The 61,108-nt window shown below is 42.2% G+C and overlaps 1 protein-coding gene and 1 non-coding gene across 2 annotated transcripts; both read right to left on the bottom strand.

The window, feature by feature from the left end:
* Window positions 1–215: 215 nt before the first annotated feature.
* On the bottom strand, window positions 216–34,701 carry LOC103181159 (aminopeptidase Q). Its single transcript, XM_042338592.1, has 11 exons — window positions 34,112–34,701; window positions 18,314–18,456; window positions 16,747–16,883; window positions 15,912–16,038; window positions 14,207–14,361; window positions 11,142–11,255; window positions 10,434–10,577; window positions 10,135–10,200; window positions 9,118–9,183; window positions 572–735; window positions 216–311 (listed from the first exon to the last, which is right to left on the bottom strand). Exons 1-11 carry the CDS (start codon window positions 34,699–34,701, stop codon window positions 296–298), a joined length of 1,722 nt encoding a protein of 573 aa, XP_042194526.1. The 3' UTR covers window positions 216–295.
* trnaa-ggc lies at window positions 20,050–20,121 on the bottom strand. The gene has a single exon. It is a non-coding gene; the product is annotated as a tRNA-Ala (tRNA).
* Window positions 34,702–61,108: the final 26,407 nt, after the last annotated feature.

The following is a 61,108-nucleotide window of genomic DNA, read 5'->3' on the forward strand; positions in this document are numbered from 1 at the left end:
CCCAGGAACAAATACTTAACTTGTTTTACATTGCATTGTTGGATCCACTCAGTTATTTTAACCTACGGTACAGTGCATTGGAAAGTGCATTGGACGCGTGCCCAGAAACAGAATTTGTGATCTAATTTGTAACTGCTGTCAGGAGGAGGAGAAATAAGATAGCTACTGTTTTGTTCAAAATAGTTTTAAAGAGGCATAACATCGCATCTGGCTTTTTGGTTATCAATGTCATATGGTGCTGAAGAATCCAGCAACAACAACTTGCTCTATATAACGCCTTCACATAGAATGATAGTCAAGGCGACAGACACCTAGGAGGGAGGAAGCAGAGAAAATACCGTCACAAAAAATGAGTCACATTCAGCATCATCATAATTTAACCAATTACTTATCTTACAGCACAGTTGGAATGTACATAAATTAATACGTTGAAGAGGAAAATAATATGAAAGAAAAATGTAAGGGTAGAAGTATCTTCTGCTCGCTGGTAGGCCGTTGGAGTGAGTGACCCTTCACTTAGGTGAGACAGAATGACCTACCATTTATTAAAACATAAAACTATTCTACGTACTTCAAGCTTTGCTTTCCGTCTGATTGGTCGATGTACTGTTCCTGCATTAGGCTTCCAGTGGATGTATTGACTGTTACAATAGGGAATCCACTTTGCACTATCCAAGTGTCAAGGATGTTTTTTATTGGTGCTGGTAGCTTCACCACATTCTGACTATCTACAGCCTAGTGGAGAGGAGGTGACTATTAGTAAAAAAAAGTGATTATTATTACATTATCTATACCGAACATATTATTTCCCATTAATCAACCATTGACTATCACTCGAACAACATGTAACGGTTATACCGATATTGTTCATCCTTCACTGCGGGCCTCATTACACTCCAGTGGCATGGAATGAATGGGTCATCAGCAGCGATCATGACACAGAAAAATCCAACAATATTCACTCACTCACGGCATATGTTCTAAACAGTAATAGTTACTGTGGTGTGATTAGAAGGATGACATCTCACCTCGCAGTCTTAATGATGTTCAGAACCTGCTCAAGCTTCATCCTTATCATTTATGATGATACTGAAAGCCCCAAATTTCTTATGGTCTGAGCCTCAGGATCAATGTCTTCAAATTCAAAATTGTGCAGAATTTGGGGGGGAAATGCAGAAAAACGGTTTTTACATTAAGATTGAATTTAAGATTTTCTCCAAATTCTGAATGATCTTAAGTTTTAAGGCAAAGATTGTTACATAAAGTTCATAATTCAGATCCTTGAAGCCTTTGATAAGAATAACTGCCTTGTACTTACTGCAAGGAATCACTACTCCTGGTACACTCCTGCCTCAGGTAGAATTTCAGAACGGTCACCTGCAGAATATTTCTCAAGAAGCCTGCAATACTGACTCCCGCAATTGTTAATCTATTGCCAAAGCCAATCATAATAAATAATCCTTGCATTTTGATATAGCGCCTTATTATGTCTTCAAAATGACTCAAAGTCATTTCACAGAATATAAAGTGAACTGACTGTATATTTTGTGGGTGAAACACAGCAGTCAATTGCGCACAACAGTGTCCCACCAATAGTCGTGGTATGAGTGACCAAATTATTATTTTTTGTTTTGAAGAAATTATACCTCCGGAAAAGCGACCCACCAAGCGATTAACAACCGGGGTCATACTTACTGCTAGATAAACAGAGGTGTGTGGAGTAAGGAAACTTGCCCAACATATCACCCAGCTGGGAATCAAAGCCAGGTCTCTCACTTGTGAGGTGAGTGCTCTAACCACTGAGCTGCAGGACTCCGATTGGATTTTGAGGACACTCTAACATGTGTACACATTAATAACTATGACTGATATTAAAACTATTTTAAAATTATGTTATTTGTATTATGCAATATATTTATGCATCAAATAACAGCAAAGAAAACTGTTAATGAGTATAAGGCAGCCATTTTATCTCAGGTGAGAGTAAATGTTCTGTCTTGTGGCCATCACATTGATTTCCTCACCACCACCCATTCCATAGGTATTCATTATTTTCTATGGAAGTTATAACATATTGATAAACTAATTCATAAGCATTGTTACCAATGTTTATGGATCAGTTTGTCAATGTGAACAACTTAAACTATTGTGAATTCATATTAAGTATAAAATAAAGCACAATAATAATAAATAAATAAAGCCTTGTAATACCATAACCGCCCCAAATTCTGTCCTCTAATCTTACAGTATTACCTGGCTTTAGAAAATGCTTAATTTTCTATGAAAAATTATTGAGGAACCTTGGCTCAAGTTAAATTCACTAATCTGGACAATGATAAACAATTGAGTTTATCCCTGACTGGTGTAAAATGATGAAATATAAACCTGTGTGTAAAGTATCAAACTGAGCAGGAGAAATTTCAAAACCCACAAAAATATACCAAAGTCTGTTCAGATAAGTTCCAACAAAATGGCCAATAAAACAGCCAAAATCAATGTGCAATAATGACTGAAGGCATGTACTGTTCTAGTGGACTTTATTAGCCACCACCTCAAATACAACCATATGTTCTGACCACATGATTTTAAAACAAATTTTTGAACAGTGTCATTTTACCTTTGAGCACTATTAGCTCAGCAGCAAGATATTGCAATTCTTTGACCTGCATAACAACTAAATAGAATACCTGAATAGAAATGACAGCAATGACATTCTGCTTGGATTTAGAATTAATGGCTGTGTTGTGATACTTTAAACGGGTGCATTTCAGTTAAAAACTAACCTTAATTCAAGAATCATGTTCTGCTAATTTGAAACAGGCCTTAAAGTTACTAGTAAGGCCGTGAAACCTGTTGATTTTATTTGAAATTATAATAATAATCCTTGCATTTGATATAGCACCTTATCACGTTATCAAGATATCTCAAAGCCCTTCACAGGATATATTGTAAACTAGATTGACTGTGTATTTTGTGGACAAAAATTACATGGGAAATACAGGACTCCAACGGCATGTTGAGGACAAATGCTATATGAAAAGCAAGGATTATGTTATAACCTAACACGTGTACACGCATTGATAACTATGACTGTTTTTTGGGGACATAGAATACAGCAATAAGATAATAATAATAATCCTTGCATTTAATATAGCATTTGTTACATTTTTGAAATGTCTCAAAGCACACCATAGGATAGTCCTGCTAGGTGCAGTCACTGTGTATTTGTAGGTGAACGCAACAATGAATTTGCACAAATCAATGTCCCACAAACAGCCATGAAGCTTTATCTTTTTATCTGAAGGCTTGCTAACCAACGAAAAAAGAAGAAATTCCTTTTTTTTCAAGTAGTGCCGCAGAATCTTTAACATCCACCTGAACAGGCAGACAGGATCAGTTTAATGTCTCATCCAATGGTTGAAATTACATAGGTACTAAAATTAGTACAGGTGTTAGATCCAAACTAACTCTGGGCAGACATTATCAGAGCACCCAAGGACCCTGCAGATAAAAGCAAATCACAACTTTAATAACAAAGAAAGAAACAAGTGATGATGACCCTGCAGGAGGATCAGCAGTGACCAGAGGCAAGAAAGCCTGAACATCGTGACTCATTTTTATTCCTAAGTTATTTTAACTTGTGTTCCAATAAAGCACAATGATCGTATATAGAGTTACATAGGGAGATATGTCACAGAAACAGGCCATTCGGCACAACCAGTCCATGCTGATATCTGTACGCCACATGAGCCCCCACCCTTTCTAACCCCATCTCCTATACCCTGCCATTCCCTTCTCACTCAAGTATGCATCAAGTTTTCTCTTAAATACATTGTTGCTTTTTGCTTCAACCACAGCTCAGGCAGTGAGTCCTACATTCTTACCACATTCGGGGTGAAGAAATTCCTCCTTATCGTCCTTTTTGATCCACTACTAGCGATCTTATTTTACTTGCACTTATTTCCGATAAGTAATAAAAATGTCTGAAGAAAGTTTTAATAAATACGTGATTTATTATATACAGGGTGACCAAAAAGTCATGATAGCTACTCTATTATCTAAAAAATGCAAAAATAACATCATTTCTTTAAGAAATAATTGACCTTGTAATGGTATCACAAGTTTTTGGTCACCCTGTATATATAACCTTTGTGCTATGTTGTGTACTTGCCTTTTCTTATACCCATTGTGTGTTATGATTTGTGTAGTACTATTGATTCTATCCTGTGCTCCCTTAATGGTGTCCTGTACCTTAGTGGTTAGAGCACTCACCAGGCAAGCGAGAGGACTTGGGTTTGATTCCCGGACAAAAAGTTTCCTTACTCCACACGCCTCTGTTCACCAAGTAGTAAGTAGGAACCCGGTTGTCAGTTGATTGGCATATTGCTTTTCCAGGGGTAATAATCCCTTCAAAAAAAATATTGCAATAATAATTTGGTCACTCAATTCACCATTGTTTGGAGACACTGCTGTGCGCAACTTGCTGCTGCATTTCACCCATAAAGTATACAATCAATTCATTTTACAGTATAATCTGTGAAGCGCTTTGAGATGTCTTGAAGATGTGATAAGACGCTACATCAAATGCAAGGATTATTATTATTATAGAGTGAGCCACAGTGGAAGTTCAATTTGTAGAATCAGAAACAGCTTTTCTGTGTCACTTTCCCAACTTTGTTGGCCAGTCCATGACGTTTCTAATTCTGCTCCAAAATCAGTGAGGGTGCAACAGCAGTTGCTGTACTGGGAGGTCACGTTTCATTTCCTCCCCCAGAACTGTCCTTCAGAGAAAATTGAGTCACTGCATCAGTGCCGCTTGTTTGAGGGAATGTTTTCACAGGTACTGCTCTTTTCCGTTAGACTAGAGATGAGTGCCTGGTTAGCTACTGGAACAAATCCCTCAGATCTACTGATCAACAATTTTTGAAGACAAAGATTCAAATTACAGCCATATGACCTGCTCTAAATAGCCCCCGAAGCTTCCTCATTCACATTGGGTTTGATAACATGGTGGGCGTAGACAACTGGGATTCCATGTAGATCTCCACCCTGTTCATCCAGATCTTCAGGGCGTTCCTGCAGATTTTCCTCCACATAGCTGTTGTCTTGCAATCTCCTTTTTTAATGCAGGAACACCAAGTTCTACTTCCTCTGTACTTTCAGGAAAGATTTCCCCAGGCGAACTGTCAGCTCCTAAACTCCAGCAGTGTGCCTCCTCCCACCCCGTCTCCTTCACCAGTGCCTTGCGGTTCACTGTGTGCTCAACCCAATATTTCTCTCTTGTCTGTTGCTGTGATGTTGTGAACGTCATCTGGTATGTGCTCAAGTGACCATGGGGTCAGCTGGGTTGGTTCCAGCTGCCACTCCTCCAATGGAACATTGACTGCAGATGTTGCTGAGGTTGTGCCAGTGTCTGAAGCAGTAAAACACAGTGGTGTATATTGGGTCATGTGTAAACCACATGTAAATGTGCATGTATTATATGCCCATGTGTTATTCACGTGCAAATAATAATAATCCTTGCATTTGATATAGCTCTTTTTCACGTCTTCTAGACGTCTCAAAGCGCTTCACAGAATATTTCGTAAAGTGAATTGATTGCATATTTGTGGGCAAAACGCGGCAGCCAATTGCGCACAGCAGTGTCCCACAAACAGTCATTGAAGTGCCCAATTTATTACTGTTCTATCTCCCTGCAATTTCCAATTCAACACTGTGCACTCCGCAGCTGCAATTCCAACTACTGTTATACAATATGATTGCTGAGCTTGTTGAGACACCTTTCCAGATGCATAGTTGGTGAGCATTCCTGCTGGCTCCCTATTGCTGTAGTATGGTCAGCAGCGGTAAGCGGTTACCACTTCTGTGGCTGCAAAAAAAGACTCTGTAACCAACTATGTGGGATCTAGTTAGCCAACCACCAATGCCAAAATAGGCCATGAAATCCCTGAGACAAAGTGCACACACATCAGGATAACAGTGAATCTATGGGAAACAAGCTATTTAAAAAAGAAAAAGTGCAGAATGCTCGAAACCTGAAATTAAAAAAAGATGAATGTGATGTGCAAGTAAAGACTAACTTGAGTAAGGCCATGATCAGGTCAGTGAGAGTGAAGTGCCCCTTTATCACAAGATTGGTTATGGATGAGAAGGCTCTTTGGTCCATCCGATCTCATTCTTTCTGAATCCCGAATACTCAACCTCGCGTTACCAAGTTGCTTCTTATATGAGTCCCAAATAGTCCAAAATAAGCCAATAAGCTATAGCCTTAATTAGCTTTCCTTGAAATCTGTTCCAGCATAGGATGAAAGAGTTCAGGAAGACCAGGCCGAGAGATTCGGCACTCACACAAAGAGGCAGCTAATGGTTTATTCACAGTGGGTTACAAGTATGGTAAGGTACAAGTAAAAATAAAGAAAGGTGTGACAGGACTAACACAGCACAAGATTCCAATACAACTGCAAAAGAAGTTGTAATAGGGGAGGGTGGGAAAATGGAGGTGATAGCTAAGAGGGAAACAGCTAAACATAACCAGGAATGGCAGAACCCTGAAATTTAAAAATAGACAATACTCTGCAAGTAAATATGCATCTCACAAAGAGATAGACTTGAAGTGTCCTCAACAACAATGGTTATTGTGCCCTCGATGCAGGATAGCGTCTCAAGAGTGCTTAATGATGGTGTAGTCCGATTCCGAACTGGGGAGTAAAAGCAGATAACCATAGGCACGGCTGAAAAGGAAAGCTTTTCAGTGCGATCTGAAGAGGGCAAAGAGGGAAATAGGTGGAGGGATAGAGGTAGGGAGCTCATATGGAGAAAGCAATGGTTGGGATCTAAAAAGTGGAAACATTACATTTTGTACGGATTGCAGGCAAATTTCAAAGGGATGTAAATATTGTCAAAAATAATAATATAATGTTTTCGGACACTAACTTATCTTTAGCTATTTTGGGGTTCTGCGTGTTAGTAGTTATGGTGCAAATATTTTCTCTGAGGATCTTTTGAGTTTATAGGTTTGGATTCTTTCTACTGTTGGGAAAATCACACAATTTCTGAGCTGCAGACAACCTGCCCCAAACTCGTGTGAAACTAAGACCCTTTTAGTGGTTTTCATGGACCACTGTATTTACAATAGACAGGCACAAATACATCACAGGAAGTTAAGATGTAAAATTAATGCTTTTGTCCCATTAACTCCACAAATGTTGTCAGCCAAATTCATACACATAAGTAATGGTCAGTACATGACTTAGGGTGTCTATGTATCTTATTGTTGTAATATCCAAACTTATGTATGTTCAGCAATTTTTCACCACATTGGAATTGAAAATGAGGGTCTCACAATAGGAATCAGCACAGAATCATAAATACTGAATATTGTCATTCACTGGATGTGTGTCAGGTAACATTTTCTTCATAGTGGCTGCAGGTCAGAATGACAGCAGATCAGAGTGACGCACTTCTGGTTACAGTTTGGTTTCTCTATTTACAAATCTTAAATGGATTTAAGATTTGTAAATAGAGTTAAATAAATGCAAATGAGAGGATCAAGGTTCGATTTCCGGATGGAGCAAAACCTTAGGCAAAACCTTATTCGTACCCACACACCTCTGTTTACCTAGCAGTACGTAGGAACCCAGGTGGATCACTTTCCAGAGGTAATAATCCCACCAACAAAAAAAATTGGTCACTCAATCTATGACTGTTTGTGGGACACTACTGTGCACAATTGGCTGCCACGTTTCGTCTGCAAAATACAGTCAATCTACTTTACAAAATATTCTGTGAATCACTTTGAGACGTATCAACGACTTGATGAGGTGCTATATCAAATGCACAGGTTATTATTATTATTATTATCTTCAAATTCTGCTGTAAATACTCCCTTTATGGACTCCCCCAGGTACAATTTATAACGACAGGTCTCACACTGGATGCTGGATGCAAGTGCAATGCTAAACCCACCCGTCTCACCCAACATAAAAGAGGGACCGTTTATTAAAAACAAATACACAAATGGCCTTGCCAGACAGCCATCTGTTTAACTGGCTACCACAGTGATTCATGAGGAGTAAAAGCACAGTTTAACGAGTCAACATTCTGAATAATGCTGAACTGGGCAACTTCATTAATTCTTAAACTAAGTAAATTAAACCATTAAAATCACAAAATCTGTTTCTGATCAACTCTGTGAGTGCACTGATCACTCGCACGCAGGTTAGCAATACACTCACTGTTTTAGTGGAAGTCAGCCAGTTCACACTGCAATGCACTGCTGCCAGTTAACACTGCAAAAACCATTTTCCTAGCTTTCCAAAGCTTTCCAAAACTTTCCATTCTACCACATATTCATTGTTATACACTCATTATAATACATCAAAATCAATGGTTTGGGATTATTAAAAGGAAATCATTCTGGATCATGCAGAATATAATGTATATATATTATATATAGCAGTGGAACAGGAGGGGATTGGCCAGGCAGGAAATTCCCATGTTTCTATGCACTATGCACTGAATTACTTCACTACTTAAACCAAAGTAGAAGTCACTGGGAACACTCAGCAGGTCAGGCAACTGATGAAGGGTTGTGGATTCGAAACGTTGACTCACTTTCCTTTCTCCATAGATGCTAACCTGACCTGCTGAGTGTTCCCAGCGACTTCTGTTTTTGTTTCAGATTTCCAGCATCTGCAGTATTTTGTGATTTATTTCACTACTTAATTTGGCTTCCTTGAAATTACAGGATGAAGGAGACATAGTGGCACAGGGAGTTGGTACAGAATTACCCCTGCCACTGTGCATTCCAGATGTTGACCCCACTCCCATTGGAAGTCTTTGAATGAAAGGCAGGTGCTTCCTCACAGGAAGTGCAGAAAGACTGGAGAAGCACGCACTCTAGCCTGCTCTGATCTAATATTTGGCTATACAGCAGCAATGGTAGAGCCTTGGAAGGAAGTTGACAAGTTGTCATTTGACAGTCTTTTTTTTACTCACAAACTCTGAGAGGTGTGGGGCACCTACAGAAAAATTCAAATAGATTAAAAATAGACCAAGAAACATTAAGCAAAGCAAGACAATAACACCTGAGCACATCTAATCCTTTGCTAAACCCACCATTTGCAAATGATGCCACAAATCATTAGACACAACATTGGAATAGGAGAACGTCTTGAGGTAGGTCTGTAAAACAAAGGGAAAAACCTGATACAGCCTGTCCAAGGAAGCGAAAAATAATGCTATGAAGAGGATTAACACTCAACTATTGCCTTCACTACAGCATAACACCAGCAGAAAGCTTTGCCTTTGATGCTACATTTGTACTGCACACTTCAAAGAAAATCATAGAGATTTTGGCAACAATTCACTGCCAAACCTGCTGTAGAAATAAGGGCTCAGGTAGCACTAATTACACAGGAGCCCTACTCCAGGGTTTGCACCCGAGCTGGGTGTGGGGGCCAAGACACCATGGGGTGAAGGGGGATAAAGATGCCGAAAGTGCGGTCAGGGAGGAAGGTCTTGAGGCAGATCTTGAAGGAGGCAAGGGAAGGGATGAGTCAAAGGGATTCCAGGGTGGAGTTTCCAAGAGTGGGGACAGATAGCCTGAAAGCCCACATGCTGATGGGATGGTGGGTTGGAAGGGGTGGGAGACATGAAGCAGGGCATGCCTGCTGAACAGAGGGAGTGGCCAGGGCTGTTAGCGTGTGAGGCGGTAGGGTGACATAAGACCACAGAGAAATTTAATGGTTAGGATGATAATTTTGGACTTGATCCGCTCAGTAGCCAGTGGAGCTGGACGAGACTGGGGGCGATAGGCTCAGAGACTACTGCAGGAAGGACATGATCTACACAGTTGTGGATAGTTTGCAGCTTGTGAAGGGAAGAGACTGGTAGTCTGATGGGTAGAGAGTTAGCACATTCTAGACTGGATGTGATGAATGCTTTATTGATGTTCTTTAATAAAGTTAATAACCACCTACTCAATTTTGTTGTTTTGTAGTATAAACCTGTTTCCTCATCACTAAAGTGCCAGCAATTTGAATGAAACTGCTTCATGCCAGACTTTGAATCATAATTTCTATTTATAAAGAGATTGCTGGCCCCCAACCCAAGCAAGGTCCATTTCAAACTCACCCTGAGCCCTTTGACAAGCAGTTCCTCAGTCAGAAACGCAGAGGCCATGCGGATAACAAGAGCGCCCTGTAATACAAAGAGGAAACATTGGCTCAATTTCTTAATCAAGAAATCCAAATGGGGGCTTCGACCATTAACTGGAATTTTGTAATGCACAAGGAATCCCGCTCTGAAAATAGATCAAGTTCCAGTAGAGATCCTGAGAGTCAGGGACTCTCACAAAAATGATCCAACCTCTTCCCCCCCACACCTCAAATGTCTAACTAACCCAGTGCTAAAAATGCTCACCCAGAATTTACCTTTCTGTAAGTGATATCATCAAATAACTGCCTGATGTCGTGAGGTGTCTGAATGTTTTCTTCCTTTAGTGACACAGGGTGTGAGGAAGCATCGTAGTCCAGGCCAAGCATGTAGGGTACCAAGTGTTCTAACAATTGGTTGTCCTAAAATAAATCACAATAACTGAGTGATGTAATCAGCGCCAACAATATTATGTATCACATTTCTACCAGGGATCATAGAAATCTATCCTGAGGTTATTTCACATTGGAAGAGATGGAAAACACCTTCCTGATTTGTGAAAAGAAAAGAATTAGCATTTCAAAAGATTTTTGTGAATGGGGTTAACTGAGATTATTTAGAAAGAGGGACTGCTATTGCAATAAACTAGTTGCTAAAACATCCAAATTAATCTGAACCATAATGAGCACGTGTATTTGTTACACAATGGCTTCTTGTAGTTAGGATACTGATGACAGAATGACGTTTCTGACTTACCAGCAGAACTTAAAAAAGAAAACCAATCACTGTGGGGCAGGAATTTCTCCCAATTACTTCCTGGATAATGCTACAAGCCAACGCCCTAATGCATAGGATGGTCCTGGTTCAAATTTCCCCCTGAAGTTAATAGTGATTGTACAGATGTAACTTGAACTCATATCGCCTTTAATGAGATGCATAACATGCTAATTCTCTTATAGAAGGCTTGATGTATTGTATCATCTTACCAATTCAGAGTAATTTCCCACATGAGCACTACCTAAATGTTCGAAATACGATGAAATTCCTTCGTTTAGCCATAGATCATTCCACCACTTCATTGTGACGAGGTTTCCAAACCACTTCAAAAGAAAGCAGAAAACAATTTGAATTAAATATTGCAGAACATCAAATTTATCTAAGATATCTTCAAACAGCCCTATTTTGTAGGATTTGTGACATTGCTTGACCATCTTTTAAGCTTGTGCGAGGGAAGTGCAGTAATTTGTGATCACTTAAACACATGTTTTGGAAGTTTCTGTGCTGCCAGTGGCACAAACATTTTTAATTTATGTTTGTAGTCAAGCACATTCAACCTCTATTTGGCGACATGGTGCAGGTACTCTGCTGTCTATGGGCATACATTCTTTCACATCCACGATCTATTGATCAGGAAAAAAGACAATAAGTACTATGTAGTTGGGAATAGTACCTGAATTTGACTGGCATTTCTCTCCACTACTTTGAAGAGATAAGTAAAATATTTATTGAAGTTGTTTCTGATGAAACACATCTCACCAGTTCTGGCCAGGTTCCACTGGCTCCCCATCACTGAATGGATCGACTTCAAGATCCTCACTCTTGTGTTCAAATCCATTCACTGCCTGGCACCTCCCTAACTCTCCGCGAACTTCTCACTCCCCACTCCACCACCCGGCACCTCCGCTCGACTGGGACTGGTCTCTTGCTCATCCCTCACACCCTCCGCCCACCATCGGAGGTCGTGCTTTCAGCCACTGCGTCCCAAAACTCTGAGACACTCTCCCTTGATCCCTCCGCCTTGCCCCGTCTCTCCCCTCTTTCAAATCTTGCCTGAAAACTTTCCTGTTCGACCGTGCTTAAGGCCATCTCTCCCCTCCATGGATCGGAGTCAAGCTCTGCCACTGTTAAGTGCTCTGAGATGCAACCCTGTGTGGAGGGTACTATATAAGTGCAACTTGTTGTTGTAGAAGATACACCATCTCATTTTCGTTTCCCATTCAGCCAAATCAAAGAGGTGGGGGGAGAGGTACCTGGCAGTAGACCAGTGTCTCAGCAGAGTTCCTGAGGGTCACATCCAGGTTACCTAGTGGGCTGCTGCTTCCTGTGAGCTGTATCCATGTGCCTACAGAATTTGATATTTACAGATGCTTTTGTGAATCTTATAAATTGGGTGCTAATTTAAGAATTTTCTTCAATTCTGTGCAACCTTAAATTATAATAATTCCCGCGCCCCCCCACCTCCCAAAATTTGGTCACTCAATCCGCGACTGTTTGTGGGAAGTCTCTGTGCCCATTTCATTCCCAAATTCACAGTCAGTCCACTTTCCGATGTATACTGCAAAGCGCTTTATCAATTGCAAGGATTATTCTTAAGACAAAACGCTAAGAATAGGTGGAATTTCTAGGCTCGTAAAAGAGCATAGAATGTATGATGGCTTCTCAGCAAGCATTCATATCAGTCACTCCTCTGCTGAGCATATTATCTGTGGCAGCTGGAGTTTATTTTAGTAATCTGGAGCAGCAACAAGGCAAAATGGCAACCAGCTTGAGTGTGGAGAAAGTTTATGTTAGTCAGGGAACATCTGATAAATATAAATAACACATTTGTTCTGAGTGTATTTTGAATTAATAAGTAAAGGCATAAAGATTTGAATTAGTGTTCATCCCATTGAAAACTTTTGATTCACGAAGCGACTAAAAAATGGTTGCAAATTCAAACAAAGACTTTCCACAGTGATGTAGCTTAGCTGATGACCTTTGATCTGAGGAAAGCCTGACCCTGTGCACAAGGCACTGGCTTCACAGCTTGTTTAGCACAAGTAGCATACAGGGAGATCGGACTGCAGCTCTTACCCTAACATATTTATGAAGCAGAACAAATTTAATCACATTTAAATATCTCAAAGTTTGTCAGAATTTTTTCCTTTAAGGTGTTGTGACTGTGTATTTGTAGGCAAACATGGCACCTGATTTGCGCACAAGAATATCATCACACAAAATGTCATGAAGTGAATAACCAATTTTTCACTCTGGGGATTGTTGTCTAGGATATCAGGAGAAACTCCCTTCTCTTTTTGAATAGTACCAAGGGATCCTTAATGTTGACCTGAGGTAGAATCGACCTCGGTTTAACGTTTAGGTGAAGAGTCCTGAGGAACATTGCATGTGACCATGCAGAGGCAGGAAGAGAAGACAACTGATAAGACATAGACAAGATACTGGACTAGTTAAAGTGAAACCAGGAAACTGCAGTGTCAATGGAGATGGACAGGGAGGGAAGATGGTGAAGAAGGATGGGATGGTCAACAATGTGGTATGCTCCGCTATTCACTAGCTTAAAAAATTGTAGCCAATATTAAATCCTCTGGATGAAACCATTACCCGAAAGTGGTGGAGGTGTTCACCTTCTAGCCTGTCCTTATGGAAAGCTTTTAAGGGCACATACTATAGTAACCACATTTTCTGTCCATGTGATAATTATCACCGAAGCTAATCAATTATCACATCACATACCCGGATACACATTCAGTTTGTCTCCTTACTGCACTATTGCTGAGTTCTGTGTGTTGTTACCAATGTATTACCAGCTCTGTGCAACCAAGCAATTTCCTCTGTTCCACAAGTAAATGACGCCCACTCACCCAACAATTTTAAATGATAACTATCAAGAATCACAGAATGAACAGTGTTCCAAACTACTCCCGCACTCCTCCCTTCTCTTTCTTCTCCTCCCCTTCACGCCCTCATTCTTTGCCCTCTCCTCTTCCACTATCCTCCCAACCTCTTCCTAGAACTATAGAAATTTAAAACACAGAAGGCCATTTAGTCCACCGGATATGTGCTGGCTCTTGAGAGCAATCCTTTCAGTTCTAATTACCTGCCCTTTCCCTCCCTTCTTCTCCTGTTCCTTCTACCCCTCTGCTCTACCCTCCTCCTCCTCCTCCCCTCCCTTTGCCTCTCACCTCCTTCTGATTCTCTTCCTTTCGCCAACATATATAACATATATCATTATAGCAATAGAAAGAATTGCAAAGACATTGCGCAGACGTGCCTGATGTGCCAGCTCATGTGAAATCATCAAGGTAATGGCATTTTTATTCTCAGAGGTTTTCTCCTTCGGGTCACATAACAGAGAATCATTTTTGAACATCAACAGACCCCAGTTTTCCATCGCACTTGCTTCAAATTCTGGCAATGCTATTAGATCTACAAGGGTAAGAATACTATGAGTAGATGAGTCAACGATGCAGTAAAAAAAAACAGCCAGCCTAAATAAATAGACCTGTGTAAGAGTCCCATTTCCGCTAAGAGAGTTGTGAAGTCAGAATACAATTTAGTTAATTTTATTCTTAAGGGTGGACAATAAGACAATGAAATTGATCTTGTTTTTTTAAGGCTAATGCAACAATCATTGTATTGTAGGTAATTAAATGATAGCCTTTCACAAAGTTAACAATCATAATAATAATAAAGGAGAGTACATTTTCTGTAGATATTGTTTCTCAACTTGAAATCATATTTGTATTAAAGTATGTTCTAAATCAATTATATTTGCCTTTAGCAAGTACCATGACCAGCTTACCTTCCCCCAACTCCACAAAATCGCCCGGCTCCACCAATGTCTCACGCCGCAGGCCACCAAAACCCTCATACAGGCTTTCATTACATCGAGGCTTGACTATGCAAATTCATTGCTTGTCGGCCTCCCCAACTCCTCCCTCCATAGACTGCAGATCATCCAGAACTCTGCAGCCTGCGTCCTCTCCCGTACGAGACTCCATGACCCTATCACTCCCATCCTTGTCCGACTCCACTGGCTTCCCATCATACAGAGGATGCAGTTCAAGATCCTGTTCCTCACCTTCAAAGCCCTCCATGGTCTGGCTTCCCCCCACCTCTGCAACCTCCTAACCCCCTACCATGCCGCCCGCTTCCGCCGCATAGCAGGCTCCGGGCTGCTTCACATTCCCCGCCTCGCTCGCGCTACTATTAGCGGGTGGGCCTTCTCCCACTCTGCCCCCACCCTTTGGAACTCCATCCCGCAGTCCCTCCACCTCGCCCCCTCCCTTGCCTCTTTCAAGACCCATCTCAAGACTCTCTTCTTTGACTGTGCTTTCCCCCTTACCCTTCACCCTCCCCAACCCCGAGCCCCAGCTCAGGTCTGAAACTCTGTCTGTCCAGCTCCTTGGGACGTTCTCCCGACGTGAAAGGCCCTATATAAATGTAATTTTGCTGTTGTTGTTGTTATCACAATATAATGTCTGAAACTGTGACAGGTAATGTCTCTAATGTGTAGTGTCTGTATTTGTAAATGAACTAGCAGAAATTCATACCAGCACAGTCTCACGAACAGCCACAAAGTAAATTCCCAATTCATCTGAAGCATTGTTGGCCAGAGAACCCAGAGAAATTTACAATCTATTTTCAATGGTGTCATAGGATCTTTAATGTCCTCCTGAATGGAGGTTTTCGGTTTCATTCAAAATATTGTAGCTCAAACATGCAGAGCTCACACAGCACTGCACTGGAGTGTGAGCCTAGATTATGAGATAAAATGTAAATGGGGCTTCTGACCCAAAGATGAGAGTGCTACAATTGAGTCAAATCAATACATAAATTCAAGATATGCAAGATAAAGAAATAACAGTAGAGTTGAAACTAATGATCAGATTAATTATCATTGCACATATAATTGAGTGACTTGAGTTGGCTTCATTCTGAGCTGTAAGCATAAAGCCCACAAAGAGTGACCTTACCTGCCTTGGGGAGAGGATAACTTATATTATAATATGTTTCAAAGAACTGAAGTAATGGGCCTGTGATGTTCAATGCGTGCTGAGCTTCACCATTTAATATGGATTCCTTCTTTGCCCAAATACGAATCTGAAAAAGAATTTAAAAATCATTTACGAAGAGAAGAAAGTAATTCTGAATTCAGGTTTGGATTTAATTCTAAGTGTATCATCTGCCCCTCAGGTTACGTAACTCTGCGCCCTTACCTATGAATCTATTATCCTCACTTGCTAGGATAACAGTTTAGATGTTTGGTGGCATTGTCAAACATCACATCCTTAACTATCCCCTGTGTAAACTTACAAATTAGTGAGCAAAGCTTGCCTCTGTCTCATCTTTAAAAATCATCAAGAAAATTCAATTTTTTCATCCAGGCAGAAGATCGATTAAAAACTTAGAGAAACCAACTTTATTTACTGAGTTTCCTGTTCTGCAGTGTTGAAGTGCCACCTCAGAGCTGAAAGTGTTTCAAAAAAGGAATTCCCTCTGATTTTCACCGATGATAATTAAGGAACAAATTTGTAATGTTGGATAACATGTCCCTTGTTATAGTGAAATCACTATACAACTTTGCAAAATTTTACCCAGCGTGTTTCAATTTATATTGCTTACATTTGAGTTCCAGAGGCAGTTTATCTTGTAAACACATGACATGAGGGTGCCTTTCCAGTATCCTGATTGATTTTCAACTGAGAGAGACTTTATTATGTTGCTCGGAGTAACTGTGTGACCCATGATCCAAATTCAAAAAAACAGCCCCTTCCCCCTCCACACAACCCCTGCAGAAGCTGTATTTACCTCTGTGTCACCGTAAGTTGTGCCAATGAAATCATAGTCGCAAATGGCAAGTGCAACTATGTAGGTGGACATTTTCACAGTGGTATTAAATGTTGTAACATTCCATATCCCATCATCTTCCAGTTTTTCTGAAACAGCTAAAAGTGGAAAGCAATAAAGTGATGAATAAAGCACCATTTTTGTAAATGTCTGTAGCAAAACAGTGAAAAGGCCAGAATTGGGCGGACTAGTACGGACTTTCATCTCTAGCAGAGAAAATTATTTGAAAATGCTTCAGTACAGGAGCTCTGGGTGACAAGTAGTTTAGAGGTGAAAGATAAGCATCTTTTCATTGGCAGAATCCTGTCTTGGATCCAATAAATGAGGAAGAGTCAGATAGAGTGGCAGAGAGAGTGAGAGAAGAGTTGACACAGTGTAACACTACAGTGACAGTGTAACTCCTGATGGAAGATTTTTTTAGTTAGCACCGTAGCCAATTTGTATTTTGAGTGATGTCCAACTAGTCACAATGTCTGTCTATCCACAATGAAGCCGATCCCAATTAGTGTAGTTAATCATTCAACAATATCCTGTGAAGCGCTTCGAGACGTTTCAACAACGTGATAAGGCGCTATATCAAATGCAAAGATTATTATTATTATAATTGTGTTCACTAATAAACCATCTGTTTAGTTAGTATTTGTTTGCTTTCAAACCAACCAGATGGACCAGAATTATCTTTTCTGATCCTTTCCATTCCTACATGGCACAAAATCTGGTTTGCCATTTAAGTTTTATTCTATTATTTATCTCCTTTGTTCTCAATAGTTGTTTTCAGCATCTTAATGTTGTCCAATCTTATCACTCACTTCCTGTCTCTTCTTGCAAATGCAAACTTAATATTAAATAAACACATACTAATAATAGAGATGGGTTAGGAAGAATGTGCACTGGACTGCATTTGAAGCAGAATGCAGTCACTCATATTGTGTTTCATAATTTATTATTATGCATTTTAATGAATATGTACCATATTAAGCCTTGTAAATACTTAACATTGTGTGGATGTAGGAAGCCATTCTGCACACAATTTTCCTCTATAAAATTATGCCGTCAGCTTGAAAAAGAGGAATATGAAAGAATATGGGAGGAAGCAAGAGAATGAGCTCAGATTTGGCGGCTTGTGTGAAATAAAGCACAAATGTAGACTTGATTACCTGAATGGTGTGTTTCTGTGCTGCAACTTTTCATGATTCTATGTGACATATCTTTACATTGTTATATAAGTATCTGGGAGGATCCTAAATGTGATAATGCTACCACAGCTGCTTATAATAATCCTTGATTTTGATACAATACCTTATCACGTTGCCCAGATGTCTCAAAACGCTTCACATAATCTTACTGTGAAGTGTAGTAACTGTGTATTTTGTGGACGAACGTGGCAGCCAATTTGCATACACAAATGCCTCACAAACAGCCATGAAGTGAACAACCAATTTTTTTAATCTTATTGGTTTATCCAGAGAAATGATTTTCTCCCGTGGTTTTGTTCCTGATGAAACTTTTTCTTTTTTTTCTTACTCACCAATTGCTGGCATGTTAGAAAGTGCCACAAACTCCGAACGGTGCACAAGCCTAATGTCAAAGGTTGCTTTCATATGAGGTTCATCGAAGCAGGGGAAAACTGATCTGGCATGTGTTGGCTCCATCTGTGTTACAGCAAGAATTCTAATTGGGGAAAAATGCAACTGATTACTATGCCTTTCACTTAATATTTATGATATTAAGGCTTGTAAATGCTTAATAACAGTGTAACAAGGAAGTAAAAAGCCATTCAGCACATGGGGCCTGTTTATTCCAACAGACTGTATCAATCTGCAAGGACAGCTGAACAAATTGAATTTTCCTAAAACATTTAATGTTGAAAAGCCACAGGTAAAGCTTTCAAGAAGTTAAAACTCTGGAACATTTCTCCATCGCTCTCCTCCTCCCTCCATCCAAATAATAATAAAATAGTAATTGCATTGGGTATAATGGGAGGATGTAATTCCAACTTAATCTGGTGAAATTCCATTCGTAATGGAAAGCTTTTGGCTCTTGCCAATTTTTGCCCATAACTTTCCAAAATTAGGAAAGCAGAGTGCTTACCTCCATGAAAGAGTACACGCTCCATTTCCAGACAAATAGAAATTTCCATGCAGATCCGTGTGGAACTCTTAGTGGTTTGAATGGATATTCTTAAGCATGGTGATGGGTTTCCATGTGAGTCAGACACCCAGCTCAGCAAAAATAAAAATAGCTAAACTCCAATACACTATTTCAACATTAGAATATTTGTATTCAATCCTGATCTGTTGTACATATAACAATTCCAGCAACTCTTTACATTTCAAGTGACTTGAAGAAAACAAGGTCCAATCAACAGAAGCAAACAAAATAATCCACTGGGAAATTGTTTCTATCTGCATCCAATGTTACATAAATCACTTGCCTTCCATGAAGCTGGCTCAACTTCCCTGGTGCTGATTGAAGACTGGAAGCCTCATTCTCTGCAGCTGCTTCCAGTTTTTACCGTACACAAATAATATTTGATATAGGACCTTATCACTCTTCGAGACGTCTTGAAGCGCTTCACAGAGGGATTATTTTTAGGCATGTGGAGTAAGGAAACTTGCCCAAGGTTTCGCCCTGCCTGTACTCTTGCTTCTGAATTAGAAGGTTGTGGGTTCAAGCCCCACAACAGGACTTTAAACTCACATAAGACTGACACTTCAATACAATACTTCAATGCTGGGTTGGGTGGGGGCTGGTTCTCTGCCTTGCTTGTGGTGCCATCCTTTGGATAAGATGTTAAAACGAGGTCTGTCTGCTGTTTCAGGTGGATGTTAAAGATAGCATGATAATATTGGAAACATGAAGGGATTTTCTCCCATTGCCTTGTCCAAAAATCCCCTGGATAAAATTCATCATTCACTCCATAGCTGTTTGTGAAACATTATGTGTGCAAAATTGGCTGTTTTGTTTGCCTACAAAATTACACAATACCTAAATTTTACATGAAATCCTCTGCAGTGCTTTGAGATTTAATATAATAATCCTTGCATTTGATATAGCGCTTTTCACATCTTCTTGATTGCTCAAAGCGCTTCACAGAATATATTGTAGTGAATTGACTGTATATTTTGCGGGCGAAACGCGGCAGCCAATTGCCCACAGCAGTGTCCCACGAACGGTCATGGATTGGAGTGACCAATTTATTATTGTTTTTTTTTCTGAGGGATTATTATCAGGCATGTAGAGTAAGAAAACTTGCCCAAGGTTTCGCCCTGCTGGAAATCAAACCCAGGTCTCTCGCTTGCCAGGCGAGTGCTCTAACCATTGAGCTACAGGATGTTCTCTTGACGTGAAAGGTGTTATATCAAATGCAAGGATTACTGTCTGAGGTCTCATTCACTGTAAAGTACAGAAAGATGGAGTCAAGTTTGGTTCCAACAGAGCTCTGGAGAGATGGTATGGTTTAGTTTCTACATAAAAGTCAAAGGTACAGTACTACTGTGAATAAGGACACCTTTCGATAAATGTGCCTGTAGTTTTTTTATACCTCCTCTCATCCTGGATTCAGTTTAAAGTACATATGTTACAAGACATGCCTATATCCACGTTAACCATGCTTTCCAGCATTTCAGAGCATAGCAAACTGGCTTTAACATCAATGGAACTGCTGTGAATACAGAGGAAGTCTACCAAAAGTGTGAAATTGGTGATTAATCAACCAGCAAACTCAAATATCAAGCAGCTGTGGATGTACATAATGTAAGTGTGTTCTTCCTATCAGTTCCATGTTTTTCAAAAGCAAAAGTCAACATTAATTTCTATGGAAACACTTCTAACATGAAATAGGGTATTAGAAAGAAAGAAGCACCTTATCAAACCTCCAAATAATTATTGTCATGTGGTAGTGGCTGCTTTTGTAGGCAAACTCAGCTGCCATTTTGCACACTGCAAAGTCACACAAGCAGCCATAAGCTAAAAATGCTCAATCTATCTGGCAGATTTATCAAGGGAAGGGTTTCCCTTTAGCCATTTATACAATCAATACAATTCACATGGCACATTTCACATTGGGAATTTCACTGCTGGGCACCAGAGCCACAACACCAGGAGAAACTCCTTTCTCTTTCAAACAATGTCATGGGATCTTCAAAGTTAACTGAAGCACAGACAGATAGGACCTTGCTTTTATGCCACCTCTGACAATACAGCATTCCCACAGCATTAGTGTCAGTCCAAACTATGAGCTGAGATTCTGACATCAAATTTAAATATGTAATTTTCTAACCCAGATTCAAGGGTGTTAACAACTAAGCCAAGAATATCAATGCAGGGAACCTATTCTAAGTAATGAACTCTTGTTGGTAGCATTGAATTAGGTTTGAGCATGACCCATCATTGAACGATGATCAATTCTCTACTAACCAATGGCTAAACCTGATGGATATTGGTGAGGTTGGATAGGATAAGGGTGAGAGGGAGGTGACCATAGGCTCCATCAAAGAAGCAAGTCTTTGGGATTTAAAGATAGGTAAAGAGGGGCTTGTGGTAAAGGGATTGAGGCAGGGAGTTTGAGGGTTTAGGTAGAAAGTGTCTGAAAGTACAGCCACTGATGGTGGGCAAAGGGGTCAGCGATGTGCACATAGGCCTGTATTAGCTGAGCAGAGGAGTAAGGTACAAATCAGTTAGAGAGGTAGGGAGGTGCTAGGGCATGACGGGATTTATATAATATGTGCAGTGGTGCTACAGCTTGTATGTGTGACTAATCAGCCTTTGGATAAAAAAATATTGGCTTTCCATTTCACGTGTCTTCCCCACACGGAATGCCTGACTTGACCTAAATGGCTCAATTACATCCCCATATGTGTTGGCTTTGCTCTTGGCATTTCCTAAGAACTGCTCTTAAGCTAGTGACAAAACAATGTCACCCTGAACCTTACATGTTAGGGATGTAACTTAGAGAGTGAGACACAGCCAACAGGAACAACCATAAGAATACACTAGGAAATTGTTTCTATCTGCATTCATCATTATCTAAGTTACTTTATTAAATGGAGCCACTTTATCAAAATAAAAAAGCAATACATATAACATTTTCAGAACAGTGTCGTATAGTACACTAGATTTGTTCTTTCTTGAACAGACTTGACCTTTGCTATATAAAGACTATTGTTATTTTGGCAACATCTGGTCATAATGCTTAAAAAAGTACTAAACTAGCCAAGGAAGATTCACTTTTATGGAAAAAAGAAAGGCAGAACAGACTAAATTATTTTTATGATAGACACCATTATCTGTGTTACATTCAAACTTCAGGCTATTTAAATTATCTATCAAAGGGCTTGTCTGGTGGTGCTTGACAGGGTTCAAACTCCAGATGTGGTTGTCCAAATGTTCAAAACATCTAGTTTTGAGTAATGTTTGAAGGAGGGGAAGGGTCAGACAGTTAAGAAAGTTCCAACAAAGTATTCGAGTAAGGAGAGGTGATTGAGGCTTGTGTACTCTTCAAGGGCGAAAATTTTTTATGGTTTTGTCCTAAAATTTAAGATTGTGTGGAATTTTGGAAAATTTGCAAATTCCATCTCAATTTTTAACTCATCAATTTCCAAATTAAGAGTAAATTAAAAAAAAAAACACTTTTATACCATCTTACTGTTTAAGGCAGTGGTGGCCAATCCATGACCCGTAGGCCAAAAGTGACCCCCCCCCCCAAACATTCGGACTAGTCTAGGTAAGTCCGTGTTTAATCAATGGTGTGTTTCCAGTTTTTTCTTGATTGAATATTTCTTGATTGAATATTTCTCAATTTATGGCATAAATAAATAAATAAATATTCAAACAAGAAAATGTATTTCGTAGGCTGATCAAAAAGGTTGGCCACCACTGGATTAAGGTAACAGGGCCCACAATCGTTCCACCTGTTTATACTTATACCTTATTATTGCTGGGTTCAGCTTTCAGTCCTGGTCACAAACACCAGCTCCTCACCCTTCAACAACAGCTCTATACAGTGAATGAGACCATGTGGAACTGAAAGTACATCGTCCCGATGTGAAAGGCATTATACAAATGTAATTTTGTTGCTGTTGTGGGGAGATCCTTGTGTGTTTTATTCTGGCTGTCCCAACAAGGCTGTTTCCCATGAATATGTAGATAAGCCAAGTGACAAGTACGCCAATTAATTCCAGATCTGGTTGTGATTGGACACGAGTAGGGAAAAAAATCTTTGCATATAATATAGCGCCTTATACAAATGGAATTTTGTTGTTGTTGATATCAGTTATCACATTTTTGACACGTCTCAAATTGTTTTACAGGATATACAGTAAAGTGGTGTGACTGTGTATTTTTGGGGCAAACCCAGCAGCCCATTTGCGCACAGCAATACCCCACAGAACAGCTATGGAGAGAGTGACCAATTTTATCCTGGGAATAGTTGGTCAGGACACCGGGAAAAATTCTCTTCTCTTTTAGAATAGTGCCATGGAGCATTTAACATCTCAACCTGAACAAGGCAGAGATGTTAAATGTTCCATGAATCTTGGTTTTATGTTTAGTTTAATCTAAAGAATGTTGTTAGATTTGAGCCCACGTGGAATTGTCATTCATTTGGTACAGATTGGCAATTTCATAGAAAGACCACAGGCATTGGAAAATTGGCACTGGTGCAATAGGAGTTAAGAGACTCTGAGACACTCTGATGGAGCAGAATACAAGGAAGGCTGCATTTGACTTTGGACTTTTCATTTCTGACACTGGGTGAAAAAGAGGAAAATTATTTAATTCCCCAGGATTGAGATCCTTCCCCCACAACACACACAAACTCCTCCTCCCCCTCCAGCCCCATCCTCAAAGACTTGTATGAAAACTCCAAAGAAATATGATGGACTTTAAGGATAGAAAGAAAATAATTGAGAAATATAAACAGTTGTAAATTATACAGCGAGTCAATTAGCATCTGAAAGAGAAAGATAGGTTAATGTTTTGTGTTAGAACTTTCACTTTAATATAGAATTTGTCTTGGCAACGGAATGTCAGAATCAAGCTCTGTGGTGTCTCGGTAGTCCAGTTCTTGAGCGGGTCTGCAGTATTCTGATGACAGCATAGCCAGTCTGGCTCATTGGCAGGACTTGGAAGGGCAGACCAGTCACTGGGGGCAGGGAATCATCCCACTCAGCTCCTGTTACTCCCGCAAGCCAAAGCCCAAGCAGGTTGGGTGGTCCTAGTTGGCCAAGCAGCAGAAAAGCTTGCCAAACAGCGATATCAATGGCAAGGTATGCAGTTTCAACTGGTTAGACTCCAACAGTACACCAACGCACACTAAGGGGTCCCCAAGCCTTGGCGCTTGCCAACCTGTGCCTGATACTTTCCAGATTTAGGTAAGCAGGAGGCTTCCCTCCAGAGATAGCGTGCACATTCCATTCCAACAATCTACCTCTGGAATTTCCATGTGTCAGTGGGATGCGTGAAATTCTCAGTTTGGTTTAGATGATCTTAGGCATGGTAATGGGTTTCCACATTTGTCAGACATCCGGCTGTCAAAAAAAATTGTGTCTGTCGACTTGCATTACGTTCTTTTTGTATAAACACAGTTCTGCTGCTACAGTTACAGAATTAGTGCAAAGGATTGAATGAGCGTGATGGTGTGAGGGAGTTGAGTTATTAATCAATAAACTTGTTGACTGAATCCTCTTCAGCAATCTTATCTTTTCAACTGTCTCAGTGGTTAGTCCAGCTGCTCACACTGTTGTGTTTTGTGATTAATAACTACTGCCAGCAATGATGTAATAGCACACCCAGTTTAAACACAAATATTTCAAACCACCACCACATAAACACAAGAAACCTAATTATGTCAAAGCAATTATTAACTATTTGACTCCTTTTCTAGAAGACAAACCAGTTCTTACACAGCATTACATTAATCAAAATAACAATCATAATCCTTGCATCTGATATAATGCCTTACATATCAAAATACTGAAAAAAAAAAAAAAAAAAAAAAAAAAAAAAAAAAAAAAATGTTCCACAGAGTTTTCTTAAAATTTTTTTTTTTTTTTTTTTTTTTTTTTTTTTTTTTTTATCTGAAATGTTCACAGAGTTTTCTGTAAAGTGAGGTGAGGTGTGTATTTTGTAGGTGAATTTAGCAGCCAATTTGCACACAGCAATATAGCAAAGTTCCACAAACAGCCATGAAATAAATTATTTTTATTTTGCCTGTGGGATTGTTGGCAAGGACACTGGGAGAACCACGCTTCTCTTTTTAAACAGTGCAATGGGATATTTTAACGTACACCTGAACAGCAAACAAGACCTTGATTTAACCTCTCATCCTGTGAACTGTACCTCTGACAATACAGTTGTCCCCATTATTGCATTAGAGTATCAGTCTCAATCATGAGTTTGTATTGTGTTTGTATTCCTTTTCAATATCCTCCACACAACTCTCTCAGACACATAATGTATGTACACACACACACACACACACACGTCCAATCACATGCTTTTATCATAGGTACCACTAGCTAAAATGTATGTGCACAGTTGAGGTAACCATTTTCAATAAACATATTCTCCCTTCTAGATTTCTGTAACTGCTTACATAAACACAGCAAACCTTGTTTTTCTATAATTGATGTAGTGTGTAAAAAAAATGCATGGAATTAAATGTTATATCTTAATTATATTATTAAGAATACAATAAACAACTCAAAATGTAACCTTCAATATGGCCCATGTCTAGAATCAGAAGAACCTCCTGCATAGCTCCTGTCAGCACTTTCACACCTCAGGTTCTGACAGCACTAATCTGGATGGATGCACACTCCACCTCATGGAGCCGGGGCAGAAACTCAGTGTCTTGTTTGACTCCTTGACAGTTTGATAATTGTCTTACAAACCCCACATTTATGCTCTTACTCGCTCAGCTTTCCCTCCACCTCAGTAACATTGCCCACCGCTGGCACTACGTTTCCCCTCAGGCAACCGAGACCCTCAACCATGGTTTTGACAAGTTCTGGCTTGACTATGTTAATGTTCCACTCACCAGACTCTGCGGCAATTCCTTCCAGAAGCTGCAGACTATCCAGAACTCTGCAGCTCATATCGTCTCCCATAATAATAATAATCATGAGTCCCACAACAGGCCCATTAGCTTCCCATCCCTGTCTGATCGAGTTCAAGATTCTCATTCTCATCTTCAAATCCCTCCATGGACTCATCCTAACCTCCTCAAATCATACCAATCCAGCCATTCCCTTGGCTCAACAAGCACCAGCCTGCTTCACAGCCCCTGTGCAGGTGGGCTTCCAGCCATTCTGCCCCAACTCTCTGGAACTCCAGAGTCCCTCTAACTTGCTCCCTCACTCACCTTGTTCAAGGTCTGTCTCATCATATACCTCTTCGACCTCTTTGAGATGTCCTCCTGATGTGAAAGGCACTGTATAAATGTAAATTGTATTGAATCTATCGCAATTATCATTGCATTTTGTAACAGTGTTGAGGAACCATAAACCTGAACACCAATAATCTATATATCCGTTATCTGAATTGGTTTTCCTGACCTTGAGTGGCAGTTAGTTTTGAGGTGGGAAGTGACACAGACACAGTACAAATAACGGTAAAGAAGTGTAAGGAAGTGCCAGATATTTTTGCAATCTAATAACATTTTAACAGCAGTCATTTAGGTTTATGCAGGCTGCAGTTTAAACAAAAACAGAAATTATGTGCTATTTCTATGAATCATACTCCAGCTTTCAAACCTGTTTCTTGAAGGAATGCTAGCAGCACACTTTTTGTAACCGAACTTGGCAATAGCAACTTCATATTTGTCAAATCCAGTATTGATGTGTTTGGTAGAGCTGTCCAGACTAGCTGACCACAGGGACAAGATCTGAAATCTCAACAAACCATCTATTATATAAGTAGTAGTAATGTGATATAGTAGACTGAATTCTTATGAATCTACAGTACTGTATACAACGCCTCAAACTAATAATAATAACTTGCATTTGATATTGTGTCTTATTCAAGTCGAAATGTCTCATAGCACTTTACAGTTTTTTTTCTGTAAAGTGTAGTGATTGTAGGTGCACCAAACAAAATTATTTAACGGTATCCTATTCATGTGGCACAGGAGTTATCTAAGATCATCCTACCCTGTAATGTGTTTGACTTGCAGGTTTGAGGAATACAATTTAAATTCTCATTGATGAGCCAGAAGGGCTGGTCAACTATCAACAATGCTTTAGATTCACTATGAATCTGCTTGGCTTTGACAGGAGTGCCTTTCTCAGAGTCACTTCAGCCCCAGCTAGACAACACATACTTCTTCCAAAAGAGGATCCCTTTTAGACCTGGTAATACTCATTATGTAATATCAACCTGAACTACCAATTAATCTTTCAGATGTCACAACTGTATACACATTCCTGTTAGGCAGCTTCTGCAATTGTGCGTTAGATGTTTGTCAGACAAATCATTAGCTAAGCCATCTGGAGAGAACAGCCAAGCTGCATCACGTGATAAAACTCATAGCTGGAAACAGCACTGATTAGCTCACTGGACCCCCAGTAAGTTGGCTTCCAACAATGCATTCCAAGAACATTTTACGACAAAAGCACATCCAGAACATTGAAACAATGTAAAACAGTGACGGTTAGGATGTCCCAGTGCCTTGGGACGTCCTCCTGACTTGAAAGTGCTATACAAATGTAATCTGTTGTCGTTGAAATTATTATTTTTGTCTGTGTTAGCAATCATATATTACTTTATTGTTTCTTGTCTTCTAACATTACAGCCTTGACCAATGGAAGCATTTGGGGGACTTATGTCCAAAGTGCAGCTTTTGTTTCAATCAGCCGAGCAACTGACATGTACAAAATCCTGCCGTGATGCTTGAAGACTATCTAAACCAGACTGAGAGTTCCACATATGCATGCCACATATGCATGGAATGGATTTGGCACTTGCTTATTATTGTATGCAGTACTATGTCTGTAGTACTTTACAAGAAAAACATTATATTACTTCTAACCTTAATTGATCTATTAACATTTTTTCTTCATTTATGAGGTTAATTTAAATAATCTGTCAACAGATAGATGATAAATACCTTTCAGAATTTTAAAGACTTAAATTATGCCCTCTCTGAAAACTCTTTTGTTCCAATGTTTGATTCTGATTCAGTTTGGCAGCTCTCTTTTCATAATATAGACTCTGCATATTAGAGTATTAATAATAATAATCCTTGCATTTGATATAGCGCTTTTCACGTCGGGAGGATGTCCCAAAGCGCTTCACAAAACGCACTGTAAAGTGAATTGACTGTATATTTGTGGGCGAACGCGGCAGCCAATTGCGCACAGCAATGTCCCAGAAACAGTCGTAGATTGAAAATGACCAATTTATAATTGTTTTTGGTTTTTGGAGGGATTATTATTAGGCGTGTGGAGTAAGGAAACTTGCCCAAGGTTTTGCCCTGCCTGGAATTGAACTCAGGCCTCTCACTTGCAAAGCGAGCGCTCTAACCACTGAGCTACAGGACTCCACGAATAAATAATAAATAATAATAAATAAATAATAATAAAAATAATCTTTACGTTTGATATAGCAGTTTGAGCAAAAATATTAGTTTAAATACTGAGATGAATATACTCTTGCTCTCTGTCTTACTAGTCAGATCAGGTCTGCTCTATCTTTTGTTTTTGCCCATTAAGGTTAGCACGGATTTTATTCCACTCAGAAATGTAAGGGAATATCAGCCTCACATTGCTGATTGGTTAGTCCTAGCTGTCATACTGCAAGCTTTGTTTCATCAGCTTTTTTTGTGTTCTTTTATGTGACTAATTTATGGGGGGTTAATAATAATAATCCATTAAAAAAAAGTGGTCACTCAATCCACGACTGTTTGTGGGAAACTGCTGTGTACAATTGGCTGCCATGTTACGTCCACAAAATATACAGTCAATTCTCTTTACAGTATATTCTGTGAAGCACTTTGCGACGTCCTGAAGACCTGATGAGGTGCTATATCAAATGCAAGGATTATTATTATTATCGCACCTTATCACATCGTTGAGATGGCTCAAAGCACTTTACAATGGATTGACTGTATATTTTGTGGTGGAACGCAACAGCTAATTTGCACACAGCAATGTCCCACAGAAAGTCATGGAGTAAGTGACCAATTTTATTTGGGAGATTCATTGGCCAACACAGCAGGAGAAACTCCCTTCTCTTTTTGAATAGTACATTGAATCTTTAACATTCACTTAAACAGGCAGACCATACATCGGTTTAATGACTCATCCAAAGGTCAAAACTTCCAACAATGCGACACACCTCCAGCACTGCACTGGAGTGTCAGTTTAAGACCATATGATTCCAAGTCCTGATGTGGGGCTTAAACCCACAACCTTCTGATTCAAAGGTGAAAGTTTACCACTGAGCCAGGCTGACACCTAAGTCCAAAAATCATCCATCCTATCAATCAACATTGTCCAATTCACCCTAGACACACTCCATCTGAACTTTCTCCAATACATCATTTGAAAAATCCTGAATTGAGATATAATGGGGTTGAAAAGGGGACATGGCATCACTGATAATTATGGTCCGACTAATTTAGAATTAAAGATTGGCCGCAGACATGAAATCCCTCCAAACACAACACCATAAATCTGAACCTCCGGAATTCTATCTGGTCTTAGTCTGTTAGACCACTTAGTCTTAAAATTTAAGATTGTGCAGAGTTGTGAAAAATTCTTGAAATCGGTCTTTATTTAGAACTCAGTTTGGGGTAGGTTGTTAGACAACCACAACTTGCACTTTCACATAAGAGAATGCCTTGAATAGAGAACAGGGAACAGAGCAAGATGCGAGTCGGAGAGGTAGGAGGGGGATGAGCCAAGGAGCAGTCAAAGATATACATTTTTAGAAGGGTTTTGAAAGCAGCAAGAGAGGATGTGAGATAGAGGGACTTGGGGAGATATTTCCAAAAAGAAGGGTCATAGAGGCTGAAAGCTTGTCCATCAATGGTGGGGCAGAGTGAGCAGGGGTGTATAGCAGGCCCAAATTATCAGATGGAGGGAATAGGTGGAGGAGATGGACTGAGAGCAGAGATAGGGTAGGACAAGGGTGTGGGGGCATTTGAAAATCAAAACAAGGATCTTGAAATGAAAAGGACCAGCTTCCAAATTAAGTCTGAATTGATGAATTTTTCATTGTTTTATTTGATCTTAGTTCTAAAACTAGATGGAATTTTGCACAATTGTTGAATATTAATAGATTCTTAAAACATATTTAGGCTTTTTATCATGGCAGATTAACTGGTCTATGAATCCCTGAGCATGTCTCACTCATGTATAAACTACCAGAATAATTTTTTTTTTAATCTTGAGATGTAACTGTTTAAGACTCCTAAAAGCATTAACCAGTGCCCACATGCTTTTATTCCAAATACTTGTATCTATTATTTCCCCATATCTACTCAAAGGTGTTTGCAAAAAATTAAGACAAATTCAAATGTGGTGATTGAAATTGGTTTATTTTGATCATAAAATGTTAAATGTATTTAGTGTATATACTTTGTAGTCTTGCATATACTTGATATATATATAATGTTATATATTTAACACAGACTATGTAGCTAAGGAGCTTTCCTAATGTTTGCTTTTAGTGGTTTATACCTGGTGAAAAAGGCTTGTACAGATGAGGACTTTATGATAGGATCAATGAAGAATCAGGAGTAATCCCTCTTGGGCAAAATAAGTGGTTTGTTGGAGGGGTTAGACAGGTGTCTGACACATGTGGTAACCACAATTGTTAAAACAGATAAGAGTTTTACCTCCTTATTCAAGTACTGATCTCCTGACAGAATATTACATCGCTTACCCTAGTACTGATCTCCAGGTAAATTTTCAGGGGATATGAAAAAATTAGTCAGAATACAGTGGCAGGAATTGTTGGCCGGTAAATTGACGGGCAAACAGTGGAATCTATTGAAAAAGATGAAATATACATACCAAAACCAGTCTATACCCATGAACAGCAAAGATTTTACTTCTGATATGAAGCAACAGTTCAATTAAAATGATTACCATCAGTCTTAAACAAAACAAAAGGCTTGTGAAACGACAAGAGATAATGGCAAGACTGGAGACGTGGAACAATATAGAGAGCAGAAAAAAGAGAAAAAGAAAATAATACAGAACACAAGGTAGGAATATGAAAAAAAAACTTCAGGTGGTATCTGAGTAACAGCAAAGCATTTCAAAATATTGTAGATTTTTTTTATTATTAATCATCTAATTATATAGAGCACTGTTCAGACCTCACTCCCTTCAGGTTTAGGCATCCAAACTTAGGAAGAATAGGTAGGGTATCCAATGCTGATTCAATAGAGTAATACCTCGACTTAATAATAATAATAATCCTTGCATTTGATATAGCGCTTTTCACGTCAGGAGGACGTCCCAAAGCGCTTCACAGAACATACTGCAAAGTGAATTGACTGTATATTTGTGGGCGAACGCGGCAGCCAATTGCGCACAGCAATGTCCCACAAACAGTCGTAGATTGAAAATGACCAATTTATTATTGGTTTTTTTGAAGGGATTATTATTAGGCGTGTGGAGTAAGGAAACTTGCCCAAGGTTTCGCCCTGACCTGGAATTGAACTCAGGTCTCTCACTTGCAAAGCGAGTGCTCTAACCACTGAGCTACAGGACTCCACAATAATAATCCTTGCATTTGATATAGCGCTTTTCACGTCGGGAGGACGTCCCAAAGCGCTTCACAGAACACACTGCAAAGTGAATTGACTGTATATTTGTGGGCGAACGCGGCAGCCAATTGCGCACAGCAATGTCCCACAAACAGTCGTAGATTGAAAATGACCAATTTATTATTTATTATTAATTTATTATTGTTTTTGGAGGGATTATTATTAGGCGTGTGGATTAATTATTATTATTAAATTATTATTAATTATTATTAAAGGCCTTAGCTGTAAAAATAATAATAAAATAAGATATATATTTACATTTGTAAAGTGCCTTTTACTTTGGGAGGATGTCACAAGGCACTCATTCTGTTTGGCACCCAAGCTGTGGTAGGAGCTAACAGGGGGAGCAGAAAGGTGAGTGAAAATGTGATCAAAGAGGTAGGTCTTGAGAAGGACCTTTAACAAAGTGAGGGAGGGAGTCAGAGGGACTCCAGGATGGAGTTCCAGAGAGCAGGGCAGGTAGGCTGAATGTCTTTCCACTGGGAGGATATTGTGCCTTTCACATCGGAGGAAATCTGAAAGTGCTCCATAGGATTTAGTGTAAAGTGTAGTGACAGTATTTTGCAGCAGTTGATTTGCACACAAACAGCCAAAAAGTGAATGAAAAATGTTCCCTGTGTCTGGAAATTTCAGTCTGGTTTGTAGACTCTTAAGCATAGTGTTAGGTTTTCGCATGTATCAGATACCAGGCTTTACCAAAAAAAAATGCTATTCGTTTCACTTCACTATACATATGGAAAAGCTGTTTAGTCTGCATCTCAGACACTCAGAGGTCACACCAAGCACAACCTAGATTGAAAAAAGTAATGTGTAGGTGAAATTAAGGCGTAAAGTCAGTAAGTGGGTTGAAGGTCAAATACTGTTCTGTATATAACTAGAAACTATTCTTAATACATAAGAGTTCCCTTGTTCAAACTTATTCTTGTGTAAGGATATGCTTTCATGAACTCACTTCCTACGTTAAACTCTAAATTAGCTAAACTCGCAGAAATAGTTTTAGCCACAGACATGATCAGGAATCATGTTTTTTTTAAATCATTTTTATGGCAAATGCAGAAGGAACGTATCTTTATGTCTTTCTCCCTAGTGGGTACCGTGCTAAAGAAGTAATTGCTGACTTTCTGTATTAAATCTGACAGTACACTGGCACTGGTGGAAAATTGTTAGAATTGCTGTGGTATTCAGATGAATAAATAATACACCGCTTTGGATTGCAGTAAAATGAACCAAATCAGACCCATTTGTTCAGAAGAATAAAGCCCTAATTGAGAACATTTGCAAGGGGAATTGAAAGAGGTCTAGAAAAAGCCATTCGCATTTTACATCACCGCAGTCCCCTGGACAGACTGTTTTACAGCATGTGGCAACTGGCTGATAGAAAGTTTAGAAACTTCATATTTGTTGGAATGGGATATACATTTGGGTACAATTCTGATTGAGGCTCACAGACAGGTCAAAGGAGAGCCATTGCAGAGTCAATGATCAAAATAATTCTGTTATTTTACCATTTCTACCCTATCCTCTCACACAGTCCAAAAACTGGGACTGCAATTCGAAATCACAGACATCCATCCCAAAGTCAACTAACGTATTTAATTGAAACGTGACAGAAGGCAATATTATTAGCAATCTGCATGCACTCACCAAATGGGTAAACTTGCAGGACAGACTGTGTGGGAGAGAGTGAGTGAGTGAGTGAGTGAGAAAGAGAGAGAGAGGGAGAGAGAGAATGAGAGGGAAAAACATTGCCCAGAAACGATTTGGGAGCTCTGAATTCGAAGCTGTTTCAGATTTGCAAACTTTTGCAACGCATTTTGCCACCAATTCGTGGCTGGATCGCAAAGCCTAAAAATCCTGAGAGCCCAGAGCTTCGGGTGGGAGGAAGAGTGACAAGTGACAAGCAGAGAGAGAGAGAGAGAGAGAAACCCTTGCAAATATTGGACCCATGCAAAACCCCGGAGCCTCCCATTGACAATTCAGAAGGAATAACCCTCTGGAAATAACCCCAGAGGTTTGACATGGATTCACTTTACTGAGGCATTTTTGGTTTGGTTTTGCTTCAGTGAGAGCTGCACTTCTCAAACTGCAGTTAGTAGGTGTGTGTGAGTGGAGTGGAGTGAGTGGAGTGGAGTGAATGAGTGAGTGGAGTGGAGTAGAGTGAGTGAAATGCAGTGGAGTGAGTGGAGTAGAGTAGAGTAGAGTAGAGTGGAGTGGAGTGGAGTGGAGTGGATTGGAATGGAGTGAGTGAAGTGAGTGGAGTGGAGTGGAGTGGAGTGCAGTGAAGTGCAGTGAAGTGGAGTGAAGTCAGTGAAGTGCAGTGAAGTGCAGTGAAGTGAGTGGAGTGATAATGCAGTGAAGTGCAGTGAGTGGAGTGATAATGCAGTGAAGTGCAGTGAGTGGAGTGATAATGCAGTGAAGTGCAGTGAGTGGAGTGATAATGCAGTGAAGTGCAGTGAGTGGAGTGATAATGCAGTGAAGTGCAGTGAGTGGAGTGCAGCGGAGTGAGTGAGTGAGTGAGTGAGTTGGGAAGTTTCTCTGCTCACTTACTTGTTGATGCCCTGGTCGAGGTAGTGGCTGATGTAGAGTCCTGTGGGCTCCTCGACCAGCTGCCCGCTGTAGTTGAGCTGGAGGGTGTAGTCCTGCCCGGGCTGCAGGTCGCTCTCCAGCTCGATCACCAGGAACTCATTCACAGCTTCAACCCAAGTGTCCTGGACGGCGGGAGCCCCTCTCGGGCTGATCCCCACCCCGGAGTATTTCAGCTCTTTGCTGTGGATCAGGACCACCCGCGTCTCCAGGCGGCATCTCAGTGTGACATTGACCTGTCCGCTGAACAGGTACACCCCGCCCTCCCCCGGCTCCAGCCTGGGCCAGACCTCCACCTGGTAGTGAGAGGGCATGAGGCTGGAGGGCAAACGGGAGTGGTTCCACACCCCAGATCGGCCAGTGGGAGTGGGCTGGGGGGCCGGGCTGGGGGGCTGCCCCACGGTGGGGGGCACCTCTTTGATGCCAGGCAGCCTGGCTCCGGCATAGAGAATCGCCAGCACAACCACTGCCAGCAGCAGGGCAAGCAGGAGCAGGGCAAGGAGGGACACCACCTTCCTGCTCACATAGAAACCAGACTGGGATTTGGGTTCCATATCGTGGGGAGAGGTGGCAATCCGAGTCCTGTTGTGAGATCTGCTGCTCTCTTGGCTTTTATTTTTTTTTGTTACATTTTGCTCCAAGGGATGTGATGAGAAAGGGGCTGAGCCTAATCCCATTTGGACCAATATCCAATTGACTGGCAATCTGATCTGAGCAGCTTCGGTGAGGTTACACTTAGCGAGTCAACTCCCCCCCAGGATCCCACTTTACCAATGACAGCACAAAACGTAGTGTTTTCAAACCCCAGTGCCTCCAGTTAACTTTTTAACATAAAGGCTGGAAACTATTTCAGATGGATTAACGTTGCAGTGTGGAAAACAGGATGAAAGGCAGCCAGGTTCTTGTTTAAATGAAATGGCCCACTGCAGGCAGCAGAACTGCACAAGAACAGTTTTAAAAAGAGTAAATGTTTATTCCAGACGTTTTATCAATTTTGTTATATGTACGTTTTTTGGTAAACTTCAGAAAGACAGTACTCTACAAATAGGGTGACGATATTTTGCAAACCAAATCCAGGGCCCACACACATATATATATATATGTTTTTATATGTACACATATATATATGTGTGTATATATAAAAAATTAAGTCACCGCATATCTTGGAGCTGGCAGTACTGGAGAAGTGTATTGGATTAAGGCTGTATTTCTCTGATGAGTGCATTTGAGGGGATTGCTATAGCGTGCTCACCTTGAAAGGTAGAGGACCCGGGTTCGATTCCTGGGCAGGGCGAAACCTTAGCCAGGTTTCCTTACTTCACATGCCTCTGTTTGCCCAGCAGTAAGTAGGAATCCGGTTGTTAGTCAATTGGAGGATCGCTTTCCGGGGCTAATAATCCCTCAAAAATAAATTTGGTCACGCAATGCATTGAGTGCGAGGAGGTCATGGACTTCTTTTCATCTAAAATACATAACATCCGCCAGGTAGCCTCATCCACCTGCCTCTTATCGCCAACCACCATGCCCTTTTTGTCCCTCTCATCCTCCCCGTCATCTGCTCCTCCCACCACCCCCATCCTACATTCCTTTCTCCCCATCTCTTCCTCTTCCCTCTCACCCACCATCACCTCCATGAAACCCACCATCTGCTGCCTCGACCCTCTCCCCACCAACTTGCTGGTCATCCAGCTCCCCCTCCTTTGCCCACTACTGGCTGGCGTCATCAACCAATCCCTCTCCGGATCAGTCCCTGCCCCCCTCAAAACTGCTGTCATCACCCCCTTCCTCAAAAAAACCTCCTTAGATCCCTCAAACTCCAGCCACTGCTGCCCTATCTCTAACCTGCCCTTCCTCGCAAAAGTCCTAGAATGGGTTGTGGCCAACCAACTTCGCGCACACCTCTCCTCCCACTCCCTCTTCGAACCCCTCCAGTCCGGTTTCCGCCCACAGTAAAGAAACTGCACTTGTGAAAGTCACAAACAACATCCTCTCTGTGACCAGGGCTCCTCTGCCTTCTTGTCCTCCTGGACCTCTCTACCACATTCGACACAGTTGATCACGCCATCCTTCTCCACCACCTTTCCTCCGTCATCCACCTCAGTGGGACCGTGTTCGAAAATAAAATCAGCCAAATCTGTAAGGAAATAACTCTAATTCCTCTAACCAGATATCAGACTGTTTTATTACTATTCGTTCGTTATTCCCCAATATCCCGATGGGTCAGACCAAAGGCCAGTACAATCAACAGATCTTATAACAGAATAACACCACTATAGATATCTCGAGTTCAAGAGTTCAACACTGTGTCTTTACAGCACACAAGCTTGATTCTTCATGCTTTCAGTCTTCTTGCTTACAGCTTTCAATCTTCCATCTGATATCCTCAGTCTTAGTGTTTCCAGCTCTCAGTCTTCCATCTCCGTCCCTTGTCTCCCCAGCCTGAGACGGCTCCATCTCTCTTATCCTTGTCTCCGCGACCCGGGTCGGCTCCATCTCCCGTATCTTTGCCTCCGCGACCCGGGATGGCTCCATCTCCCGTATCCTTGTCTCCGCAACCCGGGACGGCTCCATCTCCCGTATCCTTGTCTCCGCGACCCGGGACGGCTCCATCTCCCGTATCCTTGTCTCCACGACCCGCGACGGCCCCGTACACAAAGTTATCGGAACTCTTATACCAATGTTCATCCAATCATGGTGCGGACATTAGATCACCCGGTCGAAATCATGCTGGGTTCACGTGAACATCTCATGGGGTGTACCTGCCTCACACACACAAACACACTGTCCTTGAGACAGTCCGTTATCTCGTGTACGTGCAGGAAGTTTCAGTCCAGCTGCCCACAACACACTTAACTTAAAAGTTAACCCATTCGCAACATCTATTGTGATTCTAACATTATACAAAAAGTGTAAATTCTAACAGTCCCCACCTTGATACCAAATGAACATGAGGTATCACAAAACTACAAAAAGAATATAATATAAAATCAGAAAAATAGTACAAGGTCACACATCCTGGGAGTGAGGATGGTACTTCCAGGAGGCAAAGTCTCTTAATGAGCTTTCTCTCGAGTTTCACAGCTCAGTCGTAACCAACAGGTTATTTCCAGCAACCACAGTCACAATTGAAATCAACATTCAATTACTATTGGTCCCGGTCCCTCTCCTTACCGGAGGAACACTGACTGTTCGAACGCCCGAAAGTTACTCCATCACTTACGCAATTTCCACATAAACACACAATATATCAACATATTCGAATGTCGTTCACACGCACATCAGCGCACTTAAATGCCTGGTGCGATCGCCAGCGTACTCAAACGCCTGACAAGGAGACAATCACAAACTTCCTAGGTAAGGTCAAATATTCAGCTTTAAAAACAATCAGACGTTGATGTATTCAAACATGCAACATCATTAAACGTTCGTCAAGGCTTGATTGTACCTCCCTTGTCTGTTTACTGGGGAATCCTGCCGACTACGCCAAAACTGTTAGAAAATAAAATCAGCCAAATCTGTAAGGAAATAACGCTAATTCCTCTAACCAGATATCAGACTGTTTTATTATTATTCGTTCGTTATTCCCCAATATCCCGATGGGTCAGACCAAAGGCCGGTACAATCAACAGATCTTATAACAGAATAGCACCACTATAGATATCTCAAGTTCAAGAGTCCAACACTGTGTCTTTACAGCACACAAGCTTGATTCTTCATGCTTTCAGTCTTCTTGCTTACAGCTTTCAATCTTCCATCTGATATCCTCAGTCTTAGTGTTTCCAGCTCTCAGTCTTCCATCTCCGTACCCTTGTCTCCGCAGCCCGAGATGGCTCCATCTCTCTTATCCTCGTCTCCGCGACCCGGGACGGCTCCATCTCCCGTATCCTTGTCTCCGCGACCTGGACGGCCCCGTACACAAAGTTATCGAAACCCTTATACCAATGTTCATCCAATCATGGTGCGGCCATTAGATCACCCGGTCGAAATCATGCTGGGGTCACGTGAACATCTCATGGGGTGTACGTGCCACACACACACAAACACACTGTCCTTGAGACAGTCCGTTATCTCGTGTACGTGCAGGGAGTTTCAGTCCAGCTGCCCACAACACACTTAACTTAAAAGTTAACCCGTTCGCAACATTTATTGTGATTCTAACATTGTACAAAAAGTGTAAATTCTAACAACCGCACCGCCTGATTCGAGTCATACCTCACAAACCGCCAGCAGTACATCTGCACAAATGGCTTCTCCTCCCGCTCTCACTCGGTTACCTGCGGGGTACCCCAAGGATCCATCCTTGGCGCCCTCCTCTTTCTGATCTATATGCTCCCTCTTGGGGATGTCATCCGCAGACATGGGGTACATTTCCACATGTATGTGGATGACACCCAACTCTAATTTCCACCTCTCTTTGCGACCCCCAGTCCCCTGATGTTCTGTCAGCCTGCCTGTCAGACCTCAGGGGCTGGATGAGGGCAAATTTCCTTCAGCTGAACGTTGACAAGACAGAAGCCATACTCTTTGGCTCTCGTCAATGTCTAAAATCTCACGGCTCTCACCTCCTCCACCTACCCTACCTCGCATTAAAACTCTCCGAACCTGTACGCAACCTAAGCGTCAGGTTCGACCCCCAATTATCCTTCCTCCCCCACATCTGGTCCCTCATCAGCACCGCTTTTTCCACCTCCAATGCATCATCCGTCTCCGCCAATACCTCTCTCCGAAAGCCACGGAAATCCTGGTCCATGCCTTTGTCACCTCTCAGCTGGACTATTCTAACGCCCTCCTCGCCGGTCTCCTTGCCCCCATCACTTCCCGCACTGTCTCCTACTCCCGCTCCTCCCCCTGGTACACCACCCACCTCCGCTCACTGAAATGCCAGGTGCGGGCTGCTGAGCGCACCTTTGTCAAATCTGGCCTAACGGTCCACCGACAAATCTGGCTGGACCTCCTCAAAATTTACCGCTCCACTCTAGCCTCGGCCAAGTCGTCCTTCTACTCCAGGATAATCCTGGAGGCGAAGAACAACCCCAGGCTACTGTTTTCCACCACATCCCGACTCCTCCGTCCCCCCCGCCACCCCGCGCAGGTCATCTCCTCCAACCTTCACTGCGAGGAGATGCTGGATTTCCTTGAATCCAAGATCAAAGGAATCCGCTCCGCGGTCACTTCCCCTCCAACTTCCACCCACCACCCACCCCTTCCCTCCCACACTCCGACTCCTACCCATCCTCCCCTACACACCTTCGTACCCGTTTCCCCACCCTCTGTCACTGAACTCATCCTATCCCTAAAACCAACCACCTGCTCCCTTGACCCCATCCCCACTCCACTCCTTATCTCCCAGCTCCATTTTCTTGCCCCACACATCACTGACATCATAAACCTGTCCCTCTCCTCTGGCTCTGTCCCCATTCCATTAAAAACTGCCATCATCACGCCCACCCTGAAAAAACCCTCCCTTGATGCGTCGCAGCTATCAAGCTACCGGCCCATCTCCAACCTCCCCTTTCTCTCCAAGGTCTTGGAAAGAGTTGTCGCCTCCCAACTGCGCTCTTTCCTCTCCACCCATTCTCTTTTTGAACCCCTTCAGTCAGGTTTCCGTGCTGCTCATAGCACAGAAACTGCCCTGGTCAAGGTCACCAATGATATCCTGACCATCTGTGACCAGGGCTCCCTCTGTCTCCTCGTCCTCCTCGACCTATCGGCAGCATTCGATACGGTCGACCACGCTATCCTACTCCACCGCTTGTCCTCCCACCTCAACCTTCAAGGCACTGTCCTTGAATGGTTTAGCTCTTACCTTTCCCACCGTCTTCACTTCGTCTCAACGAATGGCTTCTCCTCCACCCCCCGTACTGTCTCATGTGGTGTCCCTCAGGGCTCTGTCCTCGGTCCCCTCCTCTTCACCCTCTATATGCTCCCCCTTGGTGACATCATCCGCAAACATGGGGTTAACTTCCACATGTATGCGGATGACACCCAACTCTACCTTTCCTCCTCTACTCTCAACTCCACGACCACCGATGTCCTGACAGCCTGCCTGTCCGACATCGAGTCCTGGACGAGAGACAACTTTCTTCAGCTCAACGTGCGAAAAACCGAGGCCCTCCTGATTGGCTCACGTCAGCGCCTCCGCACCTCAGGCGCTGACACCATCAGCATCCAAGGCTGCACTCTCCACCTCTCAAAGCCAGTCAGGAACCTCGGCGTTTTGTTCGACCCTGAGCTGTCCTTTCTCCCTCACATCCGCACCACAACTGGCACCGCCTTCCATCACCTCCGGAATATCGCCAGATTACGGCACTACCTCACCCCTCACGCTGCTGAAACCCTGGTTCACGCCTTTGTCACCTCAAGGCTGGACTATGGGAACTCTCTCCTCGCCGGCCTTCCCGCACCTCCCTCCACAAGCTGCAGGTCATTCAGAACTCTGCAGCTCGTGTACTGTCCCGCACCAGGCTTCGCGACCACATCACTCCCACCCTCGCTCGCCTCCACTGGCTCCCCATCCCCCAGAGGATTGATTTCAAGATCCTCATCCTCACCTACAAGGCCATTCACGGCCTTGCTCCCTCCTACCTCTCCAACCTACTATCCCCCTACCTACCTGCCCGTACCCTCCGTTCCTCTGGCTCCGGTCTGCTCCACGTCCCCCGCCCCAACCGCCCTACCATCGGTGGTCGGGCCTTCAGCCTCTCAGCCCCAGGCTCTGGAACTCCATCCCCCAGTGCCTTCGCCTTGCTTCCTCCCTTTCCTCCTTCAAGGCCGGTCTCAAAACCTTTCTCTTTGACCGTGCCTTCAGCTCCCCTCTCGACTCTCTTCCTCCTCCTCGCTCCCTCCCTTCCCTCCCCTCACCCTGACCATTTCCCCCCTCCTCTCTCCCTCCCTTCCCTCCCCTCACCATTTCCCCCCTGCTCGGGTCATGACCCAACTGTGCAGCGCCTTGGGACGTCCTCCTGACGTGAAAGGCGCTCTATAAATGGAATCTTGTTGTTGTTGTTGTTGTTGTCTCCCATCCACTACCATCCATAAAATCCAGATTATTCAAAACTCTGCCGCCCGCATTCTCACCTGCACCAAACTCCACTCCCCCGATCACCCCAGTTCTTGCCAGACTGCACTGGCTGCCTGTCCCAGAGAGGATCGATTTCATGATCCTCACCTTTGTATTGAAATCCCTCCACTCCTCTGCCCCCCCCACCTCTCTGACCTCTTCTCTCCTCAAAACAGTACCCGTTCCCTTCATTCCTCTGGGTCTGGCCTCCTCCTTGTCCCCCGAGTCCTCTGCTCCACCCTTAGCTGCCATGCCTTCAGCCACTATGCCCCGAGGCTCTGGAATTCCCTTCCTCACTCCCTTCGCCTTGCTCCCTCTCTTCCTATTTTCAGGTCTCTGCTGAACACCTTTCTTTTCAACTGCACCTTTGGTCACCTTCCTCCCATTCCCCCTGGCTAGGCCCCGGGATCCGTTACTATGAAGTGTTCTGAGATACCGTCTGGTGTGGAGGGCGCTATATAAATCCAAGTTGTTGTTGTTGACTGTTTGTGGGACACTGCTGTGCGCAATTGGCTGCCGTGTTTTGCCCACACAATATATGGTCAATTCATTTTACAGTATATACTGTGAAGTGCTTTGAGACGTTTCAACGGCATGATAAGGAGCTATATCAAATGCAAGCATTATTATTATCTGTTTTAGAATTTTATTGTTTTTGCTTAGTTTGTTGCTGAGCTCAAGTTAGGGCAAATTTGGCCAAGGACACAATCCTTAATACTGAAAATCAGGGACATATGATCATCCTAACTACAAACCCACCGTTTATCGATCATGATGATTTTCTTTGGTTTACAATTGTGCATGCTCCTCTGTCAAGATGCACATGGGTTGAGATGAGCACACATTCTTTTTATTTAGTTGATAAACATAACTCCTTCCTAAACTCCTAGTAGAACGACAATTATCGGCATTCACATTTTATGGCTGCAAGGAATTATAAACGAATCAGTCCATTCTGTGTTCTGGCAGCAAACTGGGGAAAATGGTAAGAAAATAAGCCACTTCCACATGTTCCACCAGACTTTTATTTTCTTTAAGACTTTGTGAATCCCCACATTACATTTTCCCAAGCTCATGGAAACTACAAGAAAACTTATTTTTCTTGTAGTTTTAGGAGAGAAAACTTATATCAAAGGTTATGAGGAAGAGCAGAGGGATTAGAGCAGATAGCTGTAGTTGGGAGAATTAGTAGTAACAGCCATAAAGAGCCAAATGGTCTCATGTGCACATGTGCTGTAAACTTTCTATGACTATATTTAAAGCATTGTTAGCCCCAACCTAATGAAACAATGAATTAAATATTGCTTTAATTGCAGTCATTTGCATCATTGGGTGGGGGGCAGGCGGGCGGCGGGAATCAGAGACCTAAAAAAAATGTTGAACTGGATGGCTGTTTGTAGGATTTTGCTGTGCAAAATCATGCTGCCATGATTGTCTACAAGTACAGTCACAGCACTTTACAGTAAAGAAAATCCTGTGAAGCACTTTAAGCCATTTTGCCAATGTGGTAAACACTAAGATTATTGTTATTACTGCAGTCCTTTGTGCTTCTTTGACATGTCTAATTGGATTTTTCTCAATTGGAATCTATTGTTGGCCATCCCCAGAGTATACAACTATTTATATTGATGTAGTGCTTAGTGCCTTTCATTGGGGAGGAAAGATGACAAAAAGTGTGGTCAAATAGTTATAGCTTGAGATGGGCCTTGAGTCAGGGGAGAGACGGAGGAAGTCAAAGGGATCCCGGGATTGAATCCTCGGGAGTAGGGACAGAATGGTTGAAAGCCTCCCTACTGACAGTGGAGGGGAGAGGACAGGGGACATGAAGCAGGTCAATGTTCACTATGCGAATGGAGCATCGGGGTCAGTAGAGTTGAAGGAGCTCACAGAGGTAGGGTTAGATGAGACCATGCAAGAAGGTGAGAACAAGGATCTTTAATTCGAGCTACCAAATTCGATCAACAAGAGTTCTGCAGTCAAAAATATAATAGATTCATGCCTACATTTAAATAGTAAAATGTTATAATGTGCAGCTGCTGAATCCCCAGTGAGTGCTGAATTTATTATTTGTTGCAAAACTTATAAAGGTCAAACCAGGGCACCAAGAAGTGGTGCAAATCCATTTGAGATGTTAATTAAAAACAGCAATAACACAAACGGTAATTGTCAAGCAGATGTTTGTGAAAGGGGTTAGAGGCAAGTTAGATAACACACGGCCATACTGCAATTGGTTTTGAATTTTTCTTTGTGTGTTCAGTTCATATTTTCTGTGCAGGATGAAAGTGTTGCCAAACGAATTGATTTTCTCACATGCACGGGGATAATCAGTTCCGAGGATAAAAAGAGAAAATGTCAGAAGCCACTTCAGGTCAGTCAGTAACTGAAATAAAAAAAATAGATTAATATGTTGGGTTTGACTAAATCTCTATACCTGGTTCACGTCCGATCTCTGTCTTAAATATTTCTTAATGTTGGTGTGTAACTTACTGAATAAATCGAATATTACAACATGGAAACTGGTCATTCAATCCAACTAATGTGCACTGGTTTATGATACTAAGCTAGGAAAAGTAGTAAACAGTGAGGTGGATAGTAGCAGACTGCAAGAGGACATAGACAGACTGGTAAAATGGGCAGACACGTGGCAGATGAAGTTTAATGGTGAGTAATGTGAAGTGAGGCATTTTGGGAGGAAGAATGAGGAGAGACAATATAAGCTGATGGTACAATCTTAAAGGGGGTGAAGGAACAGAGAGAGCTGGGGGTTCATATAAGTAAATCTTTGAAGGTGGCAGGACAGGTAGGTAAAGCTGTTAAAAAAAAGCATACGGGTTACAAGTCTTTATAAATAGGGGCAAAGAATACAAAAGTAAGGAAGTTATGATGAACTTTTATAAAACACTGGTTAGGCCTCAGCTACAGTACTGTGTTCAGTTCTCAGCACCCCAATTTAGGAAGGATGTCAATGCATTGGAGAGGGTGCAAAGGAAATTTACCAGGATGGTACCAGGAATGAGTAGAGAGCCCAGCAGCATGAGGAGGGAATTGAGTGAGGTGTAATAGAGTGCGAATTCTGTTAAGGAATTGGGTGAGAATGGAAATTTGGTGCAGAAGGGCAAAGGGGTGCAGAATTATAAAATATATTAAAATAATATAAAACATGTCTGGGAATATGGCAGGGCAGCTGAGACTGGTTGCATGTATAATGTGTGCCATGTGGGAACTCCAGGATGATTTGTGTGTCCCGGACAGACACGTGTGCAGGAAGTGCCTCTGGCTGCTCGAACTTGAGTTTCTGAGCTTGAGGAGCGACCAGTCTCACTACATAGTATACGAGAGGCTGAAGACTTCATGGGTGTTCACCCCACAGCCACAGAGAGTTCAGAAGGAAAGTGAGTGGGTGACCATCCAGCATGGTAGGAAGAGGGGAAGGGCAGTGCAGAAATCCCCTGAGAGTGTGGCACTCACAAACTAGTTCTCTGTACTGAATACTGAAATTTTCAGTATTTTCAGTCAAATTTTCTCTTTGACCGAGCCTTCAGCTCCCCTCTCGACTCTCTTCCCCCTTCTCACTCCCTCCCTTCACCCTGACCATTTCCCCCCTCCTCGCTCCCTCCCCTCCCCTCACCCTGACCATTTCCCCCCTGCTCGGGTCATGACCCAACTGTGCAGCGCCTTGGGACGTCCTCCTGACGTGAAAGGCGCTTTATAAATGGAATCTTATTGTTGTTGTACTGATGAGGGTAATGACACCTCTGTGGAGGGGAGTCAAAAGCAAATGGATGCACAGGGGAATGCAGAGAAGACTGTCAATGCAATTGTCATTGGGGACACAATGATGAAAGAAGTAGACAGGCATTTCTACAACTAAAGGCGTGACTCTCATATGGTGTGTTGCCTCTCTGGTGCCAGGGTTGAAGACATCACGGAACACATGCAAGACTTTCTACAAGGGTAAGGGGAACATTCAGAAGTTGTGGTCCATGTTGGGATCCATGACATAAGGAAAAAAAGGGCTGAAATCCTATAGGGAGAGTATCAGAAGCTAGGGAACAAGCTAAAGAGGAGTACCTCAAAGGTAGTGATCTCTGGCTCACTCCCAGTGCCTCATGCAAGTAGTGCAGAAAGGAGGGCTTCAGGTTCCTGGATCATTGGGACCAGTTCTGGGGCAGCTGGGAGCTGGACAAGGTGGATGGGTTACACCTGAACAGGGTTAACAGGTTAACTTGTGCTGTGGGGAAGGGTTTAAACTAATTTTGAAGGAAGAAGGGAATCAGAATGTGCCAAATTAACAAACAGCTGGGAGAGACAAATAGCAATGTAATCAGGAGTAATCCAGAAAAAGGAGGGATTAAATGGGGGAGAAATGCAGAACAGACTAAGTTGGTCTTGGAGTGCATGTGCGTAAATGCATGGAGTGTGATAAATAAGATTGGTGAGCTTCAGGCTCAAATTGCCACATGGGGCTATGATGTAGTGGCAATAATGGAGACCTGGCTCAAACAAGTGCAGGAATGGGAGCTGAATATTCCTGGCTACAATGTATTCAGGAGGGATAGAGAAGGAAAAAACGGAGGGTGGGGGGTTGGCAATATTGATCAAAGACACAGTTACAACCCTGGAAAGGGATGATGTGCTAATGGGTCCAAAAAACAAATCTATTTGGTTAAAGTTAAGAAGCAGAAAAGGAGTTGTTACTCTGTTAGGTGTATACTATAGACCACCAAATAGTGGGAAGGAGATAGATGAGCAAATCTGCAAGCAGATTTCAGAAAGTTGCAAAACCAATAGAGTAGTGAAAATGGGGGACTTTCAATTATCTTTACAGAGACTGGCAAAATAATAGTGCAAAGTCCAAAGAGAGGAAAGGATTCCTGAAATGTGTGCAGGATAATTTTCTGGATCAGGATGTTTCCAGTCCAATGAGGAAGGAAGCAGTGCTGGATCTAGTTCTGGGGATGAAGTGGAGCAGGTTTTAGCAGGGGAGCATCTGGACAACAGTGATCACTACATCATTAGGTTTAGAGTACTTATGGAAAGGGACAAGGAGCAATCAAAGGTGAAGATACTCAACTGGAAGAGAGCTAATTTCAATGGGTTTAAAAGGGAACTAGCCAAGGTGGACTGGAAAGAAAGATTGGCAGGTAAAACAGCTAATGAGCAATGGGAAGCCTTCAAGGAGGAGATAATTTGGGAACAGAACAAATACACAAAGGGAAAAGGTAGGGCATCCAAACCTCCCTGGATTAATAAGGAAATTTGGATTAAAATAAAACAGAAAAAGGAAGCTTATGATAAATGTCACATCCAAAATACAGAAGATAATCAAATAGAATATAGAAAGTACAGAGGAGAAAACTGAAAAAGGAAATAAAAGAGGTAGAGGAAATAAAAGAGAGTATGAAAAAAGATTATCGGATAACATAAAAGGGAAACCTAAGGTATTTTATAAGCATATAAAGAATAGGTTAGTCAAAGGTAGGGTGGGTCCAATTCGGGACCAAAGAGGAAATCTTCTTGTGGAGGCAGAGGGCATGGCTGATGTACTGAATGAGTACTTTGCATCTGTCTTCACAAAAGAAGAGGATGAGGCCAAAGCCACAGTGTCAGAGGAGAGGGAAGAGAATTTGGATAAGAAAAGAATAAACCGAGAGGCGGTACTAAAAGGATTGTCGGTGCTCAAGGTAGATAAGTCACCCGGTCTGGACAGGATGCATCCTAAGTTACTGAGGGAAGTAATGGTGGAAATAACGGAGGGTATGGCCACAATCTTTCAATTCTCCTTGGACACTGGGGTGACGCCAGAGAACTGGAGGGTTGCAAATGTTACTCCCCTGTACAAAAAGGGCAGAAGGATAAACCCGGGAATTACAGGACAGTCAGCCTAACGTCAGTAGTGGGGAAACTTCTAGAGACTATAATCCGAGACTAAATAAATTTTCACTTAGAAAAATATGGGTTGGTAAAGGACGGCCATGTGGGTTTGCTAAAGGCAAATCGTGTCTAACAAACCTGATAGAGTTTTTTAATGAAGTAATGGAGAGGGTGGATGAAAGTAGTGCAGTTGATGTAATTGATATGGATCTTCAAAAGGCGTTTGATAAAGTGCCACATAAGAGACTTGTAAGCAAATTAGAAGCCTACGGTATTAAAGGGACAGTGGCAGCATGGATACAGAACTGGCTGGGAGACAGAAAGCAGAGAGTCGTTGTGAATCGTTGATTTTCTGACTGGAGGGAAGTGTGCAGTGGTGTCCCCCAGGGATCAGTATTGGAACCATAGAGTCATAGAATTATACAGCACAGAAGCAGGCCATTCAGCCCATCATGTCTGTGCTGGTTCTTTTAAAAGGATTGATCTTTTGACACGGTACACATCTGTCCGCCACATTCTGGGCATGCTTCCTGAAGCCTTTTCCACATTAATGTCTCGCAAATCTAGCTACCATCTGCTGAGGGGCTAGATGTCCCCAAGAGTGGATCTGTTGGGCCAAAAATGCCATTAAAGACTGGGGAGCTACTGTTCTTTGAGTGTCATGTTGTCGCCATATTCCATCTGAACCCAAATGCATTCCTTCTTCCATCCACATCCATATCTCTTCCTTAGTAGGCATAGTAAGTTTCACCAACTTAGCAATCTCCGTTTTCAATCCGGCCATAAAAGCCGCTTTTAAAGATCCATCAGCCACTTGGTCCAACGCATCTGGACCGTTGTTACCAGCCAATCCGGAATGTTTTATCCATACAGCCCGAAATCTATCGTCATACTGTCGCACCGACTCGGTATTTTCCTGCTGACAAGCCGTAATTTTACTCCAATCAATTCGAGAAGGACCTTGGTTACGGAGCCAAGTTTGAATAGCCGTCCATCCTGCTTCCAGTAAAGCCCCTAATGGCCCCAGGGCTGCTGTTGCTTGATCTTGTAGTAATCTAGCATCCCTGCCAGTTGCCATAACTGTTAATATTTGCACCCCATCTTGTGGGTGTAAGCCGTAAATAGTACAAAGACGGTTAAGCTCCTCCCAAGTCTTCAGCGCACCTTTTCGAGGATCAGATAGCGATTTAGACCATTTGCTAATTTTTTCAGGTTCCGCCGGCAAATGTTCGTGATGTCCTACGCATCCGTCATGAGCTCCTTCCACAGGGAGCGCGGCATTTCCCGGCGGTACCTCACCGTGACTTAGCTGGTATCTCGTCCTTACGGGTCTTAGTTGGACTGACGGCAGAGGGGGTCCCCATGGGTTGGGGCAGCAAGTTGACAGATCCCATGGATCACACTCGTTCTTTCTATTATAAGCCAGAGGGGCTGACGCAGACAGCAATGGTGGATACAACGAGCCACTTTTAACAGGTCTTCCACCGACATTACTTTTACCAGCCGCTTCAGCTTTAAGCTTTTCAATCTCAGCATTTTTACTGTCGATTTGCTTGTTTTTTGTGTAGTTGTTCTGCCATTGCAGCCAACTGCTTCTTAACTTTATTCATTTCAGCATCGTGTTGAGTATCTTTCATTGTTTCATTCCGCTGTCGCAACTGACTTGTTGTAATCATTGCCAATCGGGTTTGAGACTTCCCTTTTAAACGGGTCATCTTACCCCATACTTTCTGAATGTTTGGCAGGGCCCACTGGCTGCTGCTTATGCCATACTTTTTTTCAATGCTTTCCTGTAATTCTTGGAGCTTTAAATTGGTCTGCAAAGTCTTAGTTAATGTTTCCAACATTTCAGTCGCGTTTATCCAAAATCCGAAAAATAGGCTATTCAATTTTTATCAAGCTTCAGTCTCGACCTTCGCACACAATTCTTTCAGGGATCACAAGAAAATTCAAACAGCTCAACACCCGAGACGAAGGAATTTTTCCAGAGGATTCTTTACCTCAAGTCACGTCTGACTTTGTTACTGGGTCTTGGGATATCTATGTCGGTTTCCTTGTCTTCAGTGATCCTGCCGACTACGCCAGAATTGTTGGGTTACTTCTCAAAGCGTCTTTATGTGTGTAAAATAATCTTCAGACTTCAGGTAGATTTCAAAAGTTCTTCTTTATTACCGCACTGCAGAAAGGTTACAGTCCAGGCACACTCTTGTGGTTCGAACAAAGAAAAACTTGGCACACATTCCATATATAGGTATAATGCTCCGATCACAATGCTGTAATTAAGTTTTGTGCCTACCACTCTAATACCATCCCCTTCTAGCTGTCTCTCGTATCCCTGACTCGGCCTCTTTAACTGTTCTAATATGAACTTGTTATTCAGTTACTCTTTCCTGTCTTTGTTCCCCATCCTTGGGCAGCTCTCTGGTCCATTCCAGTTTAACCTACTCTATGCTGATTGTAAGACCACGAGCCTGAGTAGTTTTTGTACAGGGTCACTATCAGGCATTCAGGCCAGAACTCCTGTTCTGCTTCAGGAGCCCTCAGATTATCGATCCACCCACCAGTGGAAATACTTTCTCCTTGTTCACCCTATTGAATCCCCTCATAGTTATGGAAAACTTATATTAAGTCTCCTCTTAACCTTCTCTGCTCCAATGAGAATAATCCTAGCTCCTAATCTCTCCTGATAACTGAAGTCTCTCATTCCTGGTAAATCTCCTTTGCACCCTCTCCAATGCCTTTACATCCTTCCTAAAGTGTGGGGCCCAGAACTACTCTAGCTGAGGTCTAACCAGTGTTTTATAAAGGTTCATCATAACTTCCTGACTTGTGTATGCTATGTCCCTATTTATAAAGCCTAGTATCCTGTATGCTTTTTTAACAGCTTTATCTTCCTGTCCTGCCACCTTCAAAGATTTACTATATATAACCCCAGGTCTCTCTGTTCCTTGTACCATCAGTTTATATTGTTTCTCCTCATTCTTCCTCCCAAAATGCCTCACTTCACATTTCTTCACATTAAACTTAATCTGCCACGTGCCTGCCCATTTTACTAGTCTATATACGTCCATTTGCAGTCTGCTACTATCCTCCTCATTGTTTACTACTTTTCCTAGCTTAGTATCATCTGCAAACATGGAAATTGTACTCCCTGTATCCGAGTCCAGGTCTCCCTAGAGTACACAGCAAGTTTTCTCTTAAAGATGGTGATGCTTTTAAAGATTATTGGCTGCCGCGTTTTGCCTATATTATACAGTCAATTCACTTTACAGTATATTCTGTGAAGCGCTTTGAGACAGCTAGAAGGCGTGAAAAGCACTATATCAAAAATGCAAGGATTAATATGCTTTCTGCTTCAACCACAACTTCTAGCAGTAAATTCCACGTTCTCATGACCCTCTGCATGAAGAAGTTCCTTTTAAACTCCATAAAATCTGCTATGGCTATCTTAAATGAACGCCTCCTTGTTTTGTACACGCCAAACAATGGAAACAGTCTATTAATATCTAACTTATTGAATCCTTTCATCACTTTTTAAACACCTCTACCAGGTCCTCTCTCAATCATCTCATCTCCAGAGACAAACATTAATTGTCCAGTCATTTACTCCACCCTGGTAACATCCTGGTAAATTTACACTGCTCTCTCTCCATTGGGATAGTATCCTTGTTCATCATATTAGGTCAGTGTCCCTCCTATGATTGCAGCACCAGCAGTAAATCATTAGCCTGTTGAAAAATGTGAGCAATTACCCTCAGTGAGGGATATTGTAAGGAGATAGATACAAATTTTAAAGAACTTCTTCACTCAAAGGGTGGTGAATGTATGGAACTCGCTATCCCAAAGGGCTGTTGATGCTCAGTCCTTGAACATATTCAAGACTGAGATAGATAGATTTCTTATTGCAAAAGGGGTTAAGGGATATGGGGATAAGGCAGGGTTATGGTATTAGCTGGAGTTAGATTAGGAGATCAGCCATGATTGAATGGCGGGGCAGGCTCGAAGGGCCGAATGGCCTACTCCTGCTCTTACATGTTATGTTAAAAATGCTTAAAGTACCATTTGCTGCCTTTCAAGAACTTTTGCTGACTATATAGGTGACAACTTGACTCAAGCCCCATGTGTCTTGGCCAATAGTCTTCCAGAAAACTTGGTCATTCACTTAATGGTCATTTGTGGAAAATTTATATTGATATATAAACACACAAGTCACTGCACTTTACAGTAAAATCCTTTGAGACGTGATAAGGTACAATATAGCACAGTCTCCACTTTGTCTCCATGAACAGCTTCTCCTCCAACTCCCCCAGCGTCTCCTGCAGTGTTCTTCGGGGTTCTGACCTTGGTCTCCCCCTCTTCGATATCTACATGTTCCTTCTTGGTGACATCATCCACAGACATTGTCAGACCCCGCCACTGTGAAGCACTCTGGGATGCTACCTCATGCGAAGTGCGCTATATAAATGCAAGTTGTTGCTGTTGCCATGGGGTCAACTTCCACAAGTTTGCGGATGACACCCAACTGTATCTCTCTGCCTCAACCCTCAACTTCAGGACCACTGCTGTCCTGACGAAATGTCTATCAGACATCAAGTCCTTGGATGAGAGCTAACTTTCTACAGTTGACTGTCAACAAGACCGAGGCTCTCCTGATTGACTGCTGTTAGTGCCTCCACACCTCAGGCAATGGCAACATCACCATCCAAGGATACACACTCCATTTCACTGAGCCAGTCTGGAACCTTGGTGTCTTGTTCGATCCTCAACTGTCCTTTCTACCCCACGTCTGTGCAATGACCCGCTCTGCCTTCCCCACCTCTGCAACATCGCCCAACTCCACCATTGCCTCATCCCTCAGGCTCCATGTCCCCCACCTGACCCACTGCACCATTGGAGGTCGGGCCTTCAGCCTCTCTGCCCTCACCCTTTGGAACTCTATCCCACAGTCCCTTTGCCTTGCTTCCTTCCTTGCCTGCATCAAGGCACTTCTTAAGACCCTTCTTTTCAATCACACCTTCGGTCACCCTCCTACCCTTACCCTCCCTGCCTTCCAACCCTCCTGATCCCAACCCCGAGGTCCAAATCCCTGACTGTCCTTAGGACATCCTCCTGAAATGAAAGGCACTGAACAAATATAATTTTTTGTTGTTGTTGTTAAAGCAAACAAGAGGAATAATATTACTTGATGCTGCCTCACTCTCCACTGGTCATTATATCAATACTACTTTCTAGTTCTTCCAAAGCTTCAAATGCATCATCTCACATCCTATTCCTCCTCCTGCTCAGATTTCTGCAGCTTTTTATTTCTACAAATCAATAATTATTATTAATAATAATAATTTTTGCATTTGATATAGAACCTTACATGTCAGGAGGATATTTCAAAAGGCTGCACAGATCTCACTGTAAAGTATAATGACTACTTTTGTAGATGAGCACAGCAACAAATCTGTGCAGAGCAATTTCCCACAAACCATCCAGCATTTTTGCATCTGCCTGTTCAGGTGGATGCTAAAGATCTCATGGCACTATTCGAAAACAGAAGGGACTTTCTCTCTTCTGGTGTCCTGACCAACAGTCCCCCCCAAAAAATTGGTCACTCACTCCATGGCTGTTTGTGGGACATTGCTGTGTGCAAACTGGCTGCTGTGTTTCGCTCACAAATACAGTCATTGCGCTTTACAGTATATCCTGTAAAGTGCTTTGAGCAGTCGCGACAATGTGATAAGGCACTATATCAAAATGCAAGGATTTAAACAACCTTGGAACAATTTTATCTGGGGGATTGTTGGCCAGGACACCAGGAGAAACAGCTTTCACTTTTCAAGTAGTGCCATGAGATCTTTAATATCCATCTGAACAGGCAGTTGGAACTTTGATTTAACATCTCATCCAGAAGACGACATCTCTAATAATGCAGCATCCCCCCCACCACCCCCATCTCTGCATTGGACTGGCAGCCTAGATCATACAAATTCAAAGTCCCAATGTGAAGCTTGAACCCACAAGCTGAGATTGTGCCTTTCACCTCAGGAAAACATCCCAAAGAACGTCACACGATATACTGCAAAGTGTGAGGCCTGTGTTTTGTGGGTGAATGTGGCAGCCAATTTTTGCACAGCAATATCCCATAAACAGCCATGAATTTTATTTGTTTGGGGGATTATTGACCAGATTGTTTCTCTTTTCAAATAGTGCTAAGGGATCTACAACATCCGTTTGAATAGGAAGACAAAGCCTTGGTTTAACGTCTCATTTGAAGGGCGGCACCTCCATAAATAGAGACAAACGCTAGACAAACACCTCAAAGGACGGCACCACCAGCACTGCATTGAGATGTAGGTTAGACTATATGAATTCCAGGCCTGCAGTGAGGCCTAAACCCACAACTTTCTAAGTCAGAGATGAGAGTTCTACCAACTGAGCCAGGATGATATAGTCATGTGAGTTTTAAAGTCCACTTGCACAGCCAGATTGAGATTTCAGTTTAATTTCTCATCCAAAGGATGGCACCTCTAACAATGGAGTGCTTCCCCAATACTGCCCTGGAGTGTTATCCTATCCTAGACTATGAGCTTCCACTTGGGGCTTGAACTCAAAGCTCTCTAACCTAGAAGCATGAGTGGCACTTACTGAGCAAGACTGCCACACCTTTTTAGTGCTATTAAGTCAACAGCCACAAGTGGTTAAATATGAATCATACAGTGAAGCAACAGTCATTTGTAGTTGCACATTTCAGAGTTCATGTGCAGCTATTGTCTATGCCAGCAAAGTATAATGATTGATTTAATTATCACCTTAAAGTAATTCAGTCAGACAAAACTAGCGTACATTCCCTTCACCATCTCACATTCCCTTCGCCTCATTCCCTCTTTTGCCTCCTTCAAGGCATGACTCAAGACCCTCCTCTTCGCCCTCCACCCTCCCTGATCCCAATCCCCCCCCCCACCCCCGACTCAGGTCCTAATGGACCCTAATCCTTGACTGTTTAGTGCCTTGGGATGTCCTTCTGACATGAAAGGCACTTTTTAAATGTTATTTTGTATTGTATTGTACATTGCTGGAATTTATTATTGTTATGATTCAACTGATGGAAGTTGGCCAGTGTAAGAATGGAGCTTGCTAATCTCTAGAAGAGAAAATCTGGCTGGTTAGTTTTACAATTGGACTTTTTCATCTTGGAAACATTTTTAAAACAATTTATATTTTGAAAAGTTGCAGTGTTAATTAAAGGGATAACACTCTTATGCCCTGTGTCCTGATAGCCTAATGAGTAAAGGCACCACCAAACTATTTAGATTGGAAAATTGCAGATTCAAAACCTGGTTTGTGTTGAGGCGGTTGATCTCAGCGTGAACAGTAGTCAGCACACAGTGTATCTGTATGATGATGTGACTGATGAGTCTGACTCTTGCTAGAAGGTCTGCATGCCTGGATGTCAGATGAGGACTTATTTGTGAATACTTCTCCCTCCATCCTATGGTGGGATCGTCTGCCACACACTCCCAAGACCTGCAAAACTGCACCAAGTAGAAGGAAACAAAGTTAAAGAATCAAAAAGATGATGAAAAACAATTGGAAAAGAATTACATGCAAAAATCCACATACATTCTCTGCTGCAACAGCTATTCTGATTCATTGTTCATTCAGGGTTGACTGCAGTGTACCAACAAAACAGAGGGAATAGTCATAGTGTGTGTGGTGTGATTATAGGCTTCTCATAGGAATTTTATACCACAACTGAAGGTAAGCAACATCACGCAACAGGGATATAATATGGGATAATATTAATAACCACTTGGAAGGATACAAGTTGTTTAAAGACAGGCTGCATAGATTTGTTAAGGCAAGTTTTGCTTGACAAATCTAATAAAGTTCTTGGATGAAATAACTGAAAGAATAGTTGAAGGTAATGATGTCCATTTGGTATGTCTTTTGATAAGGTGCCACATAGGAGGCTTGTTAAAAAAAAAGGGTGAATAGTATTAATGGAAAGGTAGCCGCATGTATAGAAAGATGGTTAAATAATAATAATAATAATCCTTGCATTTGATATAGCGCTTTTCACGTCTTCTAGACGTCTCAAAGCGTTTCACAGAATATACTGTAAAGTGAATTGACTGTATATAAAGGATAGAAAACGTAAGGTGGGACTATAGGATTGTTATTCACAATGGAAAGATACAGTAATGGTGTCCCCCAAGGGTCAGTGGTAGACCACTGCTTTTCTCCATGTATATAAATGATCTGGATTCTGGTATAAGGGGCACAATTTCTAACTTTGTAGATGTCTCAAAAATCTATGAGCTGTTTAACAAATGGCCTCCAACTTTTTTTTAATTGAAGGAAAAGTTTGTTCAGATCTGTAAAATTGTGACATTGATAATGTATGAAACTAGATTTAATAGTCTTTGATGGAAGGTTAATTAATCTTAATAATAAATAAAATTGTATTAATTAGAAGCTAACACTTACCTACCCGAAAGGAAAGCCCATACATTATGTTTAGTAGTTTGTATGAGAGTAATGGCTTTATTAATTTCATAAATAACTTTAGAGGCTGAAGGGCTGTATTCATCAAATAGTGGAGGGCAAGACTGGGTAACAAAAGGCACAATGTTTGAGCTTTTTTCCATTTTTAAAAATGAGTTAAATAACATGAAATATTGTTCGGGATGGCACCTAACAATGGATTAGGCTGCATGTCTATTAGTGGCCAATTGTGGACAGAAGTAATTTATTGTTAAACTGGAAGATGGGAGTAGCCACTGTACTATCTTTTCTCATTGAATTGAAGGTGACAGTTACTAACAGTAAACACCTGTTTAATCCGTTTCATGAGACAAAGTGTCTGTAGGCAACAGCGGCATGATGGGTGACCTTTATCCTTCAATTCTATCTCTTGACAAAATATTATTATTTTTAACAAGAAATCAATGCGACAATTATAGATGTGAATTTCCCAGAGGTAGAGTGACCAGACCAGACCATCAACAACAACAAGATTACATTTGTATAGTGCCTTTCACGTCGGGAGGACGTCCAAAGTGCTGGACTGTGTACAGCATTTCAGACCTGAGCTGGGGAGGAGGGAGGGGAAGGGGGGTGGCCAATGGCATGGTCGAAGAGGGGGGTTTTGAGGTGGGACTTGAAGGAGGCTAAGGAGGGGGCGAGGCGCAGTGGTTGGGGGCAGAGTGGCTGAAGGCTCCCCAGCCAATGGTGAGGCAGGTGGGTTGGGGGACGTGGAGCAGGCCGGAGCTGGCTGAGCAGAGGGGGTGGGCGGGTTGGTAGGGATTTAGGAGGTCATAGAGATAGGGTGGGCCGAGGCCATGGAGGGCTTTGTAGTTGAGGACCAGGATCTTGAACTGGATCCTCTGAAGGATAGGGAGCCAGTGGAGTCGGGCGAGAATGGGGAAGATGGGGATTATCTGCAGCCTGTGGAGGGAGGAGTTGGGAAGGCTGACAAGCAGGGCGTTTGCATAGTCGAGCCTGGAGGTGATGAAGGCATGAACAAGAGTTTCAGTGGCCTGAGGGGTGAGGTAGTGGCAGAGTCGGGCGATGTTACGGACTTGAGGGAAGGCAGAGTGGATCATGGCTTGGATGTGAGGAAGAAAAGACAGTTGAGGGTCGAACAAGACACCTAGGTTCCTGACTGGCTGGTGAGTTGTAGTGTGTAACCATGGAGGTTGATGCTGCCAGAGCCTGAGGTGCAGAGGTGCTGGTGCGAGCCGATCAGGAGGGCCTCAGTCTTGTTCACAAGCAATCTGTGGAGTCCTGTAGCTCAATGCTTAGAGCACTCGCTTTGCAAGTGAGAGACCTGAGTTCAATTCCAGGCAGGGCGAAACCTTGGGCAAGTTTCCTTACTCCACACGCCTAATAATAATCCCTCCAAAACCAAAAACAATAATAAATTGGTCATTTTCAATCTACGACTGTTTTTGGGACATTGCTGTGCGCAATTGGCTGCCGCGTTCGCCCACAAATATACAGTCAATTCACTTTACAGTATATTCTGTGAAGCGCTTTGGGACGTCCTCCCGACGTGAAAAGCGCTATATCAAATGCAAGGATTATTATTATTATTAATCTAGTAATGAGCAGATATAATATCACATTTAGTATTTATCAGTCCAATAGTACAGGTAATGTCCCGGAACGGTGTGAAATTTGGACTCAGTTGAACATTGCAGAAAGGTATGGGGTGCACTTCCACGTTTACGCAGATGACACCAACTCTTTCTCTCTGCCTATAACCTTGATTCCAGGATCACTGCAATCTAATTGACTACTATTCAGACATGAATTGTGTGGATGAGTTCTAACTGTCTCCAGCTAAATGGCAGCAAGTATAAAAATAGAAGGTTCATCACTCCAAAGTTTAGAGCTATAAGAAGAGCTTGGAAGTATTACGTGATTTGGGGGGAACTATTTTACTGGGTAGGGTGAGAAGAAAATACAATCCCATGAGAAAAACGGAGAAACATAGAGTGACCTAGACCACACTGGTTAGCACGGGTCAAAATAACCAAAAGACCAACCAGACACGTTTTTCAAAGGCAAGAAAGAAAAATTAGAGAGAACTAGGAGTTATAAAAAATTGCAGTTGAGGTTAACCAAAAGTAGTGTCAGAGCAAATAAGAGGGCATCAGAAAAACAGATTGCACACTGCAGCAAATTGGGTTTGAAAGAAAACATTCAAATATGTTTAACAATAGATGGAAAGTTATAGAGTTTTGTGAACGTTGCTAAGGATGCAGACCTCATTGGGCTCGTTTCTAAAGGAAGTTGAAACACAGTATTCTTACAGAGTACTTGCTAACGTTCACTCAACTCTGAAAGATGGTTATGTAGTCTGACTTTCCTGAATGAGCATGGTGCAAGATTATAGAAGAGAAAGGGGGACCACTGTTCAGTGCTCCATAGATGGAGTTGATGCATCTTTCAAAGGTTCACCGCTATTGGTATGTTGGGGTATAAACTCTACGATTCATGTCTATATATCCTAGTTAAACGTAATCATAAAGGATTGTTGCAACAGCCTCAGAGAATCCCAGTGCTCTGTATTCACACAGAATATTGGGTATCTCGAGAAAATTTCTTCCAACACTAAATTGGTCTCTGATTCACAAAACACATTTTGCATCATGTATTCCAGATTAAGTGACAGTGGAACAGAGCCTAATTCACAACAGACATCAGGTGTAGTTGCATAATGCTCTTCTGTGGTTTGATTTTATGCTAAATAATTGAGGAAGTGAACATTATTTTGCAAAAAAGATCCAAAGGCATGTTGTGAAATCTGCTGTTGTGCAACACTACTCACTGTGGAGTCCTGTAGCTCAGTGGTTAGAGCACTCGCTTTGCAAGTGAGAGACCTGAGTTCAATTCCAGGCAGAGGGCGAAACCTTGGGCAAGTTTCCTTACTCCACACGCCTAATAATAATCCCTCCAAAAAACAAAACAATAATAAATTGGTCATTTTCAATCTACGACTGTTTGTGGGACATTGCTGTGCGCAATTGGCTGCCGCGTTCGCCCACACATATACAGTCAATTCACTTTACAGTGTGTTCTGTGAAGCGCTTTGGGACGTCCTCCCGACGTGAAAAGCGCTATATCAAATGCAAGGATTATTATTATTATTACAGTTTATGAACAGATAGGTTGCCATATTATTACCATGAACAATTTGCCTTTTGTGTGGCTTCTGTAAGTCCTCATGTGACTATCTTCCTCGGTCATTCTTCTCCCCAGCTCTCTCTCCTCCACTCTCAATTCCCTTGCTCCCCTCTCTTCCCAAACCGTCTCTTATACACGCAAGTCACCATGGTACACCAGCCACCTCTTCACGATCCCCTCCAATCAGGTTTCCATGCCACCCACAACACAGAAACAGTGAGGAGTTCCTCAGGGCTTCCTCAGTCCTTGGTCCCCTCCTCTTCAATATGCTCCCTCTCAGTGAAATCATCTGCAGACATGGGGTCAACTTCCCCATGTATGCAGATGACACCCAATTCTATCTCTCTGCCTTCACCCTTGACTCCAGACCCACTGCTGTGCTGACAGATTGTCTGTCAGACATCAAGTCCTGGATGAGAGCTAACTTTCTTCAGCTGAACATCAACAATACCGAGGCTCTCCTGATTGGCTCCGGTCAGCGCCTCCACACCTCAGACGCTGACAGAATCACCATCCATGGTTGCACACTCCACCTTGCTAAGCCAGTTCAGAACTTTGGCGCCTTGTTTGACCCTCAACTATCCTTTCAACCCCACATCTGCGTCATGACCCGCTCTGCCTTCCTCGCCTCCACAACACCATCCGGCTCTGCCACTGAAGGCCACCGAAACCATCATACACGTTTTCATTACATCCAGGCTTGACTATGCAAACTCCCTGCTTGTCGGCCTCTCCAACTCCTCCCTCTATAGGCTGCAGATCATCCAGACTTCTGCATCCTGTTACCTCTCCTGCACCAGGCTCCGTGACCCTATCACCCCCATCCTCGCCCGACTCCACTGGTTTCCCATCACACAGAGGATACAGTTCAAGATCCTGGTCCTCACCTTCAAAGCCCTCATGGTCTTTCTCCCCCTTACCTCTGTGACTTCCTAACCCCCTACCACCCTGCTCACTCCCTCCGCTCAGCGGGCTCCATCCTGCTTCACGTTCCCCGCCTTACTTGCCCCACTATTGGCGGGCGGGCCTTCTACCTCTCTGCCCTGACCTCTGGAACTCCAGCCACAGCCCCTCCATCTCGCCCTCTCCCTCACCACCTTCAAGACCCTCCTCTTCGACTGTGCTTTTGATCTCCCTGCTTCCCCTCCCTGCCCTCCACCCTCCTGACCCCGAACCCCAGCTTGGTCCAAAACTCTTGTCGGTCCAGTGCCTTGGGACATCCTCCTGATGTGAAGGCTGCTATACAAATGTAATTTTGTTGTTGTTGTATTAATTGTTCAGTTAAATACCATCAACAGAAATATTAATGAATTCAAGTCCTCAAGTATCGCTCTCATACTGTGATATCAAACCTTCTTGTGTTCTGGTGTCATAAAGTTCTATACCAAACTTATGTGGAGTCAATACCCTGAGGAAGAAATTGAAAGGGAAAAATAATAACTTACAAAACAAATTGTTTACTGTTAAGCTGAAGGACGTGGGAGACCTTTTGAACAGAAAAAANGAGCTTCTGCTCTGCCTTTGACAGGCTACTGGAGAGTGTTGCTCTCCTCAGCGACACTGAATAGATGCTGCATGAGGGCATACTTGGAAAGAGCATTTCCCACAGTTACTAATGCACAAAACACATGGATATGGAGAACAAAAAGCATCTTTATGCATAGAACCAAAAAGGCCTCCAATAAGCATCAGATTGTAATATATATGACTAAAAATGAGTGGTGCAATTGTATCTATTTTAATGTGTCTGACAACAAATGAATAATGCTTGTGCGTATCCTCTGATGTAAGAGCTGATGCACTATATTAGCACCTTTTGCAATGGAGTGCTGAACATATCTTTGAACAGATTTATTGTGCTAATGAACACACCAAATCTATTTAGAAACATGCCAATTTTCCCAGATACTGTTTGGCCATCAATTGCTAAGCCACAAACTCTAGCCCAGTGTCCGTTAAATAGTAAGATATATCTTGATACAGTGATGGCAGTGCACTGATGATTTTCCACAGCTTGAGCTTTTCCTCGTATATTTTGTTTGGATAACATCTGAGTGATATGTCAGTGCCCTGTCACCAAAGCTGAAACAGTCTGGAGCTAGAGCTAAGATGTACTCTGCCCAAAAGGCAAAAATCTATTTTTATTAATCTTTATGAATAGGTTTTGAATTCGCATTAACTGTAGGCCAAGAACAGCAGCTAGCATTTTTGTTGTACACTACTATATCGTTTTCATTGCCCTTTACTATTCTGTATTGATCAGTTGGCTATCACAGAAATAAATGGACTGAATGCCGATTCGCAACATTTAAACAGAAAGGCAGGGAAAATACTAATTACAGGATATA

The sequence above is a fragment of the Callorhinchus milii genome, unplaced genomic scaffold (assembly GCF_018977255.1).
Source record: "Callorhinchus milii isolate IMCB2004 unplaced genomic scaffold, IMCB_Cmil_1.0 Scaffold1, whole genome shotgun sequence".
Classification (NCBI taxonomy): Eukaryota; Metazoa; Chordata; class Chondrichthyes; order Chimaeriformes; family Callorhinchidae; genus Callorhinchus; species Callorhinchus milii.

Coding starts and splice junctions, on each gene's coding strand:
- LOC103181159 (XM_042338592.1), bottom strand. CDS start 34,701: ATGGAACCCAAATCCCAGTCTGGTTTCTATGTGAGCAGGAAGGTGGTG. Junction 14,362..15,911: donor TTATCCTCTCCCCAAGGCAG/GTAAGGTCACTC, acceptor TTACCCTTGTAG/ATCTAATAGCATTGCCAGAA. Junction 11,256..14,206: donor CACATGAGCTGGCACATCAG/GCACGTCTGCGC, acceptor TTTCTTTTGAAG/TGGTTTGGAAACCTCGTCAC.